The sequence below is a fragment of the Biomphalaria glabrata genome, chromosome 7 (assembly GCF_947242115.1).
Source record: "Biomphalaria glabrata chromosome 7, xgBioGlab47.1, whole genome shotgun sequence".
Lineage (NCBI taxonomy): Eukaryota > Metazoa > Mollusca > Gastropoda > Planorbidae > Biomphalaria > Biomphalaria glabrata.
In genome coordinates this window covers 19186412-19258500 of record NC_074717.1, presented here as the reverse complement: position 1 = coordinate 19258500, position 72089 = coordinate 19186412, and the positions used below count along the sequence as shown (strand labels likewise).

The 72089-nt window shown below is 37.5% G+C and overlaps 2 protein-coding genes across 2 annotated transcripts; one reads left to right on the top strand and one right to left on the bottom strand.

The window, feature by feature from the left end:
- Nucleotides 1-32248: 32248 nt before the first annotated feature.
- LOC106072707 (zinc finger protein 341-like) lies at nucleotides 32249-55607 on the bottom strand. Its single transcript, XM_056036221.1, has 14 exons — nucleotides 55304-55607; nucleotides 53059-53133; nucleotides 52713-52939; nucleotides 51892-51963; nucleotides 51629-51760; nucleotides 49404-49749; nucleotides 48758-48903; nucleotides 48155-48304; nucleotides 47414-47602; nucleotides 46546-46701; nucleotides 45969-46165; nucleotides 41396-41556; nucleotides 37247-37447; nucleotides 32249-36812 (listed from the first exon to the last, which is right to left on the bottom strand). The coding sequence occupies exons 1-14, from the start codon at nucleotides 55386-55388 to the stop codon at nucleotides 35440-35442; spliced, it is 3510 nt and encodes a 1169-aa protein (XP_055892196.1). The 5' UTR covers nucleotides 55389-55607; the 3' UTR covers nucleotides 32249-35439.
- A 13687-nt stretch (nucleotides 55608-69294) lies between these two features.
- On the top strand, nucleotides 69295-71040 carry LOC106061624 (uncharacterized). Its single transcript, XM_056036238.1, has 2 exons — nucleotides 69295-69406; nucleotides 70476-71040. Exon 2 carries the CDS (start codon nucleotides 70476-70478, stop codon nucleotides 70998-71000), a length of 525 nt encoding a protein of 174 aa, XP_055892213.1. The 5' UTR covers nucleotides 69295-69406; the 3' UTR covers nucleotides 71001-71040.
- The last annotated feature ends 1049 nt before the right edge of the window (nucleotides 71041-72089 follow it).

Below are 72089 nucleotides of genomic sequence, written 5' to 3'. Positions count from 1 at the left end.
TTAGAAATTGGGCCGGAATTACACTTTTCCTTATATATCTTTTGCATTTTTCAGTTCTCGTTTTAAATTAAACTAACATTATTAGGCTGTAAATTTAAGTGTACCTGATAGAAAAAAAAATTCTGCACAAAAATACTGGTAGTTGGGATCAAACCTGATAGAGGCTATAAAAAGAAAAGATCTGAAACAAGCGCGTAAAAATACACATTTACAGTACTTTATTTGATGAGTCTTTTACCCAAGAGCTGTGTATTTTTTGGACTAGCTTACTTCGAGTACCCGGCATTTTCCGATACACAATTTCACACACAAAAATAATTGCAGAAATAAAAATTGTGATTTTAAAACTTGTAGTGATTTTTAAAAGGTGTTTTTTTAAAAGGTGTTACTGTAATTTATTGTGAATATTTGTTTGCTATGAATCTCACTGTCTATTTTGTGTCTGTTTTAATTTCTTAATGTTTTCTTGAGTTAAGCGGTCGTGTTTTCTCCTGATGTTTATACCTGATTTCTCTTATCAGTCGTTGTGAGACATTGGTCCAAAATAATGCTAAGGTTATAAAAATTTAAAAAATTGCATGCGAATATATGAATGAACATGTTTTAGATGAAGTCCATTAATTATAATTGCTTTGAAAAATTGATCTCACAATTGCCATGGGCCTTGTCATAATAGTCATAGATCTATAAAATTTAGTTATAAATCTGTAATCTATATAATCATAAATATGCATGTTAAATTCAAATTGGAACTATAGAATCAGTATAGATCTACTTCTAGAATATAGAGTAGGTTATAAATATAGTAGAAACAGAATCTAAGATAATCAGCATTTACTGGTACTCTAGGCAGTCTAGACCTAGAGTCTTATACAGTCTTGATTTTATACTAGATTAAATAGAAAATGGCGCGAAGCTGGGCCGTGTATTTTACTCTATTCGCAATCTTCCTTGTCGTAATGCTGGGTCAAATGACGGCAATCTTCGACGTCTAATTTCCCATACAAAAATCAAATGAAATAGTCATAACAAAGCTTCTCTGTGCCGATAATTGCGCCCTGCTAGCCCACAATGAACATGATATCCAGATCGCGGTCAACGAATTCGCATACGCTCCCGCCTCTTTCTGTTTATCTATAAACCTTGGGAAAGCAGATGTCATGTTCCAGAAGTGACCCAATAAACCTACTCAGCCCCAAAGATCACCGTAAATAGACGTCCCCTTAACGTGGTAGACCACTTCACATATCTAGGCAGTATAGTATCGAAGGACACCTTGCTTTCAAGGAAGATGATAACCGTCTGGCCATGGCCAGTAGTGCTTTTCGACGCCTCCAGGAGTGAGTTGATGAAATTAGTCGCTCCGCTTGCCTACAAAAAAAAAGTGTTTAGCAAGCAGTGGTACTCTCAACCCTTCTATATTGATCTGAGACATGGGTATTATACAGAAAGCAACTAAGACTACTTGAACGCTTTCACCAAAGATGCTTGAGCTCCATCATAAACATACTGTGGCCAGACAGAACTACAAACAGCGATGTCCTTGATCTTCGTATCTTATCTTATATAATACAGACGTTACTTCAAAAAAGAAGATGATTACGTCCTACGCGTCATGCATTTAGTCATGCATATTAACCAATGACTTAAATTCTGCCAAGTCACTGGTTTTCCTGGCTAGCTCAGGCAACCCATTCCATGCTCTAATAGCACTAGGGAAGAAGGAGTATTTGTACAAATTTGTCCTAGCATATGGGACGAGGAATGTACCTTTATCTTTGTGTCTTTCAGAGTATTTTATTAAATTTTGTTTTTGTATTTGAAGATTATGGTTCAGTGTTTTATGTATGATTGCTACTTTACTTTTGAGCCTTCTGTCCTGAAGGCTTTCTAAATTTAGAAACGCCGCTATGGACAGTATAGACTAGTATAGAGGGACTTCTTATGTTCCGACAGTTACGCTGGGCAGGGCACGTACCCGTATGGGGGACGAAGGTATGCCCAAAGCAGTCTATTTTGGTGAGCTTAAAGGTGGTCGACGTAACAGATGTGCCCCACGGAAACGCTTTGAAGACCAGACTAAGTTTAATGACAATGACAGTGATTCCGAAGATTAATAATGTTTGCAGTGTTTACTATTTATTTGAATGTTTCACGAATCACATTTGTCCATGTGGTGATATGACTACACCTACGGTATACGCAGAACCGTGAATGGCGTGAACTGCATACGCAGAACCTATTGCGACTAGATGGCTTTTTAAAGTTTGTCTGCTGTGCGAGATGCCAAAAAAAAAAATATGTAAATTCTAAAATTCTAGAACAATAGATCTATTCCACTTAATTTATTAACATAAATCTATTAATCTCATTTATAATATGTAGCTCTAGATCTACTATTTTACCAACGTATTCATACAGATTTTAATATATAGGTTTAACTATACTAATAAAAAGATGTAATATAGATCTATACTATGTTAGCGAATAGCGTTACACAAAAAAAACGAACCTGGGTTTTTCTAAAATCAGATACTTGGTGTGAAATAGTAAAGCAACACCTAACTAAATAAATCGTAAATAGAGAGCAAATACCTATATTTATTGTAGTATATATAGGTCTGTGGTTTTATATTATATAACTTTCGTAACTTCTTAAATAGAGAAATAAATTTTGTAATTTCTTTACTGAAAATTTGGGCTATTCGCGTCTGATACATTTATAATTTTTATGTGCAGCAACAAAGCCGATTGTATTTCTACAGTTTTAATGTATGTGATACTATCTCATTACAGTTTACCTCGTCAGGCAGGAGAAGACAGCGAAAAGAAAACTCATATCGATCCCCGACAGACAACGACTTTGAGTTTAAAGTGACATCACATTTAGGCTACAGAATTTAAGTCATTGTTTAATATGCATGACTAAATGCATAACGCGTAGGACGTAATCATCTTCTTTTTTGAAGTAACGTCTGCATTATATAAGAAAACAAATTTCTTTAATATATGTAAGTGTCATACAGTGTATTACTTTGTCCTCATGTATTACTTTGTCCTCGTGTATTACTTTGTCCTCATGTATTACTTTGTACTCGTGTATTACTTTGTCCTCATGTATTACTTTGTCCTCGTGTATTACTTTGTCCTCGTGTATTACTTTGTCCTCGTGTATTACTTTGTCCTCGTGTATTACTTTGTCTTCATGTATTACTTTGTCCTCGTGTATTACTTTGTCTTCATGTATTACTTTGTCCTCGTGTATTACTTTGTCCTCGTGTATTACTTTGTCTTCATGTATTACTTTGTCCTTGTGTATTACTTTGTCCTCGTGTATTACTTTCTCCTCGTGTACTACTTTGTCCTCGTGTATTACTTTGTCCTCGTGTATTACTTTGTCCTCGTGTATTACTTTGTCCTGATGTACTACTTTGTCCTCGTGTATTACTTTGTCCTCGTGTATTACTTTGTCCTCGTGTATTACTTTGTCTGCATGTATTACTTTGTCCTCGTGTATTACTTTGTCCTCGTGTATTACTTTGTCTTCATGTATTACTTTGTCCTTGTGTATTACTTTGTCCTCGTGTATTACTTTGTCCTCGTGTACTACTTTGTCCTCGTGTATTACTTTGTCCTCGTGTATTACTTTGTCCTCGTGTATTACTTTGTCCTGATGTACTACTTTGTCCTCGTGTATTACTTTGTCCTCGTGTATTACTTTGTCCTCGTGTATTACTTTGTCCTCGTGTATTACTTTGTCCTCGTGTATTACTTTGTCCTCATGTATTACTTTGTCCTCGTGTATTACTTTGTCCTCATGTATTACTTTGTCCTCGTGTATTACTTTGTCCTCGTGTATTACTTTGTCCTCGTGTATTACTTTGTCCTCGTGTATTACTTTGTCCTCGTGTATTACTTTGTCCTCGTGTATTACTTTGTCTTCATGTATTACTTTGTCCTTGTGTATTACTTTGTCCTCGTGTATTACTTTGTCCTCGTGTATTACTTTGTCCTCGTGTATTACTTTGTCCTCGTGTATTACTTTGTCCTCGTGTATTACTTTGTCCTCGTGTATTTTTTTGTCCTCGTTAAAATCAAGTGGTAGTAAAATAAATTCTAGACCAAAATCCGAACAAATTCTGAGAACTCATTCAATCGTGAGAGATTTTCTTCCTTGCAAAGTCATTAGTATAAGATAATGTATATCAGTGTATCTCAATCTGAAGTAGCTATACCCCGTGAAAAGGAGCCTGAGTAATTATTACATTCTTTAAAAATACAAATTACAAAATAATAATATAAAACCTCTGCTAAACTAAACGTACTGAAGACATCCCATAGAGAAAGGTCACAAATAATTTTCTCAACTTAGACCGAAATAAGTTTATCCAGTTTGTACACGAGATTAGTGATTGTTGAGATCTTAAAAAAATGTTGGCTTTTTTAAAAATGCTACATTTATAATAGACGTTAGAAGAAGTTATAGGGTCACATAGCATATAAGGTACGTTTATAATATTGACTGAAATAACAAAACTATAATAAAGTTTCAGATATAAGTATCTTTTTCTACATTCGAGTTGCTATCATTTATATACATACACAACAATGAAGTAAAAAAAAGCTAGTACTGAATTAAAATTATTAAAAAAAACAACAACATAACAACTAGAATGTATGACGAAAGGTTTGTTCCATGCTCATTGTTACCCAACTGTTAGCAACAAGTACGACATTCAGATTTTTCAAGACATTTTCTTTCTTATTAGCTTTTTACAAACTTTTTCCTTTAAGACTTTATTATTTCAGACTCTTCCCAGATCATACAATAAAATCTCAAATGTTTAAGAAATAATAACTGGATCAGTTTAGACATATCAGACACAGTTCGCCAAGTTGACCACTGGGAGTGCTGGAACTTGGCTCAAATAAGAACTTGGCTCAAATAAGAACTTGGCTCAAATAAGAACTTGGCTCAAATAAGAAATAGAAAGAAAAATAGATGATGACATCAGCGCTTCACTAGATGAAAAAAAAAACTTTAGCCATTTTTGGTTGGCCAATAATCTTGTCACCTTTGTTCTGATTGTGATTGTAATCATTCTTATATAGTACTTGTAAATAGGTTAAACTAGGGATTTTAAGTAGGTCAAAATTCTGAGATACCTTAAAAAAATTTTTCGATGACACTTTCTATGATCACAGAATCAGTGAAATAGAAAATGTTAAGTCTCGATGGATCATGCTACTCACCTACTGGCGTACTGTCAGCTTCCTTGCCCATTCTGAGCTGAGCCTAATATTGCATTTTTTAGTTGACTTGACAAGTGTTGTGGGGCCAGCACAATGTCCATATCAACATGTCATTGGAAACATCAGTTACGGTTGGAACTCACAGTGCTTCAGTATTTACTTTTAATTCCATAATTAACATTTTATACATTTCTTTATTAGCCCGTACTTGACGCATTAACTTATTAAAAAACAATGACGTCTTTGTAATTGTATCTGTATTAAAGTTGTAAAATAATGGAAACTGCCCGTGGCAGTTACTTGATAGCAGAGCTAAGATGAGGGGAGAGTTGTATCAGACTCACGACTTAACAAAGTATTGCGTGCCCACAAAAGAAACTGTAACAGTTTTGCATAATTTCAGCCAATATATTAAAAAGTCATAGTGACAGTCTTCACTATTTGTCTTAGTCTAGCATTACAGAGTTTGTAACTTGGTACGATGGCTGCACTGACCTATAGAATCACTTGATACTATTGGCTAATTATTAAATTTTTTATGAATTATTTTTACAATGGATTAATGACAAGACTGAGACAGTAATACAATATTAGTTTTTAAATGTAAGAAATAGGAAATAAAAGTGGTATAGCAATGTATAATATTTTAGAAACTGATTTTTTTGTAATCCCATGGCAAGTTGTCACTGCGTTATTTTATAATGTTATGAATGTGGCTGTGGTTATCAATGTAGGCGTGGTGGTGACATTGGGTTCTTGTTACAAATCACTGAATAATGAAATGACGCTGGGTGTAGCAGATACAATAAGTTTAATATAACACCACATAGTGAATACACCATACAATTCGACCCAGGAATGGTCAGTATTAATCCAACAGTAATATACGAATATCACAACTTAGTACTTATTCTATAACCAACTACTTTAAACATCTAACTCTACTGCTTATATCTTAAGTGACTCAATACAAGTGCTTGCTACAAGATCTCTATGTGGACTGCCTTGCTTTAACTCTCTGGTTCACCTAAGGTCAAAAGTGTTCACCTTAGTGCAACATGGGTTGTGAATAAGATTCACAATATGGAATTAACATACACAATACAGAATTAGGGTTTCTACTCTATGGCACCAACTTTGAGGTGGTGACATTACCTATCACCCCCCTTTTGAAAAAAATTTTGAAGAAATTTTTTTCAGCTTGACGACATAATTATCATAAGTAGGATCAATTGGAATTCTTGGGGTCTATGAAATGTTCAATTGCTGAGTTCAAATAGAACTACAAACTTCAAATAAAATATATAATATGATAGTGTCACACAAAATATTTGTTGAATCAAAAAAATTCATACAAGGGCAAAATTCTCTAATTCATCATATTCTTGTAAGGCAATTCAAATAATTCTCTGAGTCAAATACTTAACATCCCAAATAATTCTTTACATGTAGTTCTTATACATCAATATTCAAATGTGTTCAATATTTACAAGTCTTTTTCATAATAATATGTGCAAAGTGTGACAAAAATTTCAATGACAATCTCCTATGTCACAATGTGAAAAATTAATACAAGTTTTTTATTCACAATATCTATTTATAAAAAAATCTTTGACACTATAGAAATGTTAGAAGTCTGGTTTTTGACACCAATAGTACAATATGTACAAATCATGTAGAAAATGTTACAAGTAAGTCTCAATATGTAAGTGATAAGTATAGAAAAATTCAAAATATATGTGTCAAAATTCAAGATCAAATTGATTAATGATCATTGTTACAAATTCAATGTATCTGTTTACTTCAATATGAGGTTTGGCATCTCCATAAAAAATTGTTGTGCATTAATATTACACAAGTAAATATGTATAATTCAAGTATCAAAATATTGGATCAAAAGTATCAACATGAAATCAAAATAATAAGTATCCTTCATAGTGCTTTTACATGCACCTTAGGTTTCAATGAAGTATTTCTCTAGATGCCAGTTCAAATAATTTGTAGCTAGTAATGGCAAAAGTTTAATGTTACATTGTTTATCAAATAATTATTGTGTACAAAGTTCAAAAAAATCTTTGTCGAAAAACTTCAACTGAGAAAATGTGTCAGTTGTGATACAATCTTTGAGTTTACATTAATTTGTTCAAGCATATATATATAAGCATAACATCATAATGGTTTAGTTGTATTTATTTTAATCTGTTGTGAAAAAAATGTGTAAGTCCAATTTAAAAGAATAATATCAAGTGTCTCTTTCAGCACTTGAAATATCAAAAAGTTTGTACAACAATATTCTTGTTTACATCAATGATTGTTACAAAAAATATAGTCCATAAGAATAGTTTGACAAAAATGTTTTTTAAAAAAATACAAGTGTATGTCAATATTTCATTACACTAATTGACATTGAATAAATAAGTTACATTATGAATCAATCTCCTTTTTCAATAGTATTGAAAAATGTGACTAAGTTATATAATTGTGATAAATGACATAGTAAAAAAAATTGCAATCTTGTTTACAATAGCTGTAGAAAAAAAATTTGTCAAAGTTGTTCTCAATACAATGAGAAAAAATAATGTTTACATTGCATGGAAAAAATTAAGCTAGGTACTGAATAAGTTTGGAAAAAATTCAATGTTTGTTTACATTGTTGAGTACAAAAATGTTATTCTTGTTGACAAAAGAATTTGAAAAAATGTTGGTTACAATGTAGTAATCAAATTCCAAAGTTTGTTTACAAATAGAGTTTTTAAAAAATGAAGTCTTAGTTCTAGTTCAATGTTTACAAATAGTACTCAATGTTTACAAAATAATGCTCAATGTTTACAGAATAATGCTCAATGTTTACAGAATAATGCTCATAGTTGGTTGTAAAACTAATTGTGTTTACTTTAAGGTGTGAATCTTAAATCTTTGAACCTTAGCAATTGTGACTTTAATTCTATGACCTTGAATTTATGCTAGCTTTAAAGTGCATTACTCTAATATATCTTCCTTGAAATAAAGTATTATCCAATGAATTGACAATTTTGTTACAATCTCTTTGTGTCTTCAAATAGACTAAAGCTATTTTGTTTGATTTGTCTTCACTTATTTTGATGTCTACCCATTTTACAAAAGCTGTGTTGTTAAAATAATTCATAATAGTTTGCCATCTAGTATTTCTTGAAAGATTTTCAACTTTAACTATATGATGTGTATAATTATTTGTTTTGTTTGCTGCTTTGGTTCTGTTTGTTTGATGTGATCTACTGTTAGTTGGACTGTAGCTTTGCCATGTTCTTCTGTTATATTGTTGTTGATAGGATCTATTATAGTTAGGACTGAAACTCTGGAAAGTTCTGTTATCTCTTCCATATTTATGGTTTCTATTTACATATTGCTGTTTTTCTGATGCCATTCTCTTTCTGCACTCTGCTTTGGTGTGACCCAATATGCCACAGAAAAAACATTGTATGCTCTTGGCATATTTAAATTTATTTGTAGTTCTTGGATGGTTTTCTGTCACTGTTGCAGCTACATTGTACAATTCCCTTTTGTCAATGGTGATGTTTGGGTGGGAGTCCTTGTATGTTGTTAAGTTTGATATCAATTCAGCTTCATTTTTTATTTTTCTCTCCTTCAGGAATGAGAATGCTGCATCTGTAACATTAATTAGCACATTCTCAATGAGAAAGAAATCTAATATCTGTTTGGGGTCATCTAAGTTGCAGTTTGCGAGTTGTAGCCACTTTGTCATGTTCTGGCGCATGTCATGTATTGTTCTTTTTAAATCTGTATTCTTTGCTAGTTTTATTTCCCTAAAAAGTTTTCGATAGTGCTCCTCCGTTTTGCCAAAATGTTCAATTAGTCTTTGTTTCACTGTGTTGTAGTTTTTTCTTTGCTCCATAGTTAGTGTGTCGATGATGTTTAGTGGTTCACCTCTTAGGTTAGCTAGAAGTTGTTGAGCCATTTGTGCACTATTCATATTTGCTGTTTGACAGATATATTCAAATTGAATAATGAAATTCTCTAATGTGTCTTCTTTTGGATCAAAGTTCCTAAATTTGCTATGATACTGATGATGAGATGAAGTTTGACTTGCTGAATTGTCTTTATTTTCTTTTGCTAGCTTGGCCATTTTTTCTTCATGTTCTTTTAATTTTATTTCATGCTGGCGTTCTTTTTCTTTCTCTAAGTTTTCTTGTTCTTTCTCTCTCAGTCTTCTTTCATGTAGCCTCTCTTCCCGTTGCTTGTCTTTTTCTACTCTAATTCTATCTATTTCAATTTTAATGAATGCAGCTCTATCATCTTCTTTTAACTTTAGTTTTTCCACTATCTCTATTAGTTTTTCATACTCAGCCATTTTCAAAGATTCAAATTAGTAATATAGTTAATTAATAGATATGTGTACACTAGGTAGTTGTAAATGAATATTGTACTATAAATACTTATTATTGCTCAAATAGTAATTACAGGTAATAGTAGATATATATTTTGTGCGAAACAATTGAGGTTATGAGGTATCTTAAGTTATTCTTGGTACTTTGTCTAGTTCGTAATGTAATACTTTACTGATCAATTATGTGATTATGTATTTCTAGTATCTCCACTTGCAATATAAAAATTTATTGCAACAAGTAATTCACAATTATGTGAGCCTTATTAGTCTGATAAATAGTGATCAATGTATCAATAGTATCAAAATAGTTGAATGTGTTTGAAGAGTATATACAATATAAATCTTATCAATCTCCAATCAAAATATATCCCATAGTGTATCAAGTGTGTAGTGTAGTGTTGATAATAATAAAAATAGGTTGAAATAAGAAGTAAAATAAATATATATATTAAGTAAATAATTAGACAAACATAAATACACTATAGATACTAAACAGTCTGCTTTAAAGAGACATTACAAGATAGTAGAAATAGTAGACAAAAGAATTACAATGAGAAATAACTATGACGCAAAAGAAAATTCAACAGATGTAAACAAGACAATATCAATACAAGAGTTTAACAATATGATAGATACTTGACGAAATACAAACTTAACTAATACAGCTATACGATCAAGTATTTACTTTATCTAAAGAGTCCCTACCAATACCTGGATGCTTACTTGAAAAAAAATATAAATGCTCAGACTCAATAGATAATTAAATTTAGTCCCTAAAGTCAAATGTATATATAAATACAAATGTAAACAATGAAAAAAAATTGTGGTGTAGTTCAATCAATATTCATTAATACTAAAGGGTAATTAAAGTTACTTCCCTTAAATATTCACTTGATGCTTGACTTGTACATAAAGTTCCGGTGATGCTCCACATAAAATATGTCCACAGTACAGTTCATAAGTAATCCACTTGCTAAATCCGCAGCACAACGGTACAGTTCATAAGTAATTCACTTGCTAAATCCACAGCACAATGGTACAGTTCATAAGTAATCCACTTGTTAAATCCACAGTTCATAAGTAATCCACTTGTTAAATCCACAGTACAATGTTACAGTTCATAAGTAATCCACTTGTTAAATCCACAGTAGAATAGTACAGTTCATAAGTAATCCACTTGTTAAATCCACAGTACAACGGTACAGTTCATAAGTAATTCACTTGCTAAATCCACAGCACAATGGTACAGTTCATAAGTAATCCACTTGTTAAATTCACAGTACAATGGTACAGTTCATAAGTAATCCAATAAATAATTCATGTGCTTGATAGGTAATCCACTGTTTCGTACAGTTGCTGAAACAAATATAAATAACTAAAAATGACCTTAGGTAGTGACGACAAGAGAGGTCTAAGAGTGAGAGCGCTCTCTTATTAACTGTGCTGTTAGACAGCGACAATAGGAGTGTGTCATTAGAATTATGACGAGCACTCGATGTAGATGATTCTTGAATATGTCAGCTACTTTGACTGACCATATATCAGCTGTCTTCAAACGATGACTTGAATGACTTGTAGTACTATATTTTCACCCACACCGGTTGTAGTATCACGGTTGTCTAGTTTCACCCACACAGGTTGTAAGATCAGGGTTGTCTAGTTTCACCCACACAGGTTGTAAGATCAGGGTTGTCTAGTTTCGTCCACGCAGGTTGTCTCAGCATATCATGTTAAAGTGACTTTGAACAATGCTGTCATAAATGTCGTTTTCGGCCTCTTCTGACACCATAAATGTCACTGGGTTATTTTATAATGTTATGAATGTGGCTGTGGTTATCAATGTAGGCGTGGTGGTGACATTGGGTTCTTGTTACAAATCACTGAATAATGAAATGACGCTGGGTGTAGCAGATACAATAAGTTTAATATAACACCACATAGTGAATACACCATACAATTCGACCCAGGAATGGTCAGTATTAATCCAACAGTAATATACGAATATCACAACTTAGTACTTATTCTATAACCAACTACTTTAAACATCTAACTCTACTGCTTATATCTTAAGTGACTCAATACAAGTGCTTGCTACAAGATCTCTATGTGGACTGCCTTGCTTTAACTCTCTGGTTCACCTAAGGTCAAAAGTGTTCACCTTAGTGCAACATGGGTTGTGAATAAGATTCACAATATGGAATTAACATACACAATACAGAATTAGGGTTTCTACTCTATGGCACCAACTTTGAGGTGGTGACACAAGTGTTTCATCATTTTGCATAACTTGAAATCATCTGTGTTGGCAGTTCTCCTTACTTTATGCTATATAGGCCTGTTTGTCACCTTGTGCCAACAAGAGTAGTCTAAAACATCACAGAACATGTCATCTTGAAGCCAACAAGAGAAGTCTAAAATATCGCTAAATGTTTAACCATGTTGTAGCTTATCATCAAACAATTTTGACTATTTTGTTTGTAAAAACACATCTACCCTACAATTTTAACATGGTAGCTTATACATAATCTTACATCAAGGCTGAGGACAAAGAGAATCTCCGGCAGGTTTTTTTTTTAAACCAGAACATTGATATGACAGTGACTATGATATAACTGGAGCAATACTATGTCTGTCATTATATGATAGGAACTTAGAGATGGCTGAGCTATTAACTGACCAGATGTATAAGACGACGGAAGATGGCTGAGCTATGAACTGACCAGAAGTATAAGACCACGGAAGATGACTGAGCTATGAACTGACAAGATGTATAAGACGACGGAAGATGGCTGAGCTATAAACTGACCAGAAGTATAAAATTACAGAAGAAGTCTGAGCTATGAACTGACCAGAAGTATAAGACGACGGAAGATGACTGAGCTATGAACTGACCAGAAGTATAAGACCACGGAAGATGGCTGAGCTATGAACTGACCAGAAGTATAAGACCACGGAAGATGACTTAGCTATGAACTGACCAGAAGTATAAGACGAAGGAATATGTCTGAGCTATGAACTGACAAGAAGTATAAGACGACGGAAGATATCTGAGCTATGAACTGACCAAAAGTATAAGACAACGGAAGATGACTGAGCTATAAACTGACCAGAAGTATAAGACCACGGAAGACGACTGAGCTATGAACTGACCGGAAGTATAAGACCACGGAAGATGACTGAGCTATGAACTGACAAGAAGTATAAGAACACGGAAGATGGCTGTGCTATGAACTGACGAGAAGTATAAAACCACTGAAGATGACTGAGCTATAAACTGACCAAAAGTATAAGACCACGGAAGATGACTGAGCTATGAACTGACCAAAAGTATAAGACCACGAAAGATGACTGAGCTATGAACTGACCAGAAGTATAAGACCACGGAAGATGACTGTGCAATGAACTGACCAGATGTTTAAGACGACGGAAGATAAATGAGCTATGAACTGACCAGAAGTATAAGACGACGGAAGATGACTGAACTATGAACTGACCAGATGTTTAAGATGACTGAAAATTGCTGAGCTATGAACTGACCAGAAGTATAAGACGACGAAAGATGACTGAGCTATAAACTGACCAGATGTATAAGACGACGGAAGATGACTGAGCTATGAACTGACCAGAAGTATAAGACCACGGAATATGACTGAGCTATGAACTGACCAGATGTTTAAGATGACGGAAGATGACTGAGCTATGAACTGACCAGAAGTATAAGACCACGGAAGATGGCTGAGCTATGACTGACCAGAAGTATAAGACGACGGAAGATGACTGAGCTATGAACTGACCAGAAGTATAAGACCACGGAAGATGGCTGAGCTATGAACTGACCAGAAGTATAAGACCACGGAAGATGACTTAGCTATGAACTGACCAGAAGTATAAGACGAAGGAATATGTCTGAGCTATGAACTGACAAGAAGTATAAGACGACGGAAGATATCTGAGCTATGAACTGACCAAAAGTATAAGACAACGGAAGATGACTGAGCTATAAACTGACCAGAAGTATAAGACCACGGAAGACGACTGAGCTATGAACTGACCGGAAGTATAAGACCACGGAAGATGACTGAGCTATGAACTGACAAGAAGTATAAGAACACGGAAGATGGCTGTGCTATGAACTGACGAGAAGTATAAAACCACTGAAGATGACTGAGCTATAAACTGACCAAAAGTATAAGACCACGGAAGATGACTGAGCTATGAACTGACCAAAAGTATAAGACCACGAAAGATGACTGAGCTATGAACTGACCAGAAGTATAAGACCACGGAAGATGACTGTGCCATGAACTGACCAGATGTTTAAGACGACGGAAGATGAATGAGCTATGAACTGACCAGAAGTATAAGACGACGGAAGATGACTGAACTATGAACTGACCAGATGTTTAAGATGACTGAAAATTGCTGAGCTATGAACTGACCAGAAGTATAAGACGACGAAAGATGACTGAGCTATAAACTGACCAGATGTATAAGACGACGGAAGATGACTGAGCTATGAACTGACCAGAAGTATAAGACCACGGAATATGACTGAGCTATGAACTGACCAGATGTTTAAGATGACGGAAGATGACTAAGCTATGAACTGACCAGAAGTATAAGACCACGGAAGATGGCTGAGCTATGACTGACCAGAAGTATAAGACGACGGAAGATGACTGAGCTATGAACTGACCAGAAGTATAAGACGACGGAATATGGCTGAGCTATGAACTGACCAGAAGTATAAGACGACGGAAGATGTCTGAGCTATAAACTGACCAGAAGTATAAAACCACGGAAGATGACTGAGCTATGAACTGACCAGAAGTATAAGACCACGGAAGATGACTGAGCTATGAACTGACCAGAAGTATAAGACGACGGAAGATGACTGAGCTATAAACTGACCAGAAGTATAAGACGACGGAAGATGTCTGAGCTATGAACTGACTAAAAGTATAAGACGACGGAAGATGTCTGAGCTATGAACTAACCAGATGTATAAGACCACGGAAAATGGCTGAGCTATGAACTGACCAGAAGTATAAGACGACGAAAGATGACTGAGCTAAAAACTGACCAGAAGTATAAGACCACGGAAGATGGCTGAGCTATGAACTGACCAGAAGTATAAGACCACGGAAGATGGCTGAGCTATGAACTGACCAGAAGTATAAGACCACGGAAGATGACTGAGCTATGAACTGACCAGAAGTATAAGACCACGGAAGATGGCTGAGCTATGAACTGACCAGAAGTATAAGACCACGGAAGATGACTTAGCTATGAACTGACCAGAAGTATAAGACGAAGGAATATGTCTGAGCTATGAACTGACAAGAAGTATAAGACGACGGAAGATATCTGAGCTATGAACTGACCAAAAGTATAAGACAACGGAAGATGACTGAGCTATAAACTGACCAGAAGTATAAGACCACGGAAGACGACTGAGCTATGAACTGACCGGAAGTATAAGACCACGGAAGATGACTGAGCTATGAACTGACAAGAAGTATAAGAACACGGAAGATGGCTGTGCTATGAACTGACGAGAAGTATAAAACCACTGAAGATGACTGAGCTATAAACTGACCAAAAGTATAAGACCACGGAAGATGACTGAGCTATGAACTGACCAAAAGTATAAGACCACGAAAGATGACTGAGCTATGAACTGACCAGAAGTATAAGACCACGGAAGATGACTGTGCCATGAACTGACCAGATGTTTAAGACGACGGAAGATGAATGAGCTATGAACTGACCAGAAGTATAAGACGACGGAAGATGACTGAACTATGAACTGACCAGATGTTTAAGATGACTGAAAATTGCTGAGCTATGAACTGACCAGAAGTATAAGACGACGAAAGATGACTGAGCTATAAACTGACCAGATGTATAAGACGACGGAAGATGACTGAGCTATGAACTGACCAGAAGTATAAGACCACGGAATATGACTGAGCTATGAACTGACCAGATGTTTAAGATGACGGAAGATGACTAAGCTATGAACTAACCAGAAGTATAAGACCACGGAAGATGGCTGAGCTATGACTGACCAGAAGTATAAGACGACGGAAGATGACTGAGCTATGAACTGACCAGAAGTATAAGACGACAAAGACGACTGAGCTATGAACTGACCAGAAGTATAAGACGACGGAATATGGCTGAGCTATGAACTGACTAGAAGTATAAGACGACGGAAGATGTCTGAGCTATAAACTGACCAGAAGTATAAAACCACGGAAGATGACTGAGCTATGAACTGACCAGAAGTATAAGACCACGGAAGATGACTGAGCTATGAACTGACCAGAAGTATAAGACGACGGAAGATGACTGAGCTATAAACTGACCAGAAGTATAAGACGACGGAAGATGTCTGAGCTATGAACTGACTAAAAGTATAAGACGACGGAAGATGTCTGAGCTATGAACTAACCAGATGTATAAGACCACGGAAAATGGCTGAGCTATGAACTGACCAGAAGTATAAGACGACGAAAGATGACTGAGCTAAAAACTGACCAGAAGTATAAGACCACGGAAGATGGCTGAGCTATGAACTGACCAGAAGTATAAGACCACGGAAGATGACTTAGCTATGAACTTACCAGAAGTATAAGACGAAGGAATATGTCTGAGCTATGAACTGACAAGAAGTATAAGACGACGAAAGATATCTGAGCTATGAACAGACCAAAAGTATAAGACATCGGAAGATGTCTGAGCTATGAACTAACCAGATGTATAAGACCACGGAAAATGGCTGAGCTATGAACTGACCAGAAGTATAAGACGACGAATCATGACTGAGCTATAAACTGACCAGATGTATAAGACGACGGAAGATGACTGAGCTATGAACTGACCAGAAGTATAAGACAACGGAAGATGACTGAGCTATAAACTGACCAGAAGTATAAGACCACGGAAGATGACTGAGCTATGAACTGACCAGAAGTATAAGACCACGGAAGATAACTGAGCTATAAACTGACCAGAAGTATAAGACGACGGAAGATGTCTGAGCTATAAACTGACCAGAAGTATAAGACGACGGAAGATGACTGAGCTATGAACTGACCAGAAGTATAAGACGACGGAAGATGACTGAGCTATAAATTGACCAGAAGTATAAGACGACGGAAGATGTCTTAGCTATGAACTGACTAAAAGTATAAGACGACAGAAGATGTCTGAGCTATGAACTAACCAGATGTATAAGACCACGGAAAATGGCTGAGCTATAAACTGACCAAAAGTATAAGACCACGGAAGATGGCTGAGCTATGAACTGAACAGAAGTATAAGACCACGGAAGATGACTTAGCTATGAACTGACCAGAAGTATAAGACGAAGGAATATGTCTGAGCTATGAACTGACAAGAAGTATAAGACGACGGAAGATATCTGAGCTATGAACTGACCAAAAGTATAAGACGACGAAAGATGTCTGAGCTATGAACTAACCAGATGTATAAGACCACGGAAAATGGCTGAGCTATGAACTGACCAGAAGTATATGACGACGAAAGATGACTGAGCTATAAACTGACCAGATGTATAAGACGACGGAAGATGACTGAGCTATGAACTGACCAGAAGTATAAGACAACGAAAGATGACTGAGCTATAAACTGACCAGAAGTATAAGACCACGGAAGACGACTGAGCTATGAACTGACCAGAAGTATAAGACCACGGAAGATGACTGAGCTATGAACTGACAAGAAGTATAAGAACACGGAAGATGGCTGTGCTATGAACTGACGAGAAGTATAAAACCACTGAAGATGACTGAGCTATAAACTGACCAAAAGTATAAGACCACGGAAGATGACTGAGCTATGAACTGACCAGAAGTATAAGACCAGGGAAGATGACTGTGCTATGAACTGACCAGATGTTTAAGACGAAGGAAGATGAATGTGCTATGAACTGACCAGAAGTATAAGATGACGGAAGATGGCTGAGCTATGACTGACCAGAAGTATAAGACCACGGAAGACGACTGAGCTATGAACTGACCAGAAGTATAAGACCACGGAAGATGACTGAGCTATGAACTGACAAGAAGTATAAGAACACGGAAGATGGCTGTGCTATGAACTGACGAGAAGTATAAAACCACTGAAGATGACTGAGCTATAAACTGACCAAAAGTATAAGACCACGGAAGATGACTGAGCTATGAACTGACCAGAAGTATAAAACCACGGAAGATGACTGTGCTATGAACTGACCAGATGTTTAAGACGAAGGAAGATGAATGAGCTATGAACTGACCAGAAGTATAAGATGACGGAAGATGGCTGAGCTATGACTGACCAGAAGTATAAGACGACGGAAGATGACTGAGCTATGAACTGACCAGAAGTATAAGACGACGAAGACGACTGAGCTATGAACTAACCAGATGTTTAAGATGACGGAAAATGGCTGAGCTATGAACTGACCAGAAGTATAAGACGACGAAAGATGACTGAGCTATAAACTGACCAGATGTATAAGACGACGGAAGATGACTGAGCTATGAACTGACCAGAAGTATAAGACGACGGAAGATGACTGAGCTATGAACTGACCAGAAGTATAAGACCACGGAATATGACTGAGATATGAACTGACCAGAAGTATAAGACGACGGAAGATGACTGAGCTATGAACTGACCATAAGTATAAGACGACGGAAGATGTCTGAGCTATGAACTGACCAGAAGTATAAGACCACGGAAGATGACTGAGCTATAAACTGACCAGATGTATAAGACGACGGAAGATGACTGAGTTATGAACTGACCAGATATTTAAGACGACGAAAGATGACTGAGCTATAAACTGACCAGATGTATAAGACGACGGAAGATGACTGAGCTATGAACTGAACAGATGTTTAAGACGACGGAAGATAAATGAGCTATGAACTGACCAGATTTTTAAGATGACGGAAGATGTCTGAGCTATGAACTGACCAGAAGTATAAGACCACTGAAGATGACTGAGCTATGAACTGACCAGAAGTATAAGACGACGGAAGATGACTGAGCTATAAACTGACCAGAAGTATAAGACGACGGAAGATGACTGAGCTATGAACTGACCAGATGTTTAAGAGGACGGAAGATGTCTGAGCTATGAACTGACCAGAAGTATAAGACCACGGAAGATGACTGAGCTATAAACTGACCAGATGTATAAGACGACGGAAGATGACTGAATTATGAACTGACCAGATATTTAAGACGACGAAAGATGACTGAGCTATAAACTGACCAGATGTATAAGACGACGGAAGATGACTGAGCTATGAACTGAACAGATGTTTAAGACGACGGAAGATAAATGAGCTATGAACTGACCAGATTTTTAAGATGACGGAAGATGTCTGAGCTATGAACTGACCAGAAGTATAAGACCACGGAAGATGACTGAGCTATAAACTGACCAGAAGTATAAGACGACGGAAGATGACTGAGCTATGAACTGACCAGAAGTATAAGACCACGGAAGATGACTGAGCTATAAACTGACCAGAAGTATAAGACCACGGAAGATGACTGAGCTATGAACTGACCAGAAGTATAAGACCACGGAAGATGACTGAGCTATAAACTGACCAGAAGTATAAGACGACGGAAGATGTCTGAGCTATAAACTGACCAGAAGTATAAGACGACGGAAGATGACTGAGCTATGAACTGACCAGAAGTATAAGACGACGGAAGATGACTGAGCTATAAACTGACCAGAAGTATAAGACGACGGAAGATGTCTTAGCTATGAACTGACTAAAAGTATAAGACGACGGAAGATGTCTGAGCTATGAACTAACCAGATGTATAAGACCACGGAAAATGGCTGAGCTATGAACTGACAAAAAGTATAAGACCACGGAAGATGGCTGAGCTATGAACTGAACAGAAGTATAAGACCACGGAAGATGACTTAGCTATGAACTGACCAGAAGTATAAGACGAAGGAATATGTCTGAGCTATGAACTGACAAGAAGTATAAGACGACGGAAGATATCTGAGCTATGAACTGACCAAAAGTATAAGACGACGAAAGATTATTGAGCTATGAACTAACCAGATGTATAAGACCACGGAAAATGGCTGAGCTATGAACTGACCAGAAGTATATGACGACGAAAGATGACTGAGCTATAAACTGACCAGATGTATAAGACGACGGAAGATGACTGAGCTTTGAACTGACCAGAAGTATAAGACAACGAAAGATGACTGAGCTATAAACTGACCAGAAGTATAAGACCACGGAAGACGACTGAGCTATGAACTGACCAGAAGTATAAGACCACGGAAGATGACTGAGCTATGAACTGACAAGAAGTATAAGAACACGGAAGATGGCTGTGCTATGAACTGACGAGAAGTATAAAACCACTGAAGATGACTGAGCTATAAACTGACCAAAAGTATAAGACCACGGAAGATGACTGAGCTATGAACTGACCAGAAGTATAAGACCAGGGAAGATGACTGTGCTATGAACTGACCAGATGTTTAAGACGAAGGAAGATGAATGTGCTATGAACTGACCAGAAGTATAAGATGACGGAAGATGGCTGAGCTATGACTGACCAGAAGTATAAGACCACGGAAGACGACTGAGCTATGAACTGACCAGAAGTATAAGACCACGGAAGATGACTGAGCTATAAACTGACCAGAAGTATAAGAACACGGAAAATGGCTGTGCTATGAACTGACGAGAAGTATAAAACCACTGAAGATGACTGAGCTATAAACTGACCAAAAGTATAAGACCACGGAAGATGACTGAGCTATGAACTGACCAGAAGTATAAGACCACGGAAGATGACTGTGCTATGAACTGACCAGATGTTTAAGACGAAGGAAGATGAATGAGCTATGAACTGACCAGAAGTATAAGATGACGGAAGATGGCTGAGCTATGACTGACCAGAAGTATAAGACGACGGAAGATGACTGAGCTATGAACTGACCAGAAGTATAAGACGACGAAGACGACTGAGCTATGAACTAACCAGATGTTTAAGATGACGGAAAATGGCTGAGCTATGAACTGACCAGAAGTATAAGACGACGAAAGATGACTGAGCTATAAACTGACCAGATGTATAAGACGACGGAAGATGACTGAGCTATGAACTGACCAGAAGTATAAGACGACGGAAGATGACTGAGCTATGAACTGACCAGAAGTATAAGACCACGGAATATGACTGAGATATGAACTGACCAGAAGTATAAGACGACGGAAGATGACTGAGCTATGAACTGACCATATATATAAGACGACGGAAGATGTCTGAGCTATGAACTGACCAGAAGTATAAGACCACGGAAGATGACTGAGCTATAAACTGACCAGATGTATAAGACGACGGAAGATGACTGAGTTATGAACTGACCAGATATTTAAGACGACGAAAGATGACTGAGCTATAAACTGACCAGATGTATAAGACGACGGAAGATGACTGAGCTATGAACTGAACAGATGTTTAAGACGACGGAAGATAAATGAGCTATGAACTGACCAGATTTTTAAGATGACGGAAGATGTCTGAGCTATGAACTGACCAGAAGTATAAGACCACGGAAGATGACTGAGCTATGAACTGACCAGAAGTATAAGACGACGGAAGATGACTGAGCTATAAACTGACCAGAAGTATAAGACGACGGAAGATGACTGAGCTATGAACTGACCAGATGTTTAAGAGGACGGAAGATGTCTGAGCTATGAACTGACCAGAAGTATAAGACCACGGAAGATGACTGAGCTATAAACTGACCAGATGTATAAGACGACGGAAGATGACTGAGTTATGAACTGACCAGATATTTAAGACGACGAAAGATGACTGAGCTATAAACTGACCAGATGTATAAGACGACGGAAGATGACTGAGCTATGAACTGACCAGATGTTTAAGAGGACGGAAGATGTCTGAGCTATGAACTGACCAGAAGTATAAGACCACGGAAGATGACTGAGCTATAAACTGACCAGAAGTAAAAGACGAAGGAATATGTCTGAGCTATGAACTGACCAGAAGTATAAGACGACGAAGACGACTGAGCTATGAACTGACCAGAAGTATAAGACGAAAGAAGATGTCTGAGCTATGAACTGACCAGAAGTATAAGACCACGGAAGACGACTGGGCTATGAACTGACCAGAAGTATAAGACCACGGAAGATGACTGAGCTATGAACTGACAAGAAGTATAAGAACACGGAAGATGGCTGTGCTATGAACTGACGAGAAGTATAAAACCACTGAAGATGACTAAGCTATAAACTGACCAAAAGTATAAGACCACAGAAGATGACTGAGCTATGAACTGACCAGAAGTATAAGACCACGGAAGATGACTGTGCTATGAACTGACCAGATGTTTAAGACGACGGAAGATGAATGAGCTATGAAATGACCAGAAGTATAAGACGACTGAAGATGGCTGAGCTATGACTGACCAGAAGTATAAGACTACGGAAGATGACTGAGCTATGAACTGACCAGAAGTATAAGACGACGAAGACGACTGAGCTATGAACTGACCAGATGTTAAAGATGACGGAAAATGGCTGAGCTATGAACTGACCAGAAGTATAAGACAACGAAAGATGACTGAGCTATAAACTGACCAGAAGTATAAGACGACGGAAGATGACTGAGCTATGAACTGACCAGAAGTATAAGACTACGGAATATGTCTGAGCTATAAACTGACCAGAAGTATAAGACCACGGAAGATGACTGAGCTATAAACTGACCAGAAGTATAAGACGACGGAAGATTACTGAGCTATGAACTGACCAGAAGTATAAGACGACGGAAGATGACTGAGCTATAAACTGACCAGAAGTATAAGACGACGGAAGATGTCTGAGCTATAAACTGACCAGAAGTATAAGACGACGGAAGATGACTGAGCTATGAACTGACCAGAAGTATAAGACGACGGAAGATGACTGAGCTATAAACTGACCAGAAGTATAAGACGACGGAAGATGTCTGAGCTATGAACTGACTAAAAGTATAAGACGACGGAAGATGTCTGAGCTATGAACTAACCAGATGTATAAGACCACGGAAAATGAATTAGCTATGAACTGACCAGAAGTATAAGACGACGGAAGATGACTGAGCTATAAACTGACCAGAAGTATAAGACGACGGAAGATGTCTGAGCTATGAACTGACTAAAAGTATAAGACGACGGAAGATGTCTGAGCTATGAACTGACTAAAAGTATAAGACGACGGAAGATGTCTGAGCTATGAACTAACCAGATGTATAAGACCACGGAAAATGAATTAGCTATGAACTGACCAGAAGTATAAGACGACGGAAGATGACTGAGCTATAAACTGACCAGAAGTATAAGACGACGGAAGATGTCTGAGCTATGAACTGACTAAAAGTATAAGACGACGGAAAATGAATTAGCTATGAACTGACTAGAAGTATAAGACGACGAAAGATGACTGAGCTATAAACTGACCAGAAGTATAAGACGACGGAAGATGTCTGAGCTATGAACTGACCAGAAGTATAAGACCACGGAAGATGGCTGAGCTATGAACTGACCAGAAGTATAAGTTGACGGAAGATGGCTGAGCTATGAACTGACCAGAAGTATAAGACGACGGAAGATGACTGAGCTATGAACTGACCAGATGTTTTAGATCACGGAAGATGTCTGAGCTATGAACTGACCAGAAGTATAACACCACGGAAGATGACTGAGCTATAAACTGACCAGAAGAATAAGACCACGGAAGATGTCTGAGCTATGAACTGACCAGAAGTATAAGACGAAGGAAGATGTCTGAGCTATGAACTGACCAGAAGTATAAGACGACGGAAGATGTCTAAGCTATGAACTGACCAGAAGTATAAGATGAAGATGACTGAGCTATAAACTGACCAGAAGTATAAGACGACGGAAGATGTCTGAGCTATGAACTAACCAGATGTATAAGACCACGGAAAATGGCTGAGCTATGAACTGACCAGAAGTATAAGACGACGAATCATGACTGAGCTATAAACTGACCAGAAGTATAAGACGACGGAAGATGTCTGAGCTATGAACTGACCAGAAGTATAAGACCACGGAAGATGACTGAGCTATGAACTGACCAGAAGTATAAGACGAAGGAAGATGTCTGAGCTATGAACTGACCAGAAGTATAAGACGACGGAAGATGTTTGAGCTATGAACTGACCAAAAGTATAAGACGACGGAAGATGACTGCGCTATAAACTGACCAGAAGTATAAGACCACGGAAGATTTCTGAGCTATGAACTGACCAGTTGTATAAGACCACGGAAAATTGCTGAGCTATGAACTGACCAGAAGTATAAGACCACGGAAGATGTCTGAGCTATGAACTGACAAGAAGTATAAGACGACGGAAGATGTCTGAGCTATGAACTGACCAGAAGTATAAGACCACGGAAAATGGCTGAGCTATGAACTGACCAGAAGTATAAGACCACTGAAGATGACTGAGCTATGAACTGACCAAAAGTATAAGACCACAGAAGATGACTGAGCTATGAACTGACCAGAAGTATAAGACCACGGAAGATGACTGAGCTATGAACTGACCATAAGTATAAGACCATGGAAGATGGCTGAGTTATGAACTGACCAGAAGTATAAGACGACGGAAGATGTCTGAGCTATGAACTGACCATAAGTATAAGACCATGGAAGATGTCTGAGCTATGAACTGACCATAAGTATAAGACCATGGAATATGGCTGAGATATGAACTGACCATAAGTATAAGACCATGGAAGATGGCTGAGCTATGAACTGTGACAAGTCAAAAACTCGCTGTCAGAGTCACTCTAAATTATCACAGCATTAATTATTATTTTTTATTATTTATTTATTTTATTTTAATTATTTCTCCATCCTACCCCTAAATCATTCACCCGCCACACCTTTTCCTCTCCAGGCTAGACTTAGTTGACCACCTTGGAGATAGCTAAGGCGCGTCCTTTCATTTATTTGCCCTTGACCGGGGCAAAAATAGACACGTTCTCTTTAGTCTTATCCGCGGATGTCCGCCGCGATTGACACCCCCCCCCCCTTGGGTGGAATGTAGGTCACTCTTCCCCCCACGTCTCTCTTTGATCTAAGAGATTACACGGGTCAATACACCGCGTGGTACTCCAAGGTGTGACTCTTGTCGGACTTCACCCACGTGTAAGCTAATTCTTAGCCTAGGACATTTCCTGTGTCCCACATTTCCCAGGCATATATAAAGTAAATTAAATCGGGCCAGACCCTTTTTCATTCTCATACGAGCTGAGCTATCGAGTCTGGACTACTTTATACATTCTCTCTCCTAGAAGAATACCTGGTGCCTCCCTCAGGTGTCTGCCTATTTACTTGCTATTTGCTGTTCAGTGTCTACTCGACGCCACTCAACTACTGCCTATGTGCTTAGTGCTATTCAGCGCTGCACTTGCCTACTGAGATCTACTCAACTCTACCACTTGGCGCTATCGGCATTGCCCGCCTATTCGACAGCCCACCTGTCAAGCTATTAGGTGCGACGTCCCTATGGATTCAGATCTGTGTGAGACGTCATAGCTACGCCAACCCTCTGCAACTCACTGGACATATCCTGTCAACTACGCTGCTTACGGCAGATCAGCTCTGCCCGCAGTAACCTTGTGCCCACGGTAGCCGGCCACCCGCCCTACTGTGCCCACTACAGATATTAGATTTTGGGGATTGAGACTCCACAAGAACTATATCGCCGGCGTCCCTCTATCCGCTAGAGCGCCACCTCCAGCTGCAGATCCTCAAGCCAGGACACAGCCAGCTACGACATCAACAGGAATACCAGCTAAGTCAGAGGACAAAGTGACATTTTCTCTTATTAGGTGCAAGAGTGATGATTAAACATAGAATATACTAGAGATAGATGCAAACCCTCCCCCTTTTTATTATTATATGTATATTTATGTAAATAAATATCCTTTATTTTAACTTTTGTATCTATCTTTCATTGCTTTGTCTCGTTGCGTGTCTGCTCCCGATTCATATGCTGATAAGTGGGGGTGTGATAGCATTAAAAATAATCATCCCCTAGACATAAAACGTGCCAAACACACGTCACATTTCCCCACCTGTCACATGAACTGACCATAAGTATAAGACCATGGAAGATGACTGAGCTATGAACTGACCAGAAGTATAAGACCACGGAAGCTATGACATGACTAAAAGGATGATTAGAGGCGGAGCTTTGACTGTATTGATTACAAAACAAAAAGGGAGCTGGGGTGGAAATACCTCTAACAATACACTTTGTTCTCTGAATAAGAAATGGTTGTGAGTCTTACAAAGAGATCCGTTCAATCCTCAGTGTAGTGGATTATCAAGTTTTCTGTTTCCATGAGTTTGTACAGGCCAATCATGCGGTGTGTGACCTTGTAATATAAGCTTACATTTGAAATTCGCATTCAGTATGTCATCATTAAATCCTATTGACTTTTGGGTTCAGTAGGTCATCATGAGGTGCTATTGACTTTCAGTTCCTGTCACGTAATTCAGCATTAAATTGACAATTGTTCCCGAAGCATCCTATGCTTCAATAGTAAAATGTTTGACATGTTACGGGTGTCCTTCAGAGTTGCAGATAATTGACTTCCTAGTCCTAACCTCAAGCAGGACCACGAGGATGTCAGAGGGCAGGGTATGAACCCGGGACCATCGACAAGTCCGAACGACAGTGCAGCCCGCATACTTCAAGACCAGGCAGCCCGAATAGGTTTTCACAGGTTTATGGAAGAAATTTAATAATTATTGTCCACAATCAAGACATCGGGAGAATGTTCGTGATGAGTTTTGTCGTTCCAGAGTTCACTGCTAACTGTCTAAATGTTTGCTTAGCAATCTGCACTCATTGTATCAGTTCAACATTTGATCTGTAATGTTTGCTTAGCAATCTGCACTCATTGTATCAGTTCAACATTTGATCTGTAATGTTTGCTTAGCAATCTGCACTCATTGTATCAGTTCAACATTTGATCTGTAATGTTTGCTTAGCAATCTGCACTCATTGTATCAGTTCAACATTTGATCTGTAATGTTTGCTTAGCAATCTGCACTCATTGTATCAGTTCAACATTTGATCTGTAATGTTTGCTTAGCCATCTGCACTCATTGTATCAGTTCAACATTTGATCTGTAATGTTTGCTTAGCAATCTGCACTCATTGTATCAGTTCAACATTTGATCTGTAATGTTTGCTTAGCAATCTGCACTCATTGTATCAGTTCAACATTTGATCTGTAATGTTTGCTTAGCAATCTGCACTCATTGTATCAGTTCAACATTTGATCTGTAATGTTTGCTTAGCAATCTGCACTCATTGTATCAGTTCAACATTTGATCTGTAATGTTTGCTTAGCAATCTGCACTCATTGTATCAGTTCAACATTTGATCTGTAATGTTTGCTTAGCCATCTGCACTCATTGTATCAGTTCAACATTTGATCTGTAATGTTTGCTTAGCAATCTGCACTCATTGTATCAGTTCAACATTTGATCTGTAATGTTTGCTTAGCAATCTGCACTCATTGTATCAGTTCAACATTTGATCTGTAATGTTTGCTTAGCAATCTGCACTCATTGTATCAGTTCAACATTTGATCTGTAATGTTTGCTTAGCAATCTGCACTCATTGTATCAGTTCAACATTTGATCTGTAATGTTTGCTTAGCAATCTGCACTCATTGTATCAGTTCAACATTTGATCTGTAATGTTTGCTTAGCAATCTGCACTCATTGTATCAGTTCAACATTTGATCTGTAATGTTTGCTTAGCAATCTGCACTCATTGTATCAGTTCAACATTTGATCCATCCTCTTTGCTATTATAGGAAGCCATTTTCGTGGAAGATTACACATTAGTTTTATATTCGCTTCTGAAGACGCTCCATTCATGTCAGCGCTCAAAGAGAGGTAACTGGTCATTATTTTGCAGCGATTCTCTCTCGTATCTCCTTTTTAACACTTAGTAAAGTTAAGAAAAAAAGTTCCCCTTTCAGACCTTGCGATCTATAGGGCAGATGATGTAATCTCTCCTCTACGAGGGTGTCATGTAGCCAGCACAACGACGAACCGCCTTACAGGTATTCAAATGCTTCAACACAGAAACTTGTTTAAACGTTTTGTTACTAAGTACGGTACCCAGTTTGACTTATTTGAGTCATGCGTGAATGATGTTACCACAAGAATCAGATGTGAATGATATTACCATGGAGTTAGGTGTGAATGATGTTACCATAAAAGTCAGATGTGAATGATATTACCATGGAGTCAGGTGTGAATGATGTTACCAGAAAAGTCAGATGTGAATGATATTACCATGGAGTCAGGTGTGAATGATGTTACCATAAAAGTCAGATGTGAATGATATTACCGTGGAGTCAGATGTGAATGATATTACCGTGGAGTCAGGTGTGAATGATGTTACCATAAAAGTCAGATGTGAATGATATTACCATGGAGTCAGGTGTAAATAAAGTGTTACCATAAAAGTCAGATGTGAATGATATTACCATGGAGTCAGGTGTGAATGATGTTACCAGAAAAGTCAGATGTGAATGATATTACCATGGAGTCAGGTGTGAATGATGTTACCATAAAAGTCAGATGTGAATGATATTACCGTGGAGTCAGATGTGAATGATATTATCGTGGAGTCAGGTGTGAATGATGTTACCATAAAAGTGTCACAAACCGCTGTGAGCCCACAACCGTTTGTGTGTGTGTGTAGCAGAACAACCGCAGTCCACTACCATGGCCTTAGTTATTGTGGAAAGTTTTAAGTTTGTTTACTGTTATTTATATTTTAGATCTAATGTCATTATTTATGTTTAATATATTTTAATTAGATTTGTTTTATTATTGGAAGAGGAAATAAGTATTTTTTTTGTGCTTTAATGTTTATTTTGTTGTCACGGGACCAGAGTACCTAGGCTACAACGAGGGCGGGGTGATCTGGGAAATTTGGGGAAAGGGGCAGTTGGCGCAGCCTACGTCATCACTGGTCAGATACCGATGATGCATGTAGACGTAACCACTGAGGTTATGCGTCACTGATGATGCAAGGGGACGTAACCACTGTGTTGCGGTGTAGTCCACGTGGGAGGGTTTTTTTTTTTGCTCTGGAAACGAACGGACAGTTGGCGTGGGTTTTGTAGAGCGGACGGTCGTATTTCCCGCTTCTGCTTGTCTTCTTAATATTGTACGAGAAACTGATAGTGAAATCTAACGTTCATAGCGATTAGAGATCTTAGTTTAGTAGTTGATGTACCTGTATGTAACGTTTCATTTGGAAGATTATATGTTGTGTGTAAATAAAGTTACAGTTTAAAGCAGTGGTTCCCAAACTTTTTTGTCTCGTAGACCCCTTGCCATGTTTTCTGGTTTTCGGTAGACCCCCTGCTTAACTTGTATTGCAATTTTCGCAGAATCATAAACTCATTTTTAAAACTTATTTATAACTGTATTGAGTCGAAGAGTGAAAGAGTAATTTAAAGCTACACAAAACGTTACAATCTTTTTTGACTGATAAAATTTAAACCAAAAAAAAAAAAATATGTATTGCGGGAATCACCAAACACACTAGAAATTTTCTTTTATTTTTTTTTGCATGTTCATCATTTGTTATTACGGTTATTATGTTTCATATAGAAATTTTTGTTCTATGAAGTAGTCTTTCAAACATTAAATATTAATTAATTAATCAATTTGCCTTAAATATCATTTTAAAAGTTTTCGAAAAGAGCAGTTTCTATTGTGATTTTTCACATCTGGCTCAAATATTGGGCCCGCGGAGTTGTTTTCACTTACATGAGAAGGGTCAAAGACGAGTTACTGGTGCCTAAATCAGTAAGCTTTGGCAGGAGGGACTCATTAGCCTTGGCTTGCAGCCCACCAAGCCAAAGGAAAACTGAATTCAATAATCTGCTGCTTTGCAGCTATACCCAAACATGGGAAAGGTTTCGTGGGTCAGCCCTGGGGATAAATATGGAGCAGAAGACCATTAAGCAGTTTGCAGCTTTAATGCTCATCCTACCGATGTTCCCTTGACCTATATTGTTTCTTAAAGAAATTTGTTGCATAATAACAGATTTACGTTTATGTAAAACAGTTTTTAAAACTACTTCAATGGCTGTTAACATCAATGTTTTATCTATAGTGTTTTCCATATTTGGCTATATGCATAGAGATCTTATAAGACACTCACAAATCACCATCTTTTCTATATGATGTTGAAGAAAGATTGTGTGGGTTTATTCCGAACTTTATTTTTTTAACGAGGGTAGCATCGTCTCAAATAATCCTCCAGTGTAGGCCTAATTGGTTTCATATGGTTATAAAAAGGCATTTAGACAATCGCTTATTTAACCAAGGAAATAAATAATCTATGATGTAAAATCTAGATTTCTTTTTGTGAAACATTAGTTACTAAGTTACATGTAGACAAAAGTAACTATTTACATAAGTATTGAAATTAAATACAACAATTTTACATTTCAATAGCAGGACAAATATTTATAACTAAATTACCAATTATTTATACGTGCTTGAAATAGTAACATTAACGGAGTGTGAAAATTATAACTTACTTTCATTGAAATTCATCACCGTAGACCCCCATGGGCATCTCATAGACCCCCAATTTACTTTTTCATTTTCATGGATCCCCTGGAGGTCTTCGTAGACCCCTGGGGGTCTATATAGACCACTTTGGGAATCACTGGTTTAAAGTTAGAGTTTCTAACTATATTCCGTTGTTTAGTTTCATATCTTAATTATATTGAATAACACCGAAATCGCGACAGGGCTAAAGCCACCAAAGTTCCAGCGTCAACAGTCGGGCCTCCAGAATCACCCTAGACTAGGACCAGTTCAAGCAGGCGCCAGCACACTGCTAGCGTCTTGTGACAAAAAGTTAGATGTGAATGATATTACCATGGAGTCAGGTGTGAATGATGTTACCATAAAAGTCAGGTGTGAATGATATTACCATAAGTCAGATGTGAATGATATTACCATGGAGTCAGGTGTGAATGATGTTACCATAAGTCAGATGTGAATGATATTACCATGGAGTCAGGTGTGAATGATGTTACCATCTTCTTCTTCTTCTTGAACTGTCAGTTAGAGTTGAGCCCTCGGCTCTTGGAACTCTAGGTCAGCAAAAGTGAACAAGAGCTCCCTCTCACCGGCCTGAATGAATGTTAACAGTGTACACTGTTCTGTCTGACGGGTGGGTCAGACTCGCGGCAAGAGACCACATACACTAGGACCCCCGCCACTTTCCTTTTCTATACCAGGCTAACTGTGCGGGACACGCCATTTATGTAACGGCCCCTTGAGGAACAACGCCTGGATTGTGACAAGGTTGTGGGAGCTTTTTTACAACTCCGCATAGTGCAATGAGAATGCTCTCGCACCCCCTTAGGCACCCTCACGGGAGTCTTTTTTTTTTTTGCTACCCTTTAGCCTAATCGTTTCCACCCGGGCGCCACTATGAGGCAGGGTAGCATGCCCGGGATGATGTTACCATAAAAGATGTGAATGATATTACCATGGAGTCAGGTGTATATGATGTTACCATAAAGGTCAGATGTGAATGATGTTACCATGGAGTCAGGTGTGAATGATGTTACCGTGGAGTCAGGTGTGAATGATGTTACCATAAAAGTCAGATGTGAATGATATTACCGTGGAGTCAGGTGTGAATGATGTTACCATAAAAGTCAGATGTGAATGATATTACCATGGAGTCAGGTGTATATGATTTTACCATAAAGGTCAGATGTGAATGATGTTACCATGGAGTCAGGTGTGAATGATGTTACCATGGAGTCAGGTGTGAATGATGTTACCATCATAGAGTGAGGTGTGAATGATATTACCAGACAGACGGCGAAAAGAGGAACTTAGTCCTCACCAAGTGGTGGTTATTAAACAAAACAAGTGTGAGAAGTGAGAACCACTGCTAAACAGAAATCCAATTTGCCTTCTCCAACTTTTTCCCAACGTTCGATCATTAGCAATACGATGACAAGACCACACAGCTAACACAGGTGTGGACAATGTAGAGACACTGCTTACTGTTAACAGATGCTCAAAGCAGCACACTCCAGCCCATTTGGAGACCAAAAATCTTTTTTGGCGAACTTAAAGAAGGGTGATGTAACAAGTGTCCACGCCCCACGCCGGGAAACCCTTTTAAGACCATCTCAGGCGTCAGCTTTCCCTGGCAGATTGAAGAACACCTTAAAATGGTTTCCAGCTAAATATTTCCAACAAAAGCCCTGGGATACAGATATGAGACCAAAAGGAAAGATACCTTTGGGAATAGCAAAAGGTGTGTGTAGGTCACAGCTAGGTCAATGCAGCTATGTGAACTACTGCACTCCTACTTCAATCTGTGTGGAAACTTTATTTGTTTCTTTGTATTCTAGTATTAAATTAAAAAGAAAAAGAAGCTACCATATTTGAAAACAGACAAAGCGTGAAATCAGCTTCAAGTTTATTTTTGAAATACATCTTACACTAACATCTGTTGAAAGTTATAGATGTAATAATACTGTTCATATAACGGTAACAATACTGTACAGAGTTGACAGAGTCAGAGATGACATTAATACATAAACCTAAACAACAAAACGGTTTTAGTTTGTGTCTAATTCTAATGTCAGTAAGAGCAATCCTACTCAACTGAAATTCCATTACCATGCCATTAGCCTACCCCAATTAAACACATTGAAATATACAATAATATAGGACTCAACTATTGGAATACAGTACCATGTGCCATCAGTTAGAAATGACATAAAATAGACGGTGAGGCATCAGTTAGAAATGACATAAAATAGACTGTGAGGCATCAGTTAGAAATGACATAAAATAGACTGTGAGGCATCAGTTAGAAATGACATAAAATAGATTGTGAGGCATCAGTTAGAAATGACATAAAATAGACTGTGAGGCATCAGTTAGAAATGACATAAAATAGACTGTGAGGCATCAGTTAGAAATGACATAAAATAGACTGTGAGGCATCAGTTAGAAATGACATAAAATAGACTGTGAGGCATCAGTTAGAAATGACATAAAATAGACTGTGAGGCATCAGTTAGAAATGACATAAAATAGACTGTGAGGCATCAGTTAGAAATGACATAAAATAGACTGTGAGGCATCAGTTAGAAATGACATAAAATAGACTGTGAGGCATCAGTTAGAAATGACATAAAATAGACTGTGAGGCATCAGTTAGAAATGACATAAAATAGACTGTGAGGCATCAGTTAGAAATGACATAAAATAGACTGTGAGGCATCAGTTAGAAATGACATAAAATAGACTGTGAGGCATCAGTTAGAAATGACATAAAATAGACTGTGAGGCATCAGTTAGAAATGACATAAAATAGACTGTGAGGCATCAGTTAGAAATGACATAAAATAGACTGTGAGGCATCAGTTAGAAATGACATAAAATAGACTGTGAGGCATCAGTTAGAAATGACATAAAATAGACTGTGAGGCATCAGTTAGAAATGACATAAAATAGACTGTGAGGCATCAGTTAGAAATGACATAAAATAGACTGTGAGGCATCAGTTAGAAATGACATAAAATAGACTGTGAGGCATCAGTTAGAAATGACATAAAATAGACTGTGAGGCATCAGTTACATAGGATGGAGGTAAATAGGATTGAAGTTTTACTTTGTATTTCTATTTATTCACTAAGAAAAGTTGCCTGTTCAAACATTGGTAGGCTACATCTGCTTCAATGTATTTCTATTTATTCACTAAGAAAAGTTGCCTGTTCAAACATTGGTAGGCTACATCTGCTTCAATGTATTTCTATTTATTCACTAAGAAAAGTTGACTATTCAAACATTGGTAGGCTACATCTGCTTCAATGTATTTCTATTTATTCACTAAGAAAAGTTGACTGTTCAAACATTGGTAGGCTACATCTGCTTCAATGTATTTCTATTTATTCACTAAGAAAAGTTGACTGTTCAAACATTGGTAGGCTACATCTGCTTCAATGTATTTCTATTTATTCACTAAGAAAAGTTGACTGTTCAAACATTGGTAGGCTACATCTGCTTCAATGTATTTCTATTTATTCACTAAGAAAAGTTGACTGTTCAAACATTGGTAGGCTACATCTGCTTCAATGTACTTCTATTTATTCACTAAGAAAAGTTGACTGTTCAAACATTGGTAGGCTACATCTGCTTCAATGTATTTCTATTTATTTACTAAGAAAAGTTGACTGTTCAAACATTGGTAGGCTACATCTGCTTCAATGTATTTCTATTTATTCACTAAGAAAAGTTGCCTGTTCAAACATTGGTAGGCTACATCTGCTTCAATGTATTTCTATTTATTCACTAAGAAAAGTTGACTGTTCAAACATTGGTAGGCTACATCTGCTTCAATGTATTTCTATTTATTCACTAAGAAAAGTTGACTGTTCAAACATTGGTAGGCTACATCTGCTTCAATGTATTTCTATTTATTCACTAAGAAAAGTTGACTGTTCAAACATTGGTAGGCTACATCTGCTTCAATGTATTTCTATTTATTCACTAAGAAAAGTTGACTGTTCAAACATTGGTAGGCTACATCTGCTTCAATGTATTTCTATTTATTCACTAAGAAAAGTTGCCTGTTCAAACATTGGTAGGCTACATCTGCTTCAATGTATTTCTATTTATTCACTAAGAAAAGTTGCCTGTTCAAACATTGGTAGGCTACATCTGCTTCAATGTATTTCTATTTATTCACTAAGAAAAGTTGACTATTCAAACATTGGTAGGCTACATCTGCTTCAATGTATTTCTATTTATTCACTAAGAAAAGTTGACTGTTCAAACATTGGTAGGCTACATCTGCTTCAATGTATTTCTATTTATTCACTAAGAAAAGTTGACTGTTCAAACATTGGTAGGCTACATCTGCTTCAATGTATTTCTATTTATTCACTAAGAAAAGTTGACTGTTCAAACATTGGTAGGCTACATCTGCTTCAATGTATTTCTATTTATTCACTAAGAAAAGTTGACTGTTCAAACATTGGTAGGCTACATCTGCTTCAATGTATTTCTTAGTCTATTGATATACAAACAATTTTTTTAATTATGGATAAAATCTATTGTTCTATAAATCACAACATACTAATACACTCGGTCCCTCCAACAGTCAAAGGTTAAATGTAAGCTTTCGAAAACAAACTTTCTATTAGTTCAGAAATCTTGTGATTCACTCCCTGGTCTATAAAAAATTAATCTGATCATGATTTAATTAATTGTTTCTGAAGTAAATATTTTTGTAGTAATTCAGTGTATCCAATGTTACAAAACAACAACTTGTATCTATATCTTCACTTTAATAAAGGGGAAAACTATTAGTCTTTAAACTGGTGTCCTCCCATTCTGTAAATGTTCCCTATCTAGACACAACAGCATATTTCAATTAGCTTAGAGGCTAAAGGAAAACCAAATACACAAACTCATTTTGTGGTTAAAAAAAACATTTTTAAAAACCTTTGTTAAAAAAGCACCAAAATTTGAACACAAACAAAATAACAGAATTAATGTCCATTCATATTTTCTTCACATCATTAAAATGCAAGATATTTTGTTTATCTGCCTTACATTAGAGTGTGTGTTTTAAAAACAAACTTATTGGCAGTTATTACTGTCTAGACCATGGTCTGTTGTGGAGTAATCTACATTGCATGCTATGTAAGCCTGGTCACCTGACACAACCACTTGACCACCTACATAACTTTCTCCATTAGACTGAGGGGAAAACAGTGACAAGGCAGTGTCCATCATGTCCCCACCAGTTTCCACGCTGGCCATGTCACTGGCTGACATCATCATGCCATGATTGTCAATGACCACCATGGATTGCTCCTTGCCCCCCAGGTCCATCATGTGACTGCTGGCTTCATGACCCTCAACTCCCACAGAGTCTATTTCCACAATCTGGCATCCCCTGCTGTCACTTGTGCTGGTCATACCATCTTCTGACAGCATGATCATCCCTGCATCCCCCAGCTCAGACTTGACACCCCTGTCACCATCACTGACAAGATGAGTCCCGTCTGAAACTGTGATGAAACTACCACCACTGACATCTGTGCCTTCCAACTGACCCTGTGTGCAAGCTATAATGGCGTTGGCGCCATCTGAGGTTAATACTTGGGTACCTGAACCATCCGTTTGTGTCATATTAAAAGACCTGGCTGCAATAATAGCAATAGGCTGAATATCCAACCCTCCGGGTCCCCTGGTGAAAAGTTGTCCCCCAGATACTGCTGGGATGAAGGCAGTCTGAATAGTTGGGCCACTACCATCTACAGACTCTGTTAAGTGTACAACATAATGGTCAACCAGCTCACCATTGCGTCCTAGGCTTATCTGCTGGACATGCCCTAGAGAGGCACTGAGTCCCTTGTCATCAAGTCCTGGAATATGAATAGTTTCTGTGCCTTCAATTTTGACCACAGCCTGCCCCTTGCCAGGGGAAGAAACCAATGGTAATGCTTTGACCACTTCCACAGACAAAGTGTTGGCATCATCATACTTTCTATAGTCTATCTCATTCATCTCCTGCTTTGCGTACTCTTTGCCCTGCTGCTCAAGCTGGCCGGCTAGTTCTTCAACAGCAAGCATCCGTTGTGCCTTGACTTTCATCCTTGTGCGTGATGAGTACTGCTTCCCTCTGCTTTTAGACAGGGAGTCTGGTGCAATTGTGATCATTCGCTTCCTGGGACGTCCAACCTTTCTTCTATTTCTAGGTCTAAACTGCTGGTCATTCTTGGAGGGCTGACACTTGTGTTCGTTGAACAGCTTGGGGCGGAAGTAACCTTTCCCACACTTCTCACACTTGAACCTATAGTCCATCTTATGACCACGTTCATGCTCTGCCAAATGTGGCTTGCGAGAGAAAGCTTTATCACAGATGCTGCACTTGTAGGGTTTGATGCCACTGTGTGTGACTATGTGAGCCTTGAGTTTGTCTGGACGATTGAATTCTTTGAGACAACCTGTTGAGAATATGCACAACACATTATAAATATATAAAGTCTATTGCATAAAATAAAAATACTATTAAATCCTGCATGTTCTAGTTTGTCTTATTCTGAACTGAAGTCAAGTTTTATAGACATGTATCTCATATCCAAACAAAGTAAAAAAAAAAAAATTATTTGAAAAAAAAAAGTTTAAATCATTATAAGTTTCTGTTTTCATGAAATGCACACTTTAATTATAATGGTCATGTTATTTTTTTTCCATGTTTTATTTGCAACTTTATACTTACACAATGTTTTCCTCCTTGCAATTAAATCAAATGAATAATATACAAAACTTTCAATTATTTAAGCTTAAATGAAATATTATTTATTATCCAGAAAAGGAAAATTACAACAAGTGCGAATTGCAAACAAGGGATGAAATAAAGTATTAATATCAACTCTACCTGCTATAGACCTGAAGGGACATCTATACTTTTTGATCAAATCATGAATGGTCATATGGCGTTTTAGTTTATCCTTGCGGTTAAAAGCAGCCTGACAGATGTCGCAGGAATAAGGTGTTTCTCCCGTGTGGATCAACATATGTGACTTGAGGTAATGTTCTGTTTTAAATTTCTTACTGCACTGATGACACTCAAACTGACCTGAAACACAAACAGAAGAGAAGTTAGGGAGATGGTGCTGGTCCATTTGAACTTCAACAAGCAGTGAGTCAGGTGTACAATTTGATCTCTTCATTGAACTTCAATAAGCAGTGAGTCAGGTGTACTATTTGATCTCTTCATTGAACTTCAATAAGCAGTGAGTCAGGTGTACTATTTGATCTCTTCATTGAACTTCAATAAGCAGTGAGTCAGGTGTACTATTTGATCTCTTCATTGAACTTCAATAAGCAGTGAGTCAGGTGTACTATTTGATCTCTTCAACAGGGTATTAATTTCAACAATTTCAACAAAATAAACATTTGCAAGCTTATTGAAACTTTTGAAGACATTTCAAAAATAGAACATTGACAACCTCTTTTTATCTCTATGTTCCTTTCTCTCTCTCTCTGCTTTATCCCCTCAATCAATACTACTTTCATCCTCCTTGGGAACAAATTCAATGCTCTACCTCCCAATCCTTCATTTGACTATCCAAAGCTCAGTCACAACAGCAAGTCACTTAGCTACATGGAATACATAATTGTCTCTGTGTCTACATCCAAAGTAATGGAACTTAGACAAAAAAAAAAAAACAATGTAAGAAAATCCTATGTGTAACTCAGAGAACTTTAAGTTCATCATCATCATCATCAAACTCCATTAGAGTGAGGGCTTGAGAGGCTCAAATCCTCTCTTGCAAAAGCCCTGGACAGAAACCCTGCTGTCTTGCGTAGTGCATGAATGTCGCCATACAGGTCGAGAATTTTGGGTTTCCCAGACCTGTCGAGACGGAGATCAGCAAGTCTGGGGCAGTCAAACAGAATATGAGGCACGGTTTCCTCTTCTTCCCCGCAGCGAGGGCACCGTGAATCGAAATTTGGCCATAGCCGCGAGAAATATGAGCCAACAGGACAGTGGCCTGTCCTGCACTGTGCTATAATAGCTTGCTTAGGCCTGGACAGCCTCCACCACGGGGAAGTGCGGTCAGGGCGCCTCATGCGCTCCCAGACTCCACGGGCTTTATTACAGGGGTGCCATAGCGTTGTTTGATGTTATGTGAAGCCATGATGACAGTGTTGATATTGGGGGGCCATGGTCCGGGGCTTTGCAAAGCATGTAGTACAGATTTTGAGTCAGTGACCACAACAATCTGTGTTGCCCTCAAATGTCCCTCGCCGAGTTGAGAGTCAATGACTTTTAAGGCTTCACAGACTGCCATGGTCTCCGCATCAAAACTGCAAACACTACCACATGGTCCAAAGATTTTGACTGTGTGAGAGCCAAGAAAGTCGATGTAGGCTCCATAGCCTGCTCTTCCAGAATCTATTGATGCCGATCCATCAGTGTATGCAAAAATAGCACTGGGCTTGAAGGTATTAATGGTCTCCAGAGCTAGGATTTGAAGGTCGTTAGATGAACGGCTTTGCTGAGTGGCATTGGGGTCTACTAATTTCAAGCGTATGTCTGGGGTTGTTGGGCGACACCAAGGGGGAAGGGGATGAAAGCGTTGAATGTTTTGTCGGTTGGTGGAGAGGCCAGCTTCATCAGATAGTCTAGTGGCATGATGCATAAAAGACTGCATCTGGATACGTCTTCTGCATCTCCAACCATCCACTAGTTTTCTAGCTGGGAGGTATTCATCCAGCCTTTTATAAGGCTCATAGCAGGTCAGTACTGACCTTTCCCTCCTAAGGGTTAGTGGAGCTATATTAGCCATTATTTCAGCCGCATTCACTGGACTTGTCCTAAAGGTTCCACAGACAAATCTTAGTGCTTGGGACTGTATTTTATCAAGTTGTTCAAGAGCAGTCCTAGAGCCATAAATTTGCACAGGTAGGCTGTAGTCTATCTGTGATCGGACTGCTCCTAAATACAGGGATCGAAGCATGTCTGCTCGGGCTCCCCACTTCGTGGATGCCAGCTTCCGCACAATGCAAAGTTTCCCTGAGGCCTTTCTTACAACATCCTGGATGTGCTCACACATTTTTAGTTTGCGATCTAAAGTTACACCAAGGTACTTGGGTAGCTTTTCCATGCTGAGAGCCACTCCGTTGAGGGAGAGCTGGAAAGGTTGCCCGAGAATGCCAGTCCCGAGCGTGAACAGAGAATAGACCGTCTTGGAGGTGTTTATTTCTAGCCTCCATTTTTGTGTGTATGAGCAGAGCGTATGGAGGTCCTCCTGTAGCACTTTTTGTATAGAGGATGCGCTCCTTCCGGATTTCCAAAGGACAATATCATCAGCATATAGCAGCTTTTGGCATTTTAGCTGAGCCGGTAGGTCATTTATGAAGGCCGTGAAAAGGGCGCATGACAGGACGGAGCCCTGGGGGAGGCCGTGCTCGAGGGTCATTTCCCCTGAGACTTCTCCGTACATCCTTGTTCTTATTGTACGCTCTTGTAGGAAGTCTCTAATCCAGTAATATATCCGTCCCCGCACCCCCACGGCTCTTATCTTATGAAGCAAACCAGGCCGCCATACTTTATCATATGCCTGTTTTAAGTCAATGAAGACTGCGTATGTGCTTTCGGTCCTTTGGAATCCATCTGCTACGCTCTGCACAAAGATGTTGACTTGGTCTATAGCGGACATTCCAGCCCTGAAACCAGCCTGTTCTGGAGCTATAAGACGGGCACTCTCAAGGTACCAAACCAGACGCTCATTTACCATTTTTTCAGCCATCTTTCCCACACAAGATGGGAGTGAGATGGGCCTGTAGCCCTCAGCAGTGGAAGCATCTTTTCCCTTTTTTGGTATAGGAATAATGGTGGCACGTTTCCAGGCCCTGGGCAGATGACCATCTGCCCAGGTTCTATTTATGAATGCCAAGAGCACGGCCCTTCCTTTCCCCCTTACATGTTTAAGCATTTCGGGGGTAATACCATCCGGCCCGGGAGCCTTTTTAAGCTGGCATTTCCTTATGGCAGCATTAAGCTTGCCTATCGAGAAGGGGGAGTTCATCGTACCCTCAGCACTTTCGGTCTGTGGTTCCTTTCGGTATTTTTTTTCATCAGCTTTGCGAGCTTTATCAATGGCTTTGGACATTGGGGACTTCTTGGCAGCCTTGTTGATCTTGGCAAAATATTTGTTCAACAAGGTGGCAATTTTCTTTTTCGATGAAATGGTTACCCCACTCGGTGAAGATAATGGGGTTGCTGTTTTCGTACGCCCAGCATTTTCGAGATTTCTCAGAAGACTCCAAGCCTTAGAGCTGTCCCTTAGGTTTAACCTTGCACAGGTGTTGGTCCAACGTTCTCGTTTTTCCCTGTTAACAGACGTTTTGACTAGTAGGCTGAGTCTGTTGTATTTCTGCCTGAGTGTTGGATTGTTTGGGTTCTTTTGGACCTTTTTGTATGCCCTTCTCCGAGCCATAACAAGTTTGTTGATTTCAGCCGTCCAAAAGTTTTTGAATTTTTTACAAGGGTAAGTTCGAGGAATAAACTTTTTAGCCATGCCCAGGATAGCTGTTGTTATTTGACGGTACACAAGGTCGACAGAGCTAGACTCTACATTGATTTTTTCAAGGGCATTGTCGACAGCTGTCTCGTATCCTTTCCAATTAGCCTTACTATAGCACCACTTTCGTGGTTCTTTAGTGGTCTTGGTGTTCATTTTAGAAAGAGTGGCAGTCAGTAATATTGGAAGGTGGTCACTACCAATATCGCCTAGTACTTGATAAGTTATGACAGATTCCAAATTAGCAGAGACTAAAGAAAGATCTGGTCGTGATAGTGAACCATTGCTTGCATGCAGAAGAGTAGGAGGAGAGTGTTTGTTTTGCAAAAGTTAAGTTAGACTGGTCTACTTAATTCTCCAAGTCTAATTTGATCAAAGAATGTAGCTGTTTCCAGTAAGTATATGAATCATATTGGACTAGTCAAGTTTGTATTTCATAGAAATAATACACTTCAAATTTATAAAGAAAAAGTTAACCCTCTATGTGACTTTACCTTCAGAGCCGTGTATAGGTAGGTGACGTCTTAGAAATCTTTCACAAGTGAACTGCTTATTGCAGTGTGGACACTTGTAGTCATGACTTGTGGTGGACATGTGGTGCTCAAGGGCTTCTGGGGTGGTGTACTTGTTACCACATTTAGTACATTGGAAGTGTCTAGACAAAGAGAGAGTAAAGTCAATAACTTGTACAATACACAAGATACATCAGACACACAGTGGATTTAGTCAAGTCAATAACTTGTACAATACACAAGATACATCAGACACACAGTGGATTTAGTCAAGTCAATAACTTGTACAATACACAAGATACATCAGACACACAGTGGATTTAGTCAAGTCAATAACTTGTACAATACACAAGATACATCAGACACACAGTGGAGTTAGTCAAGTCAATAACTTGTACAATACACAAGATACATCAGACACACAGTGGATTTAGTCAAGTCAATAACTTGTACAATACACAAGATACATCAGACACACAGTGGATTTAGTCAAGTCAATAACTTGTCCAATACACAAGATACATCAGACACACGGTGGATTTAGTCAAGTCAATAACTTGTACAATACACAAGATACATCAGACACACAGTGGAGTTAGTCAAGTCAATAACTTGTACAATACACAAGATACATCAGACACACAGTGGAGTTAGTCAAGTCAATAACTTGTACAATACACAAGATACATCAGACACACAGTGGATTTAGTCAAGTCAATAACTTGTACAATACACAAGATACATCAGACACACAGTGGATTTAGTCAAGTCAATAACTTGTCCAATACACAAGATACATCAGACACACAGTGGATTTAGTCAAGTCAATAACTTGTACAATACACAAGATACATCAGACACACAGTGGAGTTAGTCAAGTCAATAACTTGTACAATACACAAGATACATCAGACACACAGTGGAGTTAGTCAAGTCAATAACTTGTACAATACACAAGATACATCAGACACACAGTGGATTTAGTCAAGTCAATAACTTGTACAATACACAAGATACATCAGACACACAGTGGATTTAGTCAAGTCAATAACTTGTCCAATACACAAGATACATCAGACACACAGTGGATTTAGTCAAGTCAATAACTTGTCCAATACACAAGATACATCAGACACACAGTGGATTTAGTCAAGTCAATAACTTGTACAATACACAAGATACATCAGACACACAGTGGATTTAGTCAAGTCAATAACTTGTCCAATACACAAGATACATCAGACACACAGTGGATTTAGTCAAGTCAATAACTTGTCCAATACACAAGATACATCAGACACACAGTGGATTTAGTCAAGTCAATAACTTGTCCAATACACAAGATACATCAGACACACAGTGGATTTAGTCAAGTCAATAACTTGTACAATACACAAGATACATCAGACACACAGTGGATTTAGTCAAGTCAATAACTTGTACAATACACAAGATACATCAGACACACAGTGGATTTAGTCAAGTCAATAACTTGTCCAATACACAAGATACATCAGACACACAGTGGATTTAGTCAAGTCAATAACTTGTACAATACACAAGATACATCAGACACACAGTGGATTTAGTCAAGTCAATAACTTGTACAATACACAAGATACATCAGACACACAGTGGATTTAGTCAAGTCAATAACTTGTACAATACACAAGATACATCAGACACACAGTGGATTTAGTCAAGTCAATAACTTGTCCAATACACAAGATACATCAGACACACAGTGGATTTAGTCAAGTCAATAACTTGTCCAATACACAAGATACATCAGACACACAGTGGATTTAGTCAAGTCAATAACTTGTACAATACACAAGATACATCAGACACACAGTGGATTTAGTCAAGTCAATAACTTGTCCAATACACAAGATACATCAGACACACAGTGGATTTAGTCAAGTCAATAACTTGTCCAATACACAAGATACATCAGACACACAGTGGATTTAGTCAAGTCAATAACTTGTACAATACACAAGATACATCAGACACACAGTGGCTTTAGTCAAGTCAATAACTTGTCCAATACACAAGATACATCAGACACACAGTGGAGTTAGTCAAGTCAATAACTTGTACAATACACAAGATACATCAGACACACAGTGGATTTAGTCAAGTCAATAACTTGTACAATACACAAGATACATCAGACACACAGTGGATTTAGTCAAGTCAATAACTTGTACAATACACAAGATACATCAGACACACAGTGGATTTAGTCAAGTCAATAACTTGTACAATACACAAGATACATCAGACACACAGTGGATTTAGTCAAGTCAATAACTTGTACAATACACAAGATACATCAGACACAGTGGATTTAGTCAAGTCAATAACTTGTCCAATACACAAGATACATCAGACACACAGTGGATTTAGTCAAGTCAATAACTTGTACAATACACAAGATACATCAGACACACAGTGGAGTTAGTCAAGTCAATAACTTGTGCAATACACAAGATACATCAGACACACAGTGGATTTAGTCAAGTCAATAACTTGTACAATACACAAGATACATCAGACACACAGTGGATTTAGTCAAGTCAATAACTTGTACAATACACAAGATACATCAGACACACAGTGGATTTAGTCAAGTCAATAACTTGTACAATACACAAGATACATCAGACACACAGTGGATTTAGTCAAGTCAATAACTTGTACAATACACAAGATACATCAGACACACAGTGGAGTTAGTCAAGTCAATAACTTGTACAATACACAAGATACATCAGACACACAGTGGCTTTAGTCAAGTCAATAACTTGTCCAATACACAAGATACATCAGACACACAGTGGAGTTAGTCAAGTCAATAACTTGTACAATACACAAGATACATCAGACACACAGTGGAGTTAGTCAAGTCAATAACTTGTACAATACACAAGATACATCAGACACACAGTGGATTTAGAAGAACAGTTCCATCATCACACATCTCAAATCATTTAATATGATGAAAATTATTGGCTGGATAAAGACCTAATCATATAAAACTTGAATTGGCAACAAAATATTCAGGCACAATGAAAGGAAAGACAAAGAAGTTCTCAAAATCAGAAATGTTTTCTGCAGTTTATGAACAAAGTATGCAAGTAGTCAGTCCATGGGGCAAGTTCAGAGCTTTGGATAGTTGATGGACATCCAGACTTGACATAAATTTCATGATAGTACACAGAGAGAAAGAAAGTGTTGACTTTTGGTACAGAAAAATGGAAATTAAATTAGACTGCTTCAGCTTCATAAGAAACTATCAGCAGAAAACATCAATATTGCTGATTAAACTAGGCTGTATTATTTACCAAACTATTCCTTAAGTTACAAATATGTCGCACCCGCTAGAAAAAAAAAAGTGTAGAGTGTAATTGCCTTGGTTTTTTTTTTAAACTGGTCAGTATTTGATAATTTTTAGTAAATAGAATGTTGACATTGTAACACAACAAATGATGTAATTTAACCTGCAGGTTATAAGAAACAAGTTGGTGTCATCTCATTGTGAAATGATCAATCACACCTGGAGACAATATAGCAATTGATTCAATTTACGCATATATAAAAAGAGTCCTGACAATCATTTTGGACCCATTTCAGATTAACGAATCTCTCAGATTAAGTGAAATCATTACTGAAATAAACATAATTATGAAATACAATGTATAATTACACAAACTGGTACAGGATATAGTGATTAGCTCAGTTTATTTTATTTCATCTCTCTGAAACTATTTCTGTGTATAAAGTGTGGGACAAGAAAGTGAAATGTTTCTTATACAGTAGTCAAGGTAGTTTCATATATTTTACTGCATCAGATTTGTAAATATATATGATACTGTTGCAGCTGTGACTGCCTTTGATGTGGCACTAGTCTACGTAAAACAACAGTCCGCCTCAACCCCAGTGGAAAAGTTGTTTCTGAGGCGTTGGCATAATTTTGCTTGAAAATAAGTCTTCTCGTTGACACAAAATGTAACCTATATAGTTTAGAACAACATATAACATCGTTCTTTGTTCATTACACTGTCAGTCTTTGAAACCTACTGTAATAATTACAACGCAATACACTTATTCACTGTTTGTTTCTTAGCTTTTTATTCCTAAAACTATCCTCATTTCGGTTAAAGTGGACTTTCGAATCTTCTAACTATATAGTCAGTTCTCAAAGGCAAACAGTTCAGCATGAGAGTGACTCTATATCAGAGAACTAATTTCTTTCTTCTACTATCTAGTGGGGTAGCATCAGCACTTTTGCTTTCTGCGAGGATCATACTAGCCTGTGCGGTATCCAATAATTACCAACAAATGATCTTCAGATCGTTTTTTTTTTTTTTAAAGTTTGCTTACTAATTCAAAAAAAGATGTTTATTCTTTTTTTTAAACTTTTTTTCCATGTAGTAATACCATTGCCTTATAGATTGATGCCTAAGCAGTGCTATAAGTCTACTCTTATACACAAGTTCAAGCTGTCAACCTTCTGTAATGTAAGGTTTACTATCTTTCTAGAACCTACCTAAGTCCAGACTTGACTGCCTGGTTCATGTAGATGTGAGTATACTGATGTACTCCAAGGTCATACAGGTTCTTGAAGTACTTATGACACTGGTGACACCTGTAGGTCATCTCATTCTCATGAGACTTGACATGCTCCAAGTAAGTGTCCAGGTCATGGAAGGAGTGACCGCAATTCTTCATGACACATTTGTACACCTAAATATATCGTCAGAATATCTTTAAGCAAGAATTTCTTAAATATAAATACAAACAAGACAAATATCTCATGTATTTTCTTCTAACTTTTCATTAATGGCAACAAACAAAAAAAAAGGTCTTCAATGAGTACAGATTTTTGTGCATAGTGCTCACCAACGTATGGTCATGGGAACCAATACATTTCTAGCATGTGTGTTGTGGACAGCATAACAAAAATATTTTCCAATGGAACCGAGTTACTACATTTCATTATTCAGTGTAAACAGAAGATTTGAGGTAATCGTTTGGGCATCACCAATTTATTGTACAAGATCATTAAAAAAAAATGTTACAAAAAAAAAAAAATGAATGAACCAAAATGATTGGGCTCTACCTACCTGTTCACTTTTATGATTCACCAGGTGAGTTTTTAACTGGTAATAAGTTTTAAACTTGCTTGGACAATACTGACATATATAGGAGTTGTCAACCACAACCTTCACCTTGGAGAATTTCTCTTCAACTTGTTTCTCCATCTTCTTCACAGCATTGAACTGGAACACAAACAATTCATGCTCAATGCAACGGTAGTCTTAAAAGAGGGTGAAGAGACATTTTAGCTGACGCATATTTACTTATGGAGAGAGGGATGTGCAAGGATAAATTACTCAAGGTTTCAGGTTTGTTTTTTGTTGCTTTGAAACCCAATAGTATACTACTATTATATTTCCTTAACTAAATTATTAATTAGAAACTTTATGAAGGTGAAAAAAAATCTATTTCAGATTAAAAAATCTTGTGCATAACTCTGACAAATTTGCTTAAACAACATTGGTATTGTGACTTTGTCTTATATGCTGTTTGTTTGTTTGACTCTTTTTTTTTCTTGGATGTTCCTTAAGAATTGAAGATTGTTACATCCTCACCTCTGGCAGGATAAAGGATAGCAGGGGATGGTAATGGGTATCATTCGAAACCAGGACACTTAAGTCCAGAGTGCAAACCACAGGATCAGGTAGCCATATAAATATTGTGACAGCAGCACCACCACACCCAAGTCATATGCAGAGAATCATCATTCATATCTCTTATTGTTTTTTATGAGCATAAATTATTCCTTAAGTGTCTCATTATGTTTAACATCATTAGAGTGATTCAAGCATAATAATCTGAGTCAAAGATTGATCCATTATTTCTTGAAATTAAAGTTACACTCATATCATTTTGTAATATTTCACAGAACCCATACAAAATTGTTCTATTTACCTGATGGACAGGAGACATCAGCTTGGACTCTGAAGCAGCAGTGATCACATCTGAGAGCTGCTGTGCTTGTGTGGGTGCAACTGTTGTGATGACTGAAGATGATGAAGAACAGGAAGAGGATACATCCTTATCGTCAAGAACTGGCTCTGGTTGTTTAGGCAGTGTGTTGGATGTACCACAAGGCCAGACCTAGCCAAACAAATAGTCAAGTACTTTTGAAACAATGATAACTTTATAGGAGAAATAAGACATTTTTCTTTAGTAACTTTTCAGGAGAAACTAGCTTGAGGCAGCTTGACAGAATCAAATAGACTTTTTTTATTGACATTTTTAGAGAAAGAAAAATACTTTCTTTTTTTTTTTTGTTTACTTCTACAACAGTAGCAGAAATAGAAAAAAATGTGATAGACTTTCAGCCCTAGAAACAACTTCTGAGCTTATTAATGGTTTCAAGGCAAAATTAATCCTAGTGACAACCTCCCATAACCTTTTATATTGTTCCACTTAAAACATCTTCATCTAGTATAATCCCATATATATACATTTTAAAATTTTTATTTTACACATCCTTCACAAAATGCAAAAAGTTTAGACAATTTAGTAGTAGATTAATTCTATCCATGACAGGGGCACATTTAATAATGCCATTTATGGTTAAATAAATGAGATCTTTCCTTACATTGCCTTGAAGAAACACATACAAAATTAAAGACAAATATCAAAACAATTTGAATGCTCTACCTTGTGAGTGGTCATATGTTTCTTGACATTAGATTTCTGAGCAAAGGCCCTACCACAGACAATGCACTGAAATGGTTTCTCTCCTGTATGGGCTCTTATGTGCTGCTGGAGGTCAAAGTTTTTGGTAAACTGTTTGTTGCAATATGTGCACTGAAAAAAAATATTGAGAGTCATGGTAAACATGCTGAAACAACGCCAATAATTTAATTTGAAATAGGGTAAGTTCCCAGATGTCCACAGGGCTTTGAGACCAAGGGGGCTTGAAAAAGGAGACTTTTTATGAGAGGTCAATGGGGCTTGAAAGATGTGCTTATTTCTGTGAGGTTAAGGAGGTTTGAAAGATACCAATACAGCATACTGTTTAGAGTTACACGCAGTATGAAACTATATATCTTCAATTAAGTTCAGCAGCCTAGCTAATACCAAATAGCATAATATTATCTTTTTGAACTCAAGGATATTAAACAGGAACTGTCTAAACTTTTCAGCCAACAATTTTAATTTGACATTTCATTAGTTTGATCAAACACAGTGTTTAGAATAAACAATAGCTAAGTATTTAATATTAGTCCTATTGTTAGGACTACACGATACGAAACATACCACTAATTTAGGTTTAGTGTTTGTTTCATCCTCTGGTGCATCAGAATTGTTCTTGGCATTGCGTGAAGACTTTCCTTTCCTGGTGCTGAGCAAGTTGTTGTCAGCATTTAACACTGAGATGAAACTGTTCTGAGCTGACTTTCTACCTGTAGGGAAAGCAACATGGATAAGTCATCCAACGACTATATTAGTCATGCAACTAAATATGCAATACTTATTGTCACAGTAAGGAGAGTTACTTAAACTTGAAAGAGGAAGAGAAAGTCAATGTTTATAATTCGTTACAGGGGAGGAAAATGAAACTGTTGTCAGAAATATCATCTTACCAAACGCATTTGGCAACTGAGATTGAATCCAGACAGAGAAAGGAAGTTCAATCCGGATGTGAATACATCAACTAAGTGTAAGTAAAAAGAATGGGTTACTAAGCTGTCCAGAATACTTTCTTATTGATTATTGAAACACTAACCTTTATATCTTAGCTCTCAAATACCTGCTGATTATTTGTGTGAAAAATCAGTAAGTTCAATAAGAATTACGTATACATTAACTAGTTGAAAGTTATCAGAAATGATTTACTAAAAGTCAAGTCTCTGTCATCAACTTAAGGAAGATATAGTATAAGTGATAAAAAAAAAAGCCTCACCAGCTTTAGTGGGACTAGACTTATATGCTTGCTGTGTGGGTTGATTAAGCTGAGAAGATTGGGATGCTGTAATGGGAGACTGTTGAATGACAGGCAGAGTTGGAGGCTGGACAGCTTGAGGCATGTGCTGCATGGCTGGCTGTTGTTGATGCTGCTGCAGCTGCATGCTCTTGTCTGAGATGGCAGTCAGTGTGATGTGCTGGGCTGACTGGACAAGCAGCTGACCTGTTGCTATACCAGGTGGAGATGGGGATGTGTAGTTATTGGGCGTGGGTGCTAGGCTGGTAATGGGACTAAAGATAGTGACACTGTTAGAGCTGTTAGCTGACTGCATTGGTCCTGTTACCTGTAGGAAAATACATAGCGGATTAGAGAGCAGTAACAAAATTCTGATTTGTAACTTTATTACATTTTTTTAAAGCAATTATAGAAACAAATAAAAAAAACACTTAATTTGCATTACAATGTGGATGCTACGGGTGAAGTTAATTTTGTCTTATAAATGACTGACATTCTTTTCAAAGATACCTTCACTTTGCCTTTACCACAGAAATATGTACTTACATACCTCTAGAAACTCAGCATCAATGTTGAACCACCTGTAAAGCATCTTAACTAAAACAATGGTGTTTTTAAAGTCAATTCCTACTTTTATATTTTATTTGGCATTGAAAAATTAGAGAAAACAAGGTTACAAAAGACAGTTTGTGTGGAAACACAAACTCAAAATCGGCCCCCAAAGTGTCCACCCAGGCAGGCTTCAATATTTTCAGAAAGAACATGCAAATGAAATTATATCAAAGACAAATGAGAGATAAGAATGGAGAAAGAAGGTTAACAGATCTTGTGTAGTGCCGGTCCCGCAGATCAAAGGATAGGTGAAAGTGAATGTAAAGTTAGATGTGAACCAGGCCTAACTAGTTCCCCTTTCAGGGCAGATGATGTAAAGTTCATCTGTTTTTGTGGCCTACGGTTAACGAGGGTGTCATGTAGCCAGCACAACGACCAACCGCCTTTACTTTTCCCCAACTAATGTCAGGCACCAATTAGAGCTGAGTGGACTCAGAGGCGCCCAAAGATTTCAAAGTTGAAATTCCCAGTCTTCACCAGGATTGGAACCCGGGACCCCCAGTTCGGAAGCCAAGCGCTTTATCGCTCAGCCACCGCGCCTCCCCTGGCCTAACTAATGTCTTATAATTGATCAAATTTTTTGAAAAGGCTCAATCTCTTATTCGAATCCTCTAAAAAAAAAAAAAAAATTTCCACAATAAAAAAAAAAGTTCAGGAAAATGAAGTTTACAAGAATACTATTCGTTTTAAATTAGGTCTAACTTATAATGCATACTAATTAGCTTTTTCTCTTTAAAAAAATGCTTGCATAACTGATTTTAAAAATAGATTTTTCACTTTCAGAAAAAAAAAGTGGCCGTTGCATCAGAACTTTGAATGGTCTAAAATATTGTGATGTCGGATTTTCAATATCTTTTCTAGTTTACAAGATCTAAACGGGACGGACGGACAGATGGACAGACATTTCGCACAAAACTAATAGCAACTTTTCCCCTTTCGGGGGCCGCTAAAAATGAGTCAGTATAGGGATCAAACCCATGACATTAACGTTAGTAATGACAATATCAGCTCATCTAACCAGCCATACTTCTGAACTTATCAGATCGCATCTGATCAGATCGGATTTGATCTAATTGTGCAAAATTTTATTTTGAAATAAATGATTCCTGTCCTAGGTTTTTCTTCAATTTTTTAGTCAAAAACACACATTCATACCATTAAATTACAGCTTTTATATAGAGCTACTTTCATGCTTATTGCATGCTAAGAGCGCTATGGTCTAATCTCATTTAATTTGAGGACCAGTGGGGGGTGGGGGTATCTGGGAGAGGGTTTTAGGCGCTCAGTTAACTCAACTCTACCCCTGACAGGTGTCGAACCTCAAGCCCCCTTCATAGATAGCCCAACCATGCCAAGTTCAAGCGTACTTAGCCTCTCGACCACGCTTGACCCCGAGTGGTGTGCCTTATTCTTCTCTGTCTCAGTTTTCACAGAACAAATTTTCATTATGCTGAGCACTTGTGCTTCCAACCTTTTTTTTTTTTACATTTCCACCCATGGAGAGAGGATAAGCTATTAGTAGGAATAAAACAAAAGACCATCAAAAGTGATTCTGTTAACCTCTGAACAACAAGTTATTATTATAACATACTTACCATCTGAATAGTTTGTCCATTCAAAGTGTTTGGGTCAATGTTGGCCAGACTCATCAGGTCATCTGTGAACACCATGTTTTGTGACAGCTGAGACAGAGAGGAGGAAGACACACCACTCAGGGTCAAGGTGGCCTAGACAATGGAAAAACATTGATTTTTACACAGCTTTTAATGAGGTCTTTATATATCCTTATAGAGATGTTATGAACATAATAATAATAGTAATAGTAAATACTAATAGTAAATACATGACTCTAACTTACAGCACTGGGTGGCTGATTTAATGATCTGGTTAAACATGGATGCGCCTGAAGTATAGGAGCATTGGTTGTTATCTACAAACAAAAAACATTTTTTTTTAAAGCCAATCAACATTGAGAATGCAGGAGTATTAATACAAGGCAGTTATTTGGGAGAAAAGTGAAGTGAAACAAAAAGTGCATCCATGGATATAGTTCCATAAACAAATATCTATCTAACATCCTATAATAATTTCTACAAACATTAATTAATGTTGAGCATTGTATTATAAATAAATGCTGAGAACCTTATCTGAGCTGTATTTTACTTTTAGAAATGTATAGATAAAGATTCGCATTGCTGACTATTATCAAATTATTATTTGTGAAATGACTTATAGTAAAAAACTGAAATGCTATTTATTGATTTATAATTTCTCTTTTGACGGATAAATTCAACAAATAATAGGTTAGGTAACTTTCATAGTATCACAATAACTGGAGAATGGCATTAAATTTCTTCATTGTATATGTTTCCTGATTCCTATGTTTTGCAATCAGCGACTATCTAGTGACAACTATGAAGCAAACAAATAACTGATAATAATTATAGCAAAAAAAAAAGTTTATTTTATTTTATTAATCAATGCTGTAAAACAAAAGTAATATCTAAACTACGGTATTAGTTTACGTAACTAGATAAGCAGAATCAGGTTTCTATTATATTTTAAGAATATGGAGAACAAAATGCAGATTACAAATATGTAATTTTGATTTTTCTGGTCATCTACACTAATACCTAAACTACATATAAGCATAAATTGTATATAAATAAATATATTTACTGTTGGTACCACGGTACCAGTCATCTGAGAGTATGACTGATTCATATTCATTGCTGGGGAAAAAACACCAGAGCTGGCTCCCATTGCTATCTGCTGCTCCTGGGCTTGCTGAGGTAAATGTATTGACTGTTGCAAGGAGCATTGTGACTGCTTGTGCTTGACAAACGCTGTGATCAATGAGAACTGTTTCTTGCATTTGCCACATTGAAAGATATCCTCGTCTTCTTCTGTTTAAAAAAAAAAAAAAAAAAAAAAAACGTTATTATTATTTTTATTTTTAATAGTGTAAATTAATTTTCCAATTTAACAAAAAGTTTCCTGAGACAACATTGGAATGTTTTCTTACCTGGATTTTCAGACACAGTTTGTGAGTCTAGCAAAGATTGTACAGCTACTGCAGTTTGTGTATCAAGGGATTGAACTAAACAAAATATGAAAAATGGATGAATTAAATATGACAGAAAAAAATTGTACATTTAAAATGATATAGAACAGTTATCTAAACTTAGAATTAAGAGTGTAAACACACATATATATATATATATATATATATATATATATATATATATATATATATGAAAGGAAAACAGATTCATCATGGTCCTATCTACCACATTCTAGAGATCTTATCTAGGCCTATAAAAGACTAGTTTTATAAGTTTCAGTCATTTATTCGGAAATAAATATAATTACGCCTGTAGGAGGTTTCAAGCTTGGACTGTCCTGATGACACAGTCCAAGCATCAGCACATGACCAGGTAGCGATTTTTCATTTCATATTTACTAGATTATGATAATAATACTATGACAAAGAGTTTTTTGTTTATTAATTTAATAAATTTCTAATACAGATGATCTTTTGTAGTATAGTACAGCTTAGGATAGCCATTCTTCCCTAAATAGCTGAATCCTCTATATTCTCTCTATAAAAATCTAGATCTATCTAGTAGGTCTAGATCTAGGCATTTAACTTCATTCAATGTACCAAGCTCACTCCAAACATTTGCCCATTTATTCTCTAATCTAATCTAATCTAATTATCAAATAATACGTTGTCAAAGTCAAACTTTGAAATTTCGGTCTAGACCTAGAATCTAGATCTATAGTCTATAGGTGTCCGAATAGTATGATAAACTACTCTAGAATCTAGATCTATATCTAGAGTAGTTTATTTAATTCGGATATTACATGAATTCGGACATTTGCTGTATTTGTGGTCATTAAATAATTATCTTAATATTTATTATAAAACTAGCGCGCTGTATAATGTGCTTGTCCATTTTCCAATGATTCTGACCCAATTTCCTTCCATTTAGCTGTCTTTTTATGTAAGAAAAACAAATTTCAAATTTAAAAGTCAGGTTGTTGTTTTTTTGATTGGCTAAGTCTATACTAATGAGCCCGGCAATATTAATTCTGTTTTAGGAGCTGATTTATTTGATTCATAAGACAAGTTGTTTGATTCCATACAAAAAAATTAATAGGGTGTCCGAATTAAATTACGATTTTCTTACCAAAATTTATTTCAGACAGCCAGTTTTGGACATCAATGTTAATCATCTTATATTATATTTGTTTGCTTGTTTGTTTTTTTTTATAGAGAATAAATGGGCAAATGTTTGGAGTGAGCTTGGTACATTGAATGAAGTTAAATGCTTAGATGTAGATCTAGTAGATATAGATTTATAGAGAGAGAATATAGAGGATTCAGCTAAAGGACTAAAGGCAAGAATCGCTATCCTGACCTGTACTATACTACAAAAGATAATCTGTATATAGGCCTACATTAGAAATGTATTCAATGAATAAACATTTAAACATGTAACACACACATCTAATCATGCATACATAAAATAAGTCTAAAAGTCAGTATAGAAGTCAGTATCCCAGTGACCTAATTTAGGTAGAATTAAGTGTGTTCATATTTTTTTTTTAAATTTTTGTTCGTATTTATGCATAATTTGAAAACATCTTTATTTTAATGTGAAGGGCTATGCCTAGGGATCTTAAAATTTAGTAATCAAGTAATGTTAATATTATTAATATAGAATTAAAATCTGAGTTTATTGATGCCAAAATATAGAGACTGTCCGAAATAAAATAATGTGGGTCAAATTTGTCCGAATTAAATGAAAACACACACTGTGACACAGCCTTTTTGACCTTAAATATAATAACAAAGTACCATAAATAGTCATTCTTTTTCTCCTTTAATTAAACTAAAGAAGATTTTGATTATACTTCATTTTCTTTTCTATGTCGAACCCTTGCCTTGTCCTTGTCAAATAATGCGCTGTCTTACTCTTATAACTTATACTACTAGATTTAACTAGATCTACTACTACTATAATTACTAGTACTACTACGACTAGTGACTAGTGTCTCTAACTCTAGGTCACTGGTGTCCGAACAGCATAAAACTAAACTCTAGTCTAGATCTCCTTTTTAACTTTTTTAGCCATCTAGATCTATCATCTATGATCTAGAAATAGAATGCTAGATTCTAGAGTGTTTAGGGTAATAGACCTAAGCCAAGATTACATATAATCATATAGATCTAGAATCTAAATTACAAATCCTCTCTTATTTACCACTTAGCGGTTGATTTAACTGATAGCATAATGCTATGCATCCATTAGCATCTTGACCGATGCTCTGTGTTGACAGCCGTTCCATGAATCATCCCACAACCCACAAAAAGCATGAAAACAATGTTGTTTATAAATTAGATAGAGTAAACTGCAAGGTGATTCTAAGTATTAAAGAAAAACGTGTTGATAAAAACGTAAATCTTCCAAAATAATGATGTAATTATATAAGGAAACAACGTTGTAAATCATTCACAAGTCTTTTATTTTACAAATTGGGGATATTCAAAATGGCGATTCACCCCCTCCGCGAATAACGTAAAAATAGCATTCTCGTAAAAGTTCGAAGGTCAACGCGAGTACAGAACAGTGGTTTTGTTCATTATGTTTGAAAAAAAAAAACAATTTAAAATTAACAGAGATGCCCACAGCTCTATATCCCCAAAATGGCAATGTGTATTCAAAAACCTGGAAATGTGTATTTACAGGGTCATATGTGTATTTTTTTAAATAAAAATATTTTTTTTAATGAAAAGATTTTTTTTTAATGAAAAACTGAAATCCATAAAATCAATTAAGCACGCAACATATATATAGGCCCTATATAGTTCGTCCAGCGTGGTTCAATGATAACCACTTTGTCATCCAGGGGGCTGAGGGCCTTGCACTGGGGTTTTATTTTCCCTTCATGTGGCTGGTGAGGCCTATGTGAGCCCGGAATGTTCGGCTGCACACTGGGCAGGATATTCCAGCTGGAGCTAGTGTTGTGGGCCTTGCTTTTCTTCTCTGGCGTTTTTCTTCTGCCAGAGTGGTTCTCTTTTCCTCAGCAAATTAACACAGAATAAAGTTATAAGAAATTCTGTAAAAAATAATCAAACACACAAACGGTAATCATTGTCATAGATTTTTATTTTTATAATTATGCAGTTCTTTGTCAGTAGCACCACCTGGCATTGATTATATAGTCACAATCAAATAAGAGATAATATATTTCTTGCTAAATTCTTCAAAAAGCTGGAGGCTCAAGTCCTTTTAGCCTTATGTCGTTGAAATTTCTGTGATCAAGACTTGCGAGGTCTGCATAAAAGATGTTTGACATGTCAAAACTTCTTTCAAGACTAGAGATACCTGTACTGTCTTAGTCTAGTAAGACATTCAAAACCTGGATTTTTTAATTTTTTTTTAGCGCTAATTTTTCTGTTCGCTTTTACACCCTTGTTCTTTTTTTGTTTCAGTCAAACTTCAATTTTCATTTCCAACTGTTCATTTTTTTTTATCTGCCCACCGCACACAATCATCTGCTGCTTTCTTCACCACTTCGAAATCTTTTGTCTTCATCTTGGTTTTTCTGTTACAAACACCATGTTCTAAGCCAGTTGTTCCCAAACTTTTTTTGTCTCGTAGATCCCTTGTCATGTTTCTGGTTTTCAGTAGATCCCCTGCTTAACTTGTACTGCATTTTCGCTAATTCATCAACTCCATTAAAAAAAAAGAAAAACAAATTTCTAACTGTAGTAAATCGAGAAGTGAAAGAGTGGCTAGATTTTAAGTTATAGAGATTTATCTTCTTATTGACAAAATTCTTTGTATCATTCTAAAAGTTTTCGCAAAGAAGTTTCTCGTATTTTTCTTAACCTTTCACCTGTGGCTCAACTATTGGGTCCGAGGAACTGTCTTCACTCACAGGAGAAGGAACGAAGAAGAGTAACTGTCGCCTAAACAAGTGAGCTACGGGCAGGAGGAGCTTATTAGCTTTGGCTTGCTACCCACCTAGCAGGAGGACTACTGAATTCAAACCTTGCAGCTATACCCAAATATGGGAAAGGTTTCGTGGGTCAACCTTGAGGAAAAATAAGGAAGTTCGTGTTAAAAAACGTTTGTAAAACTACTCCAGCAGCTGGTAAAACCTATATTGTTTTCTGTAGTTGGCTATAAGTAAAGAGATATTGTAAGACGCTCATAAACAATCATCTTCTCTTAATGGTGTGGGTATATTCTGAACTTTATCTTTTAGTGTTCAAAAGTTTCTCCTTTGGCCACTTCATCCCTGGTCATTTCATCCCTGGCCACTTCATCCCTGGCCACTTCATCCCTGGTCATTTCATCCCTGGCCACTTCATCCCTGGTCACTTCATCCCTGGCCACTTCATCCCTGGTCATTTCATCCCTGGTCATTTCATCCCTGGCAACTTCATCCCTGGTCATTTCATCCCTGGCCACTTCATCCCTGGTCATTTCATCCCTATTAATTTTTTTTACACTTAGTTATTGTGTAATTGTGTTGTTCGGGCTTTGCCTTTTATCTCTTATTTCATCTAATATAGAGCTATGTTTATTTAGAATGTTTGTTATTATAAATGTGTTTCGAGTGTTCCCCCTACTCTCTTCAGACTTGTGGAGAAATGAAATGCTATATGTGAATAAGTAGATATAGTGTAAAGCGGGGTTTGTATTTAATTATATTGTTTCCGATTGTTGTAGGGATGTCAATATTAACCTGCGCATATTGCGTGATGTAATGTTTTTTTGAGACGGCTTCAACAGTCTTTAGATAAGAGACTCAGAGAAGAACAAGCAGGCTTCCGAAGAGGCAGATCATGTGCAAAGCAGATCTTCGTTCTACGAAATATCATAGAGCAAAGCCTTGAGTACCAACAACGGCTAACGATCAGTTTCGTAGACTTCAAGAAAGCGTTTGATAGTGTCCACCGAGAATCGCTATGGAAAATAGTTAGAGAATACGGTATCCCAGAAAAATTCGTCCAGATCCTACGACACCTTTACAGTCAATCTAGTTGCTGCATTAAAACAGAAGAGGGAACAACAGTTTTTACTATCGAGACAGGTGTGAGACAGGGGTGCATCTTATCTCCCTTCCTGTTCCTCCTAGCCATCGACTACATAATGAGGAGAGCAATGAACCAGACTGCCTTTGGTATTCCATGGCGTGAACGAAACCGAATGACGGACTTGGACTTTGCTGATGACGTTGCCCTACTCGGGGCTACAAATAAATGCATTCAAGAAATGACGAAGAGCCTAGATAGAGAGGCACCCAAAAATTGGCCTCCGCATAAACTTGGATAAGACTAAAATTTTACGAGTGGGATATAAGGCAAAGGTGTCTCCGTCAGACTTGGCAGCATCATAACAAATGATGTGGATGCCTACCATAATGTAACGTGCCGAATAGGAAAGGTAGGGAGCATTTTCCAAAGGCTGCAGCCTATTTGGACTAGCCAAGCCATTGGGCTCGAGACAAAAAATACACATTCTCAACACAATCGTCATTCCAACTGCTACATATGCATGTGAGACATGGAAGTCGTCTGTCAAAATTGAGAAAAGACAAAATGTGGCTCAACAAAATGGCTGAGACGGATTTTGGGAGTCAGTTATATAGATTGGGTCTCAAACAAGGAAATTCTATGCCGAACTGGGAGTCGAACACTTATTGATTTGTGACAGAGCGTCGCATGAGGTTTGCGGGACATGTTCTGCGACAAAATGAATTACGCATACCAAGAGTTGCGATGACATGGAGACCAATATGAGGAAAGCGCAAACATGGACGTCCTCGTATTACTTGGCGCCACACCTTCATGGAGGACCTTAGAGCAGTGGACACCTGGTGGGAGGAGGCTTCAGACATTGCCAATAACAGATCTTTGTGGAGACAGCTTGCCGCCCAATGCGCCGAACGGCGCGGGAGGACTTAAGTAAGTAAGTAATGATCAAAGTCCAAGGTGTGGTGGAGGTAGGTACACACTTTTGAGAGATAGTCTGATAGAAGTAGGATTAGAATAATTATGATCATGCCGCTCTGGACTCCTTAATTATCATCAAAGTCCAAGGTGTGGTGGAAGTAGTGGAAATCTTTGGAGAGATGAGAACGATTAGAATACTTATGATCTTGTCACTGAGAACTTATCTACTGACTGTCATCTGTATTTGTCAATCGTTCTTTCTTGACTATAAACTTGTAATTTCAAACGTTTTATTTATTCAAATAAACGCTGACTGCATGAAATATGTCACACTGGCCAAGAAATTACAAACATCATGTCAATGAAAATAAGTATAGGAAATATTGTTAATTCCATTCTTGTTACAATTATTATTTGATGGATTAGAGGATGAAATGACCAGTGGATGAAATGACCGTAGATGAAGTGACCGGGGATGAAATAGCCAATGAGGAAATAACCGGGAACAATGGATTATACACAATGATTAGGCAAATTGGACAAAAAAAAAGGAAAATGGGTGTGACAGCATTTTCTTTGTGACAAAAAGATTTTGAGTTGTCACCGCGAAGTCTTGAAGAATATTGGATTACGTTTCCTTGGAAATGGCGCACCATTGTTATGTATTGAGGATCTGGGAAGCCGAATTATAACTTGATCTGTCAAAAAAAAAACCTGAGACGCTTTGAAAAGACATTTTTTGTGTACCTCAAGTGGCTTTTCTTACATACTTGAAATTCTTGACGTTTTCTAGTTCCTTAGTTACACCAGGAAAATTGAATCGAAGAATATAAATCAGACTTGTAACTAGAATGCTTACGCCGGAAGGGTCATTAAAGAATTGAAAATACTGTTACGATTCTCTCTCCTAGTCAGGCCTTCTGTAACCACTGCTAAACACAACACAACACATCAACACATCAAGAACTTGACAACAAGACTCCAAATAATCTGGTACTTTAACAAGGGTCAAATAAAACAGCCAAAACGACACAATTGGCAACACAATCAACTGCTACAACGTTAGACCGTATATCACTGTGCTAAACTCATAACTCTACTGTCTCTTCCTGGACTCGTACGTTTCACTGGAGGACTGCACCAGGACCGACTTCATGGCTGACTAACAGTCCCGGTGTCAACGCTCTCCGGTCTTAAACTGGCGCTTTCCTACACAGTGTCTCTGGTCTGCGCAGGCTTATGATCAGATGACCATAACACGGGCGCTATTCACGTGCAAAGTTCATGCCAGTACTGTCCCTTGCCTTTCAATATAGCACGCTAAACTGTATTATTGACCTGTGTCCCATATGTCAGCTGATCACACACATTTAACCCTTTTGCGCTTCGAATAGGGTTATAACAATACATTCGTTTATATAAAAGACACGCGACCACTTTCGCGAACAGTGTGCGTAGCAAGTCAGCTTTTGCACCAAACTTTGTGCTGGTCAGCTTTCTGAGTAACGCTAACTTCTCCAAGGCTTTACTTTCAACTTCCTTGACGTGTTTTCTATCCAGGGTCACCCCTAGATATTTTGGCGTATTTCTTACTCTTTACAGAACAATTAGATCAATTAGATAATCATTATGTCATCAGTTAGGCCAGGTTCACATCAAACTTCTCCTTCACTTCCACCTATCCCTTGGTCTGCTGGACCATTGGGGCATCACACAAGTTCCGTCAACCTTCTTTCTCCATTCTTCTCTGTCATTGGCTTTTGATAGAATTTCATTCTGATATTCTTTCTGAAAATATTGAAACCTGCATTTTTACCTGCCTGAGTGGACCACTTCGGTGGCCGAATTTGAGTTTGTGTTTCCACACAAATTGTTTTTGTAACCTTGTTTTTCCTAACTTGCTGTCTCTGCCAAATTGAAGGCTAGTCTCCCATACTCTCTCTCTCTCTTTCTCTTTCTCTCTTTGTATTTGTTTCTTTAGGACCATGTGTTTTTCCTGTCGCTATTAAAAGCTCTTTGTATTTGTATTTCTCTTATTTTAGGCTCTTGTCTCTTTGCTTTTCATACCTACACCTCTCTCTCTCTTTGATTCTGTGTTTCTCTTCACTTTCTTCTGTTTTATTCTCATTGTTTTTTCTCTTTTTCTGTTCTCTTCATCTTGTTAAGTTCTCTTTGTAGTACTCTTTCCTATCCTCTTTCCTCATTATTCTTTTCTATGTTCATTTTGATTCCTGTCTTGTTGTTTGTTCATACGTTTACGAACTTTCTTCTCTCTTTTTTTGTTTCTGTTGAATTTATATCACCCCACTCAAAGTATCACATCTACTTTTATATCACGCCACTCAAAGCATCACATCTACTTTTATATTACCCCACTCAAAGCATCACATCTACTTTTATATTACGCCACTCAAAGCATCACATCTACTTTTATATTACCCCACTCAAAGTATCACATCTACTTTTATATTACCCCACTCAAAGCATCACATCTACTTTTATATTACCCCACTCAAAGTATCACATCTACTTTTATATTACCCCACTCAAAGCATCACATCTACTTTTATATTACCCCACTCAAAGTATCACATCTACTTTTATATTACGCCACTCAAAGTATCACATCTACTTTTATATTACCCCACTCAAAGCATCACATCTACTTTTATATTACCCCACTCAAAGTATCACATCTACTTTTATATTACGCCACTCAAAGTATCACATCTACTTTTATATTACCCCACTCAAAACATCACATCTACTTTTATATTACCCCACTCAAAGCATCACATCTACTTTTATATTACCCCACTCAAAGTATCACATCTACTTTTATATTACCCCACTCAAAGCATCACATCTACTTTTATATTACCCCACTCAAAGCATCACATCTACTTTTATATTACCCCACTCAAAGTATCACATCTACTTTTATATTACCCAACTCAAAGTATCACATCTACTTTTATATTACCCCACTCAAAGTATCACATCTACTTTTATATTACGCCACTCAAAGCATCACATTTACTTTTATATTACACCACTCAAAGCATCACATCTACTTTTATATTACCCCACTCAAAGTATCACATCTACTTTTATATTACCCCACTCAAAGCATCACATCTACTTTTATATTACCCCACTCAAAGCATCACATCTACTTTTATATTACCCCACTCAAAGCATCACATCTACTTTTATATTACGCCACTCAAAGCATCACATCTACTTTTATATTACCCCACTCAAAGCATCACATCTACTTTTATATTACCCCACTCAAAGCATCACATCTACTTTTATATTACCCCACTCAAAGCATCACATCTACTTTTATATTACCCCACTCAAAGCATCACATCTACTTTTATATTACCCCACTCAAAGTATCACATCTACTTTTATATTACCCCACTCAAAGCATCACATCTACTTTTATATTACCCCACTCAAAGCATCACATCTACTTTTATATTACCCCACTCAAAGCATCACATCTACTTTTATATTACGCCACTCAAAGCATCACATCTACTTTTATATTACCCCACTCAAAGCATCACATCTACTTTTATATTACCCCACTCAAAGCATCACATCTACTTTTATATTACCCCACTCAAAGCATCACATCTACTTTTATATTACCCCACTCAAAGCATCACATCTACTTTTATATTACGCCACTCAAAGCATCACATCTACTTTTATATTACCCCACTCAAAGCATCACATCTACTTTTATATTACCCCACTCAAAGCATCACATCTACTTTTATATTACCCCACTCAAAGCATCACATCTACTTTTATATTACCGCACTCAAAGTATTACATCTACTTTACCTTCATATATGCATGAAAACTAAACATAGATCTATTGACTACTATTTAGATTGAACCTACTGGCCTCTCTGGCATTCTTCGTAACATGTGCTTACCTCCCCTTTCCCCCATCCTTATACATTCTTCTGACGTCTCCCAGATAATCTTTCAACACTTCTTAAAGACGACTGGCCACTATACAGTACCAGGTATACGATCTACTATGCCAGACACAGCTGGGGGTAGACCTGGGGGGTAGACCTCCCTCAATGTGAAATGTGGAATTAAAAAAAATAATTTACTGCCCCTCTCTGTACCCTTCTCTGCATTTAATTATGTAGAAATATTTTGTTTTTGTTTTCAGTGACATAAAGCATGGCATGAACGTAGTTTTAAGATAAAGTAGAGAGCCATTAGTGTTCCACATCTTTGTGTGGTCCTTTATCCAAACTTTCTATTACTACAGGTGTTAGATCGCAAATTGAGTACAGCTATACAGTTCAAGAATATGCTAGTAAAACAGCTCTCGAATCACTCGACCAAGTACAGGCACTAAGGTTCATTTGTGGCACCTTTTGGACAAGCCCAACAAACGCTGTTGAAATCTTATGTAAGGTGGCCCCATTAAATTTAAGGAGTGAGAGTGCGGTACTCACGGCTTATGAGCGTTATAAAAATGGGCGACTCTAAGCTACCCACCACAATCTTAGCAAACCAGTGGAGAGAGAGAGGAACCGTATCTAAATGCGTTCGTTCCTACATATTGCGGCCAATTTGTCTAAAACAGCTGGGCTCTCCACCGATAGAATTCCCATTAGTAGAAGGATAAGTACTTGCCCTCCGTGGAGGAGATTGCCAGCCCCACAAATTAACCTGTCCCTTATAGGGGCATGAGGGAGCCACCAAGAGGCGATTAACACCTGCTATACTCCAAAAATTGGCATCAGCTACATTAAAGTCCTACCCATCAGATGCCATTTTCTGTTATACCGACGGACCCCGATAGATCTGGGTATGGGGCCCTTATAGTGTACCCAGACCGGACAAAACCAGATCGGCTCTCTGGTCCATGTGGCTACGCCGCATGCTCCATGGACGCCGAGTTAACAGGGATAACTCGCGCATTCGAGGCTATTAGAGCCCGAATGACCCAACATGAAACTAGTGCCACTACTGTGTCGCTAGTCACCGACTGACTCTCGCTCCAGTCTCCTAGCTATGGGTGGCGGCGGGGGAGGGTCGACCGTAATAGAAGAGGCAGTCGGCGCCGAAGATAAAATCCGCCGAGCCTTTGGAGCTGTCGTTTTTATGAAGTGGGCGCCCTCACATTGCGGCGTGAGGGGCAATGAAACGGCAGATACCCTTGCAAGAGAGAGAGCTTTGGCAGCCACTCACCTCGAAGCACCAAGCACATTTTTACAAGCAACGGCAGAAATCCGAGCACTCATTCATGAGAAGTGGTTAAAGTCCTGGGAGGAATCCGACAGAGCACGTAGTGTCCGGCAGCATATGCGTCTCCCAGATCGTGACGATCAGTGGTGGCGGTTAAGGTGGTCAGAACAAGCAATCATTGCAAAGTAAAGGACTGAACATTGTCCTGTTGGGACATACTTTGCACGGTTCCGCCGAAACTACGACTCCCGATGCCGTCCCTGTGGAGAGAGCGTCGAAACAGTGTCGCAGGTCTTGTACGAGTGTCCCCAGCTCCGCGAGCTAAGGGGTGACCTGTCCGAGCAGTCACTCGACTTGTATGGTAGCTACGAGGGATTACGCCAAGGGCCCAGTTTCTTGCCAGAGGACTACAGGAGTATTGAGTCCTTCCTGCTCTGATTTTTCAATAGGAGTTCATCTCAGGTAAAGAGTCAATCTCTTATTCAAAGTCTCAGGAAAAAAAAACAACAACATTTCAGCTAAAAAACTAAACGAATTGATGTCATCTTATTGTAGGGAACAACCACGTGACATTACTTTTCTTCTTGCAGTGTTTGAAACACAAGTGTCGTGAAGTGAATTACCTATTCATCTGACACCAATAAAGTAAAAAGTAAAGTTCCCATTTCCGACCTTGCGGTCTATAGTGGCAAGTGATGTAAAGGTCATCTGTTTCTGTGGCTCACGGTTAACGAGGATGTCATGTGGCCAGCACAAGGACCAACCGCCTTTATTTTTCCCCAACTAATGTCAAATACACATTAGAGCTGGGTGGACTCAGAGTCGCCCAAGGATTCCAAAATTAAAAATCACAGTCTTCACCGGCATTCGAACCCGCATTACCGCTCTGCCCTGCCACTGTGCCGCGTCATCTGGTGTCGCGTAGTTTAGACAAGTGTCTTTTGCTTTCTCCCAACTCTGTTAAGATTTTTTTCGCTACTCGTAATCCTTGTACGGGTCGAGAGTGCCCTGTATTTTTGTTTTGAATTATTTGCTACGTCACAAAGTCCGGTGAGATTTGTTGGTCATTCTTTGTCATGAGGCAGTTCACCCTCTGAATTTGGTTGAACGTGTTTTGGCCCAAAAAAGATTATTAATTTGTGTTAACAAATACTTGTTTAATGGACTTATTATTCTGTAGGATTTTTGGACCATGTTTAGGGTGAGTCACTTTGTTTGTGATATCTCTTATTATATGTTGTATGAGGTTGTCGCTATTTCTAGTTTTAGAGTAGAAGTTGATTTTTGTGTTTATTTCGTTTATAGGCTGCCAGTGTTGGAGTTGTATTTCTTTGCCAGTGGTGGCGTCGCTTATCTTCTCGGAAGTATCTATTACAGTCTTGAGTGTCTTTGTCAGATTGGCGATTATTGACCGCGTTGAGTATCCTTAGCCGTTACACAACAGTTCGTGCCAGTTAGGGATCAGTTGAGGTCTAACTTTATCATTGCCGATGTCGACAGTATTGTGATGTCAATAGGTCAGCGTTTGGTTTAATATAAAACCATGGTGACAATTTGGTAGCAGTAGCAAGCTGCTTATGTGTAATTATTGAATACATATCTATCTATATATATATATTATATATATATATTATGTATTCATCATTCTATCATTCTCATTGTACATGTACCTTTATCAGTATGATACAATTAAAGTCATAATTGTGTTATTTAAATTTATACTCTTAGTTGGTTTTTTATATGTACGACTGTGTGTGAAGGATTTTCTTGTCAGTTTGAACCCCGGGACCTTAATTTTGTTCAGCTATTGAACAACCTTCATAACTCCTAATCCGACATAATTTTTTCCAAAATAACTCTCCCTATGTCTTATAATCAAAAGATACTATATTTTAATCAGAAGACAGACAGATGAAATTAATACAGTCTCGCCTCTATATTTCAATATTTCCAACGTAAATAATTCATTCATTTATACTTATAAAAACTGGATTCCAGGACCACGTGTCAATTTGAAAGCCTTCATTTATATCCATACCAAAGCAGACACTTTAAAAAAAAATAATTTCAGCAATAAATGAAATACCCAGACACAAAAAAAAAGAGAAACTAAAAGATCACTACAAGTTACCGACACACCCAAATATTTCTGGCCACAAATCATGGCTCCATTCAAGTGACTTCAGTCCAGAAGAAAAACAAATCCCCAAGAAAATGTCTGTTGACCTCTATCTCTCTTTAGCAACACCAAGCGATTAGGCTTTAAATCATCAACTGTTTCAACTTGTAACAAGTCTCACAGAAAGTTTCATTCTCAAGAGGACTTAAAGGCAATTATATATTCAAAACAAACTGAGTCTCCCGTGTTTGAAATAGTCTGCTGTTGTAAAACTTGAATGTCATGTAGTTAGTGTCAATTCGACCTGACTTTAGAACGCGGTAGAGTGACACTCGTGATTGGATATATTTGTCAAACGAAATTTCACCGTTCGGATGATCAGTAAATAAGTGAATACGATCTGGTGTGTGGTATAGGCCAGTGACAAAACAATTAGGATCAAACACATTGTCAGGATATCCTTGTAGAAATAATGCACAGCTTTACTTTAAAATTATGTACACATTGGTCAGCTTGTTTTGTGTACGAAATGCAGGTATTGTGCTGTTTCCCTATTTAGGCCTCACAAATCATAGTTCAGAAGAATATAAAACCATCAAGAAATAAGATCTAGTTGCCTTCTGAACAAAATGTACGTAAGTATTTCTTGTACAGCTCCTGCACCATGTCCCTCTTTCTCTGAATACGCCCAGTGTTAACAATGCATGATTTTTTTGTACTTGACAAAGAGATAAAAAAAAACAACAAGGTTACAATAAATATTTGTGTGGAAACACAAACTCAAAATCAACCCCCTAAGTGGTCCGCTCAGGTAGCTCAGGCACGTTTCAATATTTTCGGCAAGACTATCAAACTATCAACAACTAGAACACTACAAAAAGAAGAGACGTGCTGTTGTATTGTTAGTCGCCATAACAATTAAATACCACAGCATACGGAGATGTATTAATGTAATTATTATTACATTGTTAGTATTCATATGTATTCGATGAAGTGCTAGTTATACAGATAGAGTTCAATCCTAGGTGTCACTTACAAAGACCGCATCACGAATGAAGAGATTAGAGATAGGATTAATACAGCAATTGGACCCCACGACAACCTGCAAACCACTGTAAAAAAAAAAGGGAACTCAAACTATATGGCCACATCACAATGTTCTGAGGGCTCGCAAAGACCTTTCTTTAGGGAACAGTACCAGGAAAAAGATGAAGAGGAAGACAGAGAGAAAAGGGAAAAGACGGTAGACAGATCTTGTGTAGTGCCCCAATGGTCCATCAGACTAAGGGATAGGTAAAGGTGAAGCAGGGCCGCCGCGAGAGTTGTGGCCACCTGCCTGCGAAATTTAAACATGCCGAACCCCCCCTTTTTGTTTCTAGAATCAAGAAATCTATTTTAATTGAGCCACAAGCACTCTTGGACTTGAAGCCAGTTTTATAGAACTTGTCTGTTTTATTTTCGTTCCTATTCACACTGTTGTCTTACTGTTGTCACACTGTTGTCTTACTGTTGTCACACTGTTGTCTTACTGTTGTCACACTGTTGTCTTACTGTTGTCACACTGTTGTCTTACTGTTGTCACACTGTTGTCTTACTGTTGTCACACTGTTGTCTTACTGTTGTCACACTGTTGTCTTACTGTTGTCACACTGTTGTCTTACTGTTGTCACACTGTTGTCTTACTGTTGTCACACTGTTGTCTTACTGTTGTCACACTGTTGTCTTACTGTTGTCACACTGTTGTCACACTGTTGTCAGACTGTTGTCTTACTGTTGTCACACTGTTGTCATACTGTTGTCACACTGTTGTCACACTGTTGTCTTATCCTCCATGTTTTATTTCCAATTTTGTATTTTTTCTATCACGATGTTACAAAGTGTCCTTCCAGTCAAGCTGTATCAGTCATTGGGTGAAACCCCAGAACATTTTTAATGCATTTCTACAAGAGATCTATAAGAACCAGAAGCAATAATAATAGTGATATGTTCAGTATGAGACATGTCTGGTGTAGAATCAATTTTTTTGTGAAAGTATTTGTGTGCTTACACAATTTCAATTTCACTCAATTTTTGGAATCGCCTGTATTAATTAATACAAACACCCTAGTTGTGTGTGTGTCAAATAAACTTTTGTGGATCCTTTAAAAGCTAAACATTGCCGATAAAATTCGTTCTATAAAGGATTGCAAAGGCTGCTTTTCAAAATCATTCATTCTTTAATGCGTTGCATCTATTGTTGTTTTCTTTTCAAGAGAATTAAAAAAAAAAAATTCTTTCTGTATTATATTCGTATCTTTTCAAAATTAATCTGACCCTAATCATTGACTCCTTTTGTACCTGTAATGTTGTCTTTATTTATTTATTCCTAAAACAACCGACATGGACCATTATATACAGAATAAAGTGGCTCGAAACACAAAATATTTTTTGTTGAATACATATAAAATAAATAATCCGAAGTACAAGTCACTCTTACAATGATTTGAAAAAAAAACTTTAAGGCAGTGTTTCTCATTTCGAGGTGATGACCCCCTAAAGGACAAAATTTTCGTTCGAGCGCCCCATTTAGAGGCTGGGGACCTAGAGAAGCGATGTAAAACGAGACATTTTTTTTTTTTGGAGGGGGGGGGGAGGGAAATAGTGTTGCTTAAATTATTTTATGCGTTGTAAAACGTTATTTCTGGAGATAGAATTGAACATTCGACGGGTTTCTGCTTAAGTCGGCAAGGGGTCTGGTTTCCGGACCGAGCCACGGCGCTGAGCGTATTCTGGGGTTTTCAGCTTCAGAATTCTTTCTCCAAGCATTAGGGAAAGTGGGGTAATATGAGATAGCGGGTAATATGGGCATCTGTGATTCTTTTTTATAGGTCCGTGCAATATAAAATTTGCTGAATTGAAAACGAGGCTAGTAGACTAATATGAGACCACTTCCGCAGACAGATTTCAACCTTTGGTTTGCAGAGATCGTTTGATTTTCACGTTTTAAAATTTTGATTGTTCTGGTTACATCACACCACTATCTTTCAAGGAGCATAAACTCTTCTAAAGGTAATTTATTATAATGTTTTTGTTATATAATGAATAAGTTGGCAAATATTCAGCATAATATAATATTGGAAATGTGTTGCACCCAGCGTGGTCGTAGTAAATACAAAAAATGTAGGTAGCTACCATGTGGGTAATATGGGATACCCAAGATGGGGTAAAATGGGATACCAGCTCATATTACCCCCTCATTTTGAATGGGTTTCATATCTTGAACTACATTATTATATTTACTAAAATGATAATTATAAATTAGATCTAATCTATGATAATCATATGATAATGATTGATAATGAATAATTGTAATAATAGATTTGATCTAAAGTAAATCTAGATTCTAGATCTAGCTTAACTAGCTAGATTCTAGATCTAGAATTGTATATAATTATTTATATAATAATTATATATATTATAGATCTAATTAATTTACGGTATAAATGATAAATAGTTATATAAAAGTAATTAATAATTATTATTAGTATCATTGATCTGCCCGGTCCTGTCTAAAGTCTAAGGGTTTGGTCTAGGACGATCTAGACTAGATTAAATTAAAAATCTCTGAAGGAATAGTCGAAAGTCGTCGAAATATATTTAAAAATATTTTTATTGTAGATCAACATTTTAAAGTAATTTAGATCGTCAATAGATAGATCTACTGACTCTGGAAATCTAGATCAATAGATCTAATTTTAATATATAATTTTAAAGTGTAGATTTCTAGATTGACTGGATCTAGAACTATACAGTATTTAAATATTTATATCAAATATTACCGGGCTGTCTGCGTGGTTGTAATGTATTCGCTCTGCACCGTTGTCTCGATGGTCCTGGTTTTGATTTTTTTTATATATATAATATAGCTGATAGACTTTAGAACTAGATTTAGAGAATATTTTTAGATTTATATTCAAATTACCAGGATTGCTGCCTGTTTGTGATTTATTCGTTCTGGACTGCCAGTCCTTATATTGAAATCTACTCCCTTGTCATGCTAAATTAATTTCTTAAACAAATTATATTTGTGTTATATTTTTGTTTTTTTATTCTATTTTTGTTTGTTTTTTTTTTACAGATGCCACGAACATACATCAGGAAAAATATGAGGAAGCAGTGGGCGGCTGACGCAATGACTGCAGCAGTTACTGCAGTTAGAAACAAAGAAATGGGCTATTTAAAAGCCAGCAAAACTTTTGGTGTTCCTAGAGCAACTTTAGAACGCAAGGTGAAATGCATTGACACACCACTCAGCGAAGTGGTAAATGTTCCCTTAGGGAGAAAGCCTACATTGCCACCTCATATTGAAGCAGATTTGGTCAATTACATAATTGAAATGGAGGCTAGACTGTTTGGTTTAACTAGCACTGATGTGCGAAGAATGGCGTATCAGCTAGCTAAAATGAACAATATCAAGACTGACTTCAACATTAACAATGAAATAGCAGGCAAAGACTGGCTAATATCATTTTTATGTAAGCACCCAGAACTTTCTTTACGAAGTCCAGAATCAACTTCAGCTGCTCGAGCCACTGCCTTTAACAAAGTCAATGTTGGGAAATTTTTTGATCTTCTGGAAAAAGAAGTTGATTTAAAGAAATAAAAATCAAATCAAATCTATAACGTTGACGAGAAAGGCATCACAACAGTGCAATCTAATAATGCAAAAATTATTTCACTAAAAGGAAAAAAACAAATTGGAGTCCTGTCATCAGCTGAAAGAGGAAGGACAGTAACAACAGTAATTTGCATGAGTGCGGCTGGTGAATATGTACCACCAATGTTCATCTTTCCTCGCCAGCGGATGAAGATGGAGCTAATGGATGGAGCACCTCCTGGATCCATTTATGCTTGCCACAAGACTGGGTGGATTCAGTTGGATTTATTTACACAATGGCTTCAACATTTTATCAACTTTGTCAAGCCCAGTCTGTTAAACCCAGCTTTACTAATTTTAGATGGGCATGCATCACATACGAAAAATCTAAATGCAATAAACCTGGCAAGACAAAATCATATCACAATGATTTGTCTTCCGCCACACTGCACTCACAGAATGCAGCCCCTTGATGTTTCATTCATGAAACCACTAACTACGTACTATGACTCTGAAATACAAGTGTGGCTGAGGTCACATCCTGGACGAGTAATCATGGAATTTCAAATTGCTTCCATTTTCGCCAAAGCCTACCTTCGTGCTGCCAGCCTTGCCACAGCGGTCAATGGCTTCGAAAAGACAGGCATCTGGCCTGTCAATAGAGACATTTTTCAAGACTGGGAATTCAAGGCAGCGGAGACGACAGATATACAGGTAGCATCAAATGAAATTCAGGAGCAACAAATGAACTCTGCGATGGATTTACCATCGACATCCAGCTGTTCCAATTTGGAACTTGGTAACCAGGAACCTCTTAACAAATCCTGGGGACCAGCTGACATTAGTCCTTTTCCGGTGGCACATTGTGAGCGAAGCAAAGGGAAAGGGCGGCGCAAAGGATGTACCGCTGTTTTGACGAGCTCACCATATAAACAGACACTATGTGAGCCGTCCACTTCTAAATGTGTCCCAAATAAACACAAAGGAAATAAATCAAAAGGCAAATCATCCAACCTAGGTGATGATGACACTCCTTGTATATATTGCAATGGCCTGTTCTCGGAAGATACAGATGGAGAACAATGGGTTCAGTGT

What these genes read in the sequence shown, in the direction of transcription:
- LOC106072707 (XM_056036221.1), bottom strand. Translation starts at nt 55,388, where the DNA reads ATGGAACGGCTGTCAACACAGAGCATCGGTCAAGATGCTAATGGATGC. An exon ending in ACACTAAACCTAAATTAGTG is followed by an intron (nt 48,305 to 48,757) that starts GTATGTTTCGTA and finishes ATTTTTTTTCAG; the next exon opens with TGCACATATTGCAACAAACA. An exon ending in TGATGTCTCCTGTCCATCAG is followed by an intron (nt 46,702 to 47,413) that starts GTAAATAGAACA and finishes TTTGTGTTCCAG; the next exon opens with TTCAATGCTGTGAAGAAGAT.
- LOC106061624 (XM_056036238.1), top strand. Translation starts at nt 70,476, where the DNA reads ATGCCACGAACATACATCAGGAAAAATATGAGGAAGCAGTGGGCGGCT.